Genomic DNA, 72,089 nt, shown 5'->3' on the forward strand with positions numbered 1-72,089 from the left:
GGGTGGACTATTTCCGTTTGTCAGTGATGTGTACGCTGAGGAACTTGAAGCTTTCCACCTTCTCCACTGCGGTCCCATCGATGTGGATTGGGGGGTGCTCCCTCTGCTGTTTCCTGAAGTCCACGATCAGCTCCTTTGTTTTGTTGCCGTTGGGTGAGGTTATTTTCCTGGCACCACACTCCCAGGGCCTTCACCTCCACCCTGTAGGCTGTCTCGTCATTGTTGGTAATCAGGCCTACTACTGTTGTGTCGTCTGCAAACTTGATGATTGAGTTGGAGGCGTGCGTGGCCCCGCAGTCATGGGTGATTAGGGAGTACAGGAGGGGGCTTAGCACGCATCATTGTGGGGCCCAAGTGTTGAGGATCAGCGAAGTGGAGGTGTTGTTTCCTACCTTCACCACCTGGGGGCGGCCCATCAGGAAGTCCAGGACTCAGTTGCACAGGGCGGGGTTCAGATCCAGGGTTCTCAACCTTAATGATGAGCACTATGGTGTTGAATGCTGAGTTATAGTCAATGAACAGCACTCTTACATAGGTATTCCTCTTGTCCAGATGGGATAAGGCAGTGTGACGGCATCATCTGTGGATCTATTGGGGTGGTAAGCAAATTGAAGTGGGTCTAGGGTGTCAGGTAAGGTAGAGGTGATATGATCCTTGACTAGTCTCTCAAAGCACTTCATGATGACAGACGTGAGTGCTATGGGCCGATAGTCATTTAGTTCAGTTACCTTTGCTTTCTTGAGTACAGGAACAATGGTGGACATCTTGAAACATGTGGGGACAACATACTGGGATAGGGAGAGATTGAATATGTATGTAAACACCAGCCAGTTGGTCTGCGCATGCTTTGAGGACGCGGCTAGAGATGCTGTCTGGGCCGGCAGCCTTGCGAGGGTTAACACGCTTAAACGTCTTACTCACATCAGCCAAGACTGTTTTGCTTATAATCTGCGCAATGATATGCCAAATCGTTTTATTGGGTCATTAGAATAAGCTGCCATATGTGGTAATATTTCTCTGGGAGCTGATCCGTGCAGTATTGTGAAATAATTAAATGGAGAAAGCAGTGCTGCCTTTTAAAGTGTTTATCCTATCAGTATCGAAACACGCTCCAATGACGCACAGCGACTGTTCTCTCTGGGTGGTGTTTTCTCTCTGCGTAGTGTTTTGGGAAACACATGATCCATCTTCGACTGTTGAAGAAAGATGCATCGTTAAAACACTCGTAAACCTAAATTCGGGAAACCGGGCCCAGGTTAGGTGTACGTGTGTCACCTTTTCAGTTCAAGAAACGGGTTTCTCTATTTGTCCCAATGTATGTATAGTTTTTCCTGGTGGGGTATCCGTAGTTGGTGATACGCATTGTGAAGAAGAATGTTGATGTTGTCAAAGTTGAAGAGGAAGACTCAGTGGTAAACAAACTCAAAATCGTGTAAATTGGTGAGTAACTGCCACATACAGACTCGATTGATAAAAATGTGGTATCATGATGTTATCATAATGTCACGTGTTGGCATTTCACACCCTAAGTATAGCCTAGCCCACGAAAGGTGTTGAACCAGCTAAAAATATTCCCTGCTGCGATCAAGGAGCAATTTAACTAGATATCTAGACTATAATCATTGCCAGGTTGCTTGGTCGTTCAAGTTAGTTTCTTCGTTATTTTGGAGCAGCAAATCCAATACCGACTTGTTGATTGTCAGAAGTGTCTAGACAGCTGGTGGGCCAAGCAGAGCGCTTCCATTTATGTAGCAGCTAACGTTACCTAGCTAAGTCAGCTGTACAGCTAGCTAGCTAGCTAGCTAAGTACAGTCAATATTCAGCTGTTACCATTATCACAAACTTTAGACATTGATTGTTCGCAGATTTGCTGGCTATTCTGTATAGCTAGCTAGCTAGCTAGCTAGTTATGCAAATAGCAGGGTAGCACAAATGAAAAGGCAAAACATTTTGTTTAAATGTCCAATGTAGCCTTTTTTATCTCGGTATCAAATAATTTTTGTGTAATAATTAAAGCTGTAAAATGTAACCGACCAAATTTACATAGAAAAGTGAGTTATAGATCTGTTATTCTCATTGATAGCAAGTCTAAGAAGTGGTTGATCAGTTCTATGTGTGCTATTTCTATCCTTCCCATTTTTAAATACATTTTTTGGGGTACTTTAATTTCAGTTTTCTACACCAGCTTCAAAAAGCTGAAAATACAATTTATTTTGGTAATTGAAAATATATTTCACAGCGGTTTAGATGGTACAAGGATTCTCTATCATTGTTGGTACAATGATATCATTGTACCTTCTAATCTGAAATTATGCGGACTATTAGCATTTTAGCAACCAGGAAATGGTGGAGTGATTTCTGCATATTGCACCTTTTTAAGTACTTATTTATAACAAGGGTTACATGGAGAAAATGTATGGCCCTCCTTTCAGCTAAATATATATTTACCTAAACCCTCTCTGAACGCTAAAAAAACAAACAAGTGACCCTCCCCTATACCCACAATAATAATTAAAACATAAAGTGGATAGCAGAGAACATGTCTACCGTTTACCCTCACTTCTTGGACAGACCAAAGCCTTAGATATGCAGTTTTACTGTTCTTCGTCCTGTAAGCATTACATGGCAAAGCAGGAATTTTAATAGCGCTGCGGGCCAGAAGGTTCTGGGTTCGAAGACCACCGTGGACAAGAGTAGGGGTGGAAAGATCTCCGTTATAGTAAAAGCATCGCATGAACATATCATGGTATTTTTTTCAAATTTAATACCACACAAATGACCGAAGTTACAGGATAAGAATGGACAGAGAGGTAAGCCTAAAGTATGTGTTCATCTTATCATATTTATCCAAGGACAAGTCAGTGCATCTTGTTTGGAACTAAACACTCCCTGTTTGCAAATAATTAAATCTGAAACTTAGTAGGAATCTGAGCATGATACTTTCAAATATAATTTTGCTCTATGCTTCTCCGGGCATGCACTTCGTAGCCTATAGGCTATGGATCATTTGATTGAGACCACGCTAAATAGCCTATAGGGGCACTTGATATTGGAAACGGCGAGTGGAGAATCACAGATGAAGGGCAGCATCAGGCAGGCATCGATATATAGCCTAATAAGCAACTCATTCTAAAACACTGAGAAATATTGACATTTCATCAATTACAAATGACATTTTCCTCCAGGTAACCATTCTGTATATTTCGATCTATCCCTTACTGGCGTTTTAAATGAAAATGAAAAAAATGAAATAAAATGCTTCTTAGCGAAGAGCTATTTCTCAAGCAACAATTTAGCATGAACTGTCTGGGAATGGTCTGAGTGGGGAGGGTAAAACTGAAAACTAGCTGTTATTGACAGAGAGGTTTGGAAGTGGAACTCTCTTTTTTTTTATTGGTCTGTTGACTAATTGACCACCTGGCGATGTCACCAGGCAGGCCAAATCTCCATCCCAACAAAACAGGGATGGAGTTTCAGGCTGTATTTTCAAACAGCTCTTACACTAAAATGGCATTATCATTTTCACAATTTCACAGTGTTATTCCAACCTCATAGTGTGGGAATATAAACTCAGCAAAAAAAGAAACGTCCTCTCACTGTCAACTGCGTTTATTTTCAGCAAACTTAACATGTGTAAATATTTGTATGAACATAAGATTCAACAACTTAGACATAAACTGAACAAGTTCCACAGACATGTGACTAACAGAAATGGAATAATGTGTCCCTGAACAAAGGGGGGGTCAAAATCAAAAGTAACAGTCAGTATCTGGTGTGGCCACCAGCTGCATTAAGTACTGCAGTGCATCTCCTCCTCATGGACTGCACCAGATTTGACAGTTCTTGCTGTGAGATGTTACCCCGCTCTTCCACCAAGGCACCTGCAAGTTCCCAGACATTTCTGGGGGGAATGGCCCTAGCCCTCACCCTCCGATCCAACAGGTCCCAGACGTGCTCAATGCGATTGAGATCCGGGCTCTTTTCTGGCCATGGCAGAACACTGACATTCCGGTCTTGCAGGAAATCACGCACAGAACGAGCAGTATGGCTGGTGGCATTGTCATGCTGGAGGGTCATGTCAGGATGAGCATGCAGGAAGGGTACCACATGAGGGAGAAGGATGTCTTCCCTGTAATGCACAGCATTGAGATTGCCTGCAATGACAACAAGCTCAGTCCGATGATGCTGTGACACACCGCCCCAGACCATGACGGACCCTCCACCTCCAAATCGATCCCGCTCCAGAGTACAGGCCTCGGTGTAACGCTCATTCCTTCGACGATAAACGCAAATCCGACCATCACCCCTGGTGAAACAAAACCGCAACTCGTCAGTGAAGAGCACTTTTTGCCAGTCATGTCTGGTCCAGCGATGGTGGGTTTGTGCCCGTTGTTGCCGGTGATGTTTGGTGAGGACCTGCCTTACTACAACAGGCCTACAAGCCCTCAGTCCAGCCTCTGTCCGTAATAGGCAGAGTCTGAGCACTGATGTAGCGATTGTGCATTCCTAATGTAACTCGGGCAGTTGTTGTTGCCATCCTGTACCTGTCCCGCAGGTGTGATGTTCGGATGTACCGATCCTGTGCAGGTGTTGTTACATGTCTGCCACTACGAGGACGATCAGCTATCCGTCCTGTCTCCCTGTAGTGCTGTCTTAGGCATCTCACAGTACGGACGTTGCTAGGCATCTCACAGTGCGGACGTTGCAATTTATTGCCCTTGGCATATCTGCAGTCCTCATGCCTCCTTGCAGCATGCCTAAGGCACGTTCACGCAGATGAGCAGGGACCCTGGGCATCTTTCTTTTGGTGTTTTCAGAGTCAGTAGAAAGGCCTCTTTAGTGTCCTAAGTTTTCATAACTGTGACCTGAATTGCCTACTAAGCTGTTAGTGTCTTAACGACCGTTTCAGAGGTGCATGTTTATTAATTGTTTATGGTTAATTGAACAAGCATGGGAAACAGTGTTTAAACCCTTTACAATGAAGATCTGTGAAGTTATTTAGATTTTTACGAATGATATCTGAATGACAGGGTGCTGAAAAAGGGACGTTTCTTTTTTTTGCTGAGTTTATATGAAGCACAGGAAAATCATGTTTTTGACTGCACTGGCCTTTTCAACATTCAGTCCCCTTCTTTGGTCTCTCAGCCTCTTCCACTTCAATTCAAGAGGTCTAAGCCTACATCAAGCATTCTATGTTTTCTTTTGTATTTCTGTTAACTTTTATTGTTGACCGTTATCTATTTTATTTAGCCTTTATTTAACTAGGCAAGTCAGTTAAGAAGAAATTCTTATTTACAATGACGGCCTACACCGGCCAAACCCGGACGGCGCCGCCCTCTGGGAGTCCCAATCACGGCCGGTTGTGAAACAGCCTGTTGTGACGTTTCTAGCGCTGAGATGCTGTGCCTTAGACCGCTGCGCCACTCAGGAGCCCTAACGGGTTGTTCCACCTCACAAAGTACAAGAAAGTGAATTTCGACACCCACCATCTCAAATTGTTATGAGAAATGTTTCAGTTGTAAGAAAAACAGATAAGATTAGCATTCCTGCAACATTATTTTGTTAATAATATAATTTGATCTCTGAGAAATTAAGCGAATTGATTGCACCCTAATTGGCCAATTTTTTTTGTTGTTCTCGGATTCATGTAACATTCAATAAACATTGGTCCAAATCAGATATTTGGTACTAACTTTTTTCTAACAGTGAGTTAGACATGAGGAATCCAAAGAAATGCTCAAAAGCCACACTTAGTATACAGTATCAGTTCTCTATGTCTGACAAGTAGTATGGAGCTGCGACTCAGAGTATTGTTTCTTTATCCTATATAATGTGCTCTCAGTAAATTTGGTGATGTTTTTTTTAACCTGTTCAGAGAAATTAGTCATTAGTTGTTGGGTTTATGTCCCATCCTACATCCTGATATTACCAGGTTCTGACCACTAGATGGAGATTTTCTTGCAGTTAGGTGATTACAAAATGACATATTGGTTTTCTTACCCTGTAAGCAGTCTACGGACCAGGTATGATAGCAACCCATGCTTTGGTTTTGTTTCTGGCCACTCTTTCAAATTCTAACCTTGTAACATTGTGTCACAAATCCAATGCAATTCCGTGGTACCTATATTAGCATTTTCACAGTTCATGTCCAAATCATCCTAAAGTATCTAAAAAATTGATTGTGGAACTCAATGATGTTACAAATAGATGATTTTGATATGAAGCATGAAAATGCTAATATAGGTACCATTGAGATGCATTGGATTTATTGCCACAAATGCTAAAAAGTTTGCATTTGAAAAGTTTGGTCCAAATCGGATGTTAGGTACTATAATTATTGAATATTATATGAATCCTATAAATGAAAATGGACAATTTGTGTGCAATCTTTTAGCTTAATTTCTCAGATCAAATTACATTTCAACAAAACAATGTTTCCGGAATGCTTATTTGATCTGTTTCTAACTACAGAAATAATTTCAGAACACTCTGCGATGGTGGGTGTCATGCCTTGCTGAAATGACCTGGAACGACCCTAATATGCAAGAAATGCTCAGAGGTTGGTTTGGGTGGCAAGCTACGTCTTGTTTAAAAGATGGTGGTGATGATTTTTCTATTTATTTCACCTTTATTTAACCAAGTAGGCAGTCAATAACACAATAGATACATCTGTATACAGTGTGTGCAAATGAAGTAAGGAGGTAAGGCAATAAATAGGCCATAGTGGTGAAGTAATTACAATTTAGCAATTAACACTGGAGTGATAGATGTGCAGATGAGGATGTGCGAGTAGAAATACTGGTGTGCAAAAGAGCAGAAAAACAAATATGGGGATGAGGTAGGTAGTTGGTTGGATGGGCTATTTACAGATGGGCTGTGTACAGCTGCAGCGATCGGTAAGCTGCTCAGATAGCTGATGCTTAAAGTTAGTGAGGGAGATATAAGTCTCCAACTTCAGTGATTTTTGCAATTCGTTCCAGTCATTGGCAGCAGAGAACTGGAAGGAAAGGCGGCCAAAGGAAGAATTGGCTTTGGGGATGACCAGTGAAATATACCTGCTGGAGCGCGTGCTACGGGTGATGATGACGGTGTGCGTTTTCTTTCAGCTTGTCCTGGCTGGAGACCTGAGTGAAGGATCATGGGTAACACAGGTGACCGGATGTCCGGTGATCGCCATGGCGCTAAGGCCCATCGATCGGACAGCAGAGGCAGCGACAAAGACCATGAGCCCAGCAAGATGGTGGACAGCACAGACGATCCTAACATCTTCAACACACACGGACTGGGGTCCTCCAAGGTACCTCAGCACTGCACTGGATCATAGGATTTATTTTATGGAGGGCTATGAAGACCCTCACAGTAGCCTCCAACCTTTACCCTAACCCATCAAAAAGTTGTAATGAAACCAGTTGGATGTAATCTGTTTTAGGAGTGTGGAAACAGATGTAGGTGGGGGGAAATGTCCAGCCCTTTTGAAGAAGATGACGCCTTAGCTCAGGTCCAGGTCCAGGCTGCACGTAAACGCCATGGACAAGAGCTAAGAACACCTAGACCCTGTCATTCCCACGTTGTGATTTCAGCTGATTCTCCCCTCAGGCCTCGGACAAGGAGGAGCCTGACCTGGATGACTTGGTGAAGACGGGGCCTCAGTCCAGACCTACAGTCATCCGCTGGGCCGGAGGAGGGAAGGAGGTCTACATCGCGGGCTCCTTCAACAACTGGGGCAACAAGATCCCCCTCAATAAGAGGTAGGAGAGGAGAGGCCCTGGCTTACCAAAAAGGTCTGCACATTGTATTTCTCATATACTACCTTTTATTAGTGACAACATTTTGACACATTTAATAGTACATTAACACAGATTTTTTCCCCCCAAAGCCACAATGACTTTGTAGCGATCCTGGACTTGCCAGAGGGAGAGCACCAGTACAAGTTCTTTGTGGATGGACAGTGGGTCCATGACCCCTCAGAGGTAAACCCGATATAGGGCTCTGGCCTAAAGTAGACTACTAGATTGATTGATTGATTGATTTTATTTTCCAGTAAAAAAAACCATATAAAGTACATTCGGGAAGTATTCAGACCCCTTGACATTTTCCACATTTTGTTACGTTACAGCCTAATTCTAAAATGGATTAAATTTAAAAAAAAATCATCATCAATCTACACACAATACCCCATAATGACAAAGCGAAAGCAGGTTTATTAAAAATAAAAAAACAGAAATACCTTATTTACTATGAGACTCGAAATTGAGCTCAGGTGCATCCTGTTTCCATTGATCATCCTTGAGATGTTTCTAGAACTTGATTGGAGTCCACCTGTGGTAACTTTAATTGATTGGACATGATTTGGAAAGGCACACACCTGTCTATATAAGGTCCCACAGTTGACTGTACATGTCAGAGCAAAAACCAAGCCATGGGGTAGAAGGAATTGTCCGTAGAGCACCGAGACAGGATTGTGTCGAGGCACAGATCTGGGGAAGGGTACCAAAACATTTCTGCAGCATTGAAGGTCCCCAAGAACACAGTGGCCTCCATCATTCTTAAATGGAAGAAGTTTGGAACCACCAAGACTCTTCCTAGAGCTGGGTGCCCGGCCAAACTGAGCAATCAAGGTAGAAGACCAAAGCAATCAAGGTAGAAGGGCCTTGGTCAGAGAGGTGACCAAGAACCTGATGGTCACTGACAGAGCTCCAGAGTTCCTCTGTGGAGATGGGAGAACCTTCCAGAAGGACAACCATCTCTGCAGCACTCCACCAATCAGGCCTTTATGGTAGAGTGGCCAGACGGAAGACACTCGTCAGTAAAAGGCACATGACAGCCCGATTGGAGTTTGCCAGAAGGCACCTAAAGGACTCTCAGACCATGAGAAACAAGATTCTCTGGTGTGATGAAACCAAGATTGAACTCTTTGGCCTGAATGCCAAGCCTCACGTCTGGAAGAAACCTGGCACCATCCCTATGGTGAAGCATGGTGGTGGCAGCATCATGCTGTGGGAATGTTTTTCAGCGGAAGGGACTGGGAGACTAGTCAGGATCGAGGGAAAGATGAATGGAGCAAAGTACAGAGAGATCCTTGATGAAAACCTGCTCCAGAGCGCTCAGGACCACAGACTGGGGCGAAGGTTATTCTTCCAACAGGACAACGACCCTAGGCACACAGCCAAGACTATGCAGGAGTGGCTTCAGGACAAGTCTCTGAATGTCCTTGAGTGACCCAGCCAGTGCCCAGACTTGAACCCGATCGAACATCTCTGGAGAGACCTGAAAATAGCTGTGCAGCGACGCTCCTGATCCAACCTGACAGAGCTTGAGAGGATCTGCAGAGAAGAATGGGAGAAACTGTGCCAAGCTTGTACCGTCATGCCCAAGAAGACTCAAGGCTGTAATCACTGCCAAAGTTGCTTCAACAAAGTACTGAGTAAAGGGTTTGAATACTTATGTAAATGTTCTATTTCAGTTTTTAAAAAAATTATGAATTTGCCAAAATTTCTAAAAACCTGTTTTTGGTTTGTCATTATGGGGTATTGTGTGTAGATCGATGAGGGAATGTTTTTATTTAAAAAAAATTAAATCCATTTTAGAATAAGTCTGTAACGTAAATTCAAGGGGTTGATTGATTGATTGAATTTATTTGACAATATTTGTAATCCATACATAAGGGTGCTCCAGCCGCTTACGCCTCCACATACAATTTAAGAAAACCGTCAAGGCTAACACAATAAAGCTTAACAGCTTATTTCCATTGTGGTCCTTTTGAAGGGGGAATGCAACAATGTTAGGCGGCAATTGTAATGGCAACAGACAATGACAGACTGTTTGTTTTATAACATGAGATAATTAGTACAATTCCCTTGCCTAATAAACAACTATGGACATACCCTTAATATATAAAACAAGGAAATTCCTAATATATACAAGACAATCACAATATGATAAGCAACAAGCACCAAAATACTATATGCAATCCCGGGCGTTTCCTTCTCAGCCACGTACTATAATCTTCCGACTCACTTTTGAGACATGCTACTATTTAGCCATTTTTTCAGTGAGAACCTGAAACTACCTATAGAGGTTCTACATTTCAAATTCTTCGGAAGACTATTCCAAAGAATGTCAGCTGAGCATAAAAAATGTTCTTTCCCCGTACCACTTTTAAATCTAGAAGGAACAACGTCAGTTTCACTCCTTCTGGTGGAATAGTTATGGTTATCCCGGACCAAGTTAAAGTAGTTACGTACAGTGGCTTGCGAAAGTATTCGCCTCCCTTGGCATTTTTCCTATTTTGTTGCCTTACAACCTGGAATTAAAATAGATTTTTTTTGGGGGGGGTTGTATCATTTGATTTACACAACATTCCTACCACTTTGAAGATGCAACATATTTTTTATTGTGAAACAAACGAGAAATAAGACAAAAGAACAGAACTTGAGCGTGCATAACTATTCATCCCCCCAAAGTCAATACTTTGTAGAGCCATCTTTTGCAGCAATTACAGCTGCAAGTCTCTTGGGGTATGTCTCTATAAGCTTGGCACATCTAGCCACTGGGATTTTTGCCCATTCTTCAAGGCAAAACTGCTCCAGCTCCTTCAAGTTGGATGGGTTCCACTGGTGTACAGCAATCTTTGAGTCATACCACAGATTCTCAAATGGATTGAGGTCTGGGCTTTGACTAGGCCATTCCTATACATTTAAATGTTTCCCTTTAAACCACTCGAGTGTTGCTTTAGCAGTATGCTTAGGGTCATTGTCCTGCTGGAAGGTGAACCTCCGTCCCAGTCTCAAATCTCTGGAAGACTGAAACAGGTTTCCCTCAAGAACTTTCCTGTATTTAGCGCCATCCATCATTCCTTCAATTCTGACCAGTTTCCCAGTCCCTGCCAATGAAAAACATACCCACAGCATGATGCCGCCACCACCATGCTTCACTGTGGGGATGGTGTTCTCGGGGTTGATGGGAGGTGTTGGGTTTGCTCCAGATAACGTTTTCCTTGATGGCCAAAAATATATTTTTTTGTCTCATCTGACCAGAGTACCTTCTTCCATATGTTTGGGGAGTCTCCCACATGCCTTTTGGCAAACACCAAACGTGTTTGCTTATTTTTTTCTTTAAGCAATGGCTTTTTTCCCGGCCACTCTTCCGTAAAGACCAGCTCTGTGGAGTGTACGACTTAAAGTGGTTCTATGGGCAGAAACTCCAATCTCCGCTGTGGAGCTTTGCAGCTCCTTCAGGGTTATCTTTGGTCTCTTTGTTGCCTCTGATTAATGCCCTCCTTGCCTGGTCCGTGAGTTTTTGGTGGGCGGCCCTTTCTTGGCAGGTTTGTTGTGGTGCCATATTCTTTCCATTTTTAATAATGGATTCAATGGTGCTCCGTGGGATGTTCAAAGTTTCTGATATTTTTCTATAACCCAACCCTGCTCTGTACTTCTCCACAACTTTGTCTCTGACGTGTTTGGAGAGCTCCTTGGTCTTCATGTTGCCACTTGCTTGGAGGTGCCCCTTGCTTAGTGGTGTTGCAGACTCTGGGGCCTTTCAGAACAGGTATGTGTATATATGCTGAGATCATGTGACAGATCATGTGACACTTGACACAGGTGAACTTTATTTAACTAATTATGTGACTTCTGAAGGTAATTGTTTGCACCAGATCTTATTTAGGGGCTTCATAGCAAAGGGGGTGAATACATATGCACGCACCACTTTTCAGTTTTTTAATGTTTTTTGTTAAAGTCATTTTTTTCTTTTCACTACACCAATTTGGACTATTTTGTGTATGTCCATTACGTGAAATCCAAATAAAAATCAATTTAAATTACAGGTTGTAATGCAACAAAATAGGAAAAATGCCAAGGGGGGTGAATACTTTTGCAAAGCACTGTAGGTACCTGGGGACCATACTGTGGTCAATCTTATGTACAAGACACAATTTAGTCTGAGAGGCTCCTCCACCTTGAGCCATCTAAGGCTTTCAAAGTGGGAACAGTCAAGATGCGTAAGTGCGGGAAGTTTAAGAATAATCCTGACTAATTTGTTCTGAAATGTCTGCAGTTGGTAGAGCATGGCGCTTGTAACGTCACGGTAGTGGGTTCGATTCCCGGGACCACCCATATGTAAAACGTATGCACACATCACTGTAAGTCGCAACTGAGTTACATATGCACACAGTACAAAAACGTGACAGGGATAGCAGAATAAAGTCAGTGACTTGACTTATTTCCATGTCATTTTTGAGACACATCCCAGGCCTATTCCCCCCCAAAAGAAAATGGCCATTTGCAGTCATGTGTTTTGGCGATCCAGCTGTACTATCTTTGTTATTAACTCTTTAAGCCCTGGTTAACCCTGCTATAACACTCCCTCCTGCAGCCAGTGGTGACCAGCCAGTTGGGCACCATCAACAACCTGATCGAGGTGAAGCAGTCGGACTTTGAGGTGTTCGATGCTCTGCAGGTGGACTCTCTGGAGTCCACTGACAGCTCAGGTCAGTAGGCTCTCTAATCCTCTGTTGTCCCTTTTGGGTTAAGCATAGCATTGTACTGACCAAGATGTGCCAAGGCTAACACAGTCACGTCAAACCGTGCAGCTAGAATAACAGCAAAGTAGTTGCGTTTCATTTCGTTTCACCTGTTTTTCTATTGACGTTTATTTTGTATATACCCATAAAAATTATGCTGATTCATGATTTCGACTGGCTGAGAAAATATGCCAGTCTTGTCCTGACACGTTAATTCTGAATCGGACAGTGGAGATTGAATTTTAAGATTGAAACTATGTTGCAAATGTCGAGAGACAGACAGAAACGTTTGTACACCCCCCCCCCCCCTCGTTGTTGCAAACCAAATGTTAGGCTAGAAGCAAGGGGCAATAATGTGTAGATGCCTTTCACATTGGAGATCAAATTAATAAATTGGCTGGCTGAAAACAAGATTCTAATTCTTGTGTCATAGGCTTACCCGTGATAAACAGGTTTTGTACTATGGCTTAGAACGCTTCTCAACCAATCACAATGCTTGTTTTGACCAACCCGCTGTAGAATTAATCATGAGCAGGTGTTTAGGATACGTTATGTAAGTTGGTGAAAACACAAGAAATCAGCGTCACTGTTTGAGAGTATATGAATGTCATGGTGTGTGTGTGTGTGTCCTTAGATCTGTCCAGCTCCCCTCCAGGACCCTATGGACAGGAGCAGTACATGTTTAGGCCTGAGGAACGCTTCAAAGCCCCGCCCATCCTCCCCCCACACCTCCTCCAAGTCATCCTCAACAAGGACACCAACATCTCTGTAAATGTCTTTCTTCCTCAGTCTCCCTCTCTTTCTATCTCTCTCCCGCTCTCTGTTCTCTTTCTCTCTCTCCCGTCGGCGTGTTGTAAATACAAATGTGGAAACTTGCTCCGTCTTTCCCTCTCCTACAGTGCGACCCAGCCTTGCTGCCTGAACCCAACCATGTGATGCTCAACCACCTTTATGCTCTCTCAATAAAGGTACTGTAGGAGAGCATCAACAGCCCCCATCCCACTTCTTACTGCAATACTTATAGATTTGAGTAACAGTCCCTTTCATAACATAGCATTAGTAATGTATTACTTTACATGATCGATCTGTCTGTCTCTCACACACTCACTCGCTTTCCCCTCCCTCAGGATGGAGTGATGGTGCTCAGTGCGACTCACAGGTATAAGAAGAAGTACGTCACATCTCTGCTCTACAAGCCCATCTAACCTGTCTGTGTAGGTGCAGAGTGGTATAGAGGGCGGCATGTTAAAACTGTACTGGGTTTAATCGTTGTGTAGCTGAGATTGCACTAAACTAACAGTTTACTGATGAGCTAGGGGGTCTGTGGCTGAGACTGGGGGCAAATCTCAAAGGACACCCTTTTCCTTGTACAGTGACCTACAGGGCTCCACAAAGGGCTCAAAGTAATGCACTCGATGGGGAATAGGGTTTAATGTGAGTGTCGGCGTGTGACCCTCACAAGGGAAAATACTATAAGAAAAGGGACTGAGAAGGAAACTGCTGTTTGTGTTTGTGTGGAGCACTTAGATTCTTTGCATGCGGGTGTGTAGAAAGAACATTTAGTTCCATTTAAAAACATGAAGGTTTGAAGAAAAGTCTTCTGGTGGAACTTGGAAATGCATATAATCAAGATGATGTTTTATTAAATGAGCTTTTAAAGGATATGAACACGGAAAGAGGGCCGTTGAATGTTGCTGGCTTGGATTATCGTACGCTCCCATTTTTTCTCTCCATATTATTACTGTAGTTGGACAATGACTGGAGTCATTGGAGGTTCATGCAGGGTCTTGTTTGGTCCCAATGGGTCGATGACCACTAATCGAATCATGATATGCAATTGGACAGGCTGTAAATTGAACTGAATTGTAATGAAGTCAAAGTATAACAAACGATGGGTATTATGTAGTATAGCCCGTTTAAGCCCATCCCACTGGGCACACACTGGCCAAATCAACTTTGTGTCCACGTCATTTCAATGTTAGTACGTCTGTGCTCATTGGGATACGATTCACACTTTTGAAAATGTGAAAATCCCTTTAAACTACTGTAGAGGCCTCCATATTAATTAGAATATATTAACTAGGGGTTCTCGTTGTGGAATGTTGGGCCGTGGCTGTAGACCTGTGCTTAGTGCTGCTATTGTCTTTATGACACGATGCTGCAAGCACTTTAGTTACCCACCCATGTGTCTCCAACAAATGCTTTGAGCAGGACTGTTGACATAAGCTTTTAACTATGCAGGTATACGGAAAAAATATTGTACAGTAGCTTTATATTGGACCTCGGTGTCCAAGCTGCATTTTATTGGCCTAGGTACAGAAATGGCTGTGCTACGTGGGTTTCTCTCTCTAGCCCATTTTCTGTTTGTCCAATAGGAATCTATTTGTCTGTGTGCCATATTTATAGCTTACACTCCCAAATACTGGTTTGTCTTGAATGTTGTGGAGGAATTGAATGTCTAGTACGAACAGTTTACTGTAGAATATGTGGTGGATTTCACAAGTGTGGTCTCATTATGAATTTCAATCAAGATTCAAAATGTCAGTCAGTAAAGTATAAAATGGCCCATATGGATTTCATAAGAATGTGAAAAAATGTACTTTCATCAAGATTGTTACATTACAAATGTTTGACCATACACCATTTCATATGTGTACCTTGTAAGAGTACTGTACCTGTGATACCAGTAATCAATGTGGGCCGATATGTAGGTAATATACTCCAAAGAGAATATATATATATATATATATATATGAGATTTTATTTGAAGAAACTGAGTAAAGAAACTATTACTGAAAGCCATATCTCACTCTGAGACTATACACTGGAACACCTTCCTAGTATTGAGTTCCACCTCGCTTTGCCCTCAGCCTCATTTCGTCAGGGCAGGGCCATGGACTCTACAAGGTGTTGAAAGCGTTCCACAGGGATGTTGGCCCATTTTGACTCCAATGCTTCCCACAGTTGTATCAAGTTGGCTGGATGTCCTTTGGGTGGTGGACCATCTTGATACACACAGGAAACCGCTGAGCGTGTAAAACCCAGCAGCGTTGCAGTTCTTGACACACTAAAACCGTTGTGCCTGGCACCTACTACCATACCCAGCTCAAAGCTACTTAAATATTTTGTCAGGCCCATTCACCCTCTGAATGGCCCACATACACAATGTCTCAAGGCTTAAAAATCCATCTTTAACCTGTCTCCTCCCCTTCACCTACACTGATTTGAAGTGGATTTAATAAGGGGTTATAGCTTTCACCTGGATTCACCTGGTCAGTCTGTCATGGAAAGAGCAGGTGTTCCTAATGTTTTGTACACTCAGCGAACGATATGTGATATTCTGGAACTTGATTAGGTAAAAACAAAACTTGAATTTTAAATCTGTTAGCTAACGTGGTTTTTTTTCTTCTTCAAAATGCTTTGCAGCATCGTTGTAAGCCAAGTACGGTAGAAGGTTGTTTCAGTTGTTTGCCAATAAAAAAGGAAGACGTGTCGACTCTAAAGTATCAGTCGTGCCTAAGTAGTGTCTCTGACGGATGTTTGATGTGACTGACTATGTTCTATCTGGCCCAGCTGTAGAAAAAGCATCAACATAATCAGTAAATGTGGAGATGTTTGTACATTCCCCTTGCTCTGTACAGACACCTATAATGTCAAAAGTTGTGACAAGTTCTTTTTTTTCTTCTTTTTATTATTTTTTGAACACAAAAAGTCCTCTGTGATAACACTGTGGCAATACACACACACAGTGACCATCTTCAGAGACAGAGCCCATAGTCAAGCTCTGTGTCGGCATCCTACTTAGCTTCATCACACACTTCACACACACACAACCTGGCAAACCAAGCTGCTCTTCGATTTCAATCACATAGCATTATTTACAATATATAAGTACTACTAGACACAGCTAAATACTGCTGTTTGATTCCTTTCTACACAACGCATTGTTCACGTGCTCTGGTAATGTACTGTTCAACTCTGATCCAATCGGACACAATCCTATACATCTATGGTTTGTGTTTCTGCTTTGGTATAAAATATTAATTTTCCTTCATTGTTCTCAATCTTCTCATCAAATCCTTATTTGTCAACTGAAACACACGGCATGGGGTTTTATCTTAGAATGTTTGGCAATTTACCTCTAGGGATTTCCAATTGAGTTGAGTGCAAACAAGACCTTGTTGGCAGATCTACTGTGATATATATCTAGGATAGACACCAAACGCTAGTCACTCCAAGTAAGTGTTAGGAGCACATTTTAAAGGCAAGCAAAGCAACATTATCTATCCAAAGCTTAATATTAGGTGGGCGTGTAAGTAATACCACTGTTTGGTTTCCGTCATATTCTAAGAAAAGGCATACATTTATGATTTCATAGCTGTGACTATTTTATTACAATCTGGCATAATCAAAATCTAATAAACCATACAAAGCAGAAGAGAAAACACTCAAGGAAGCATAACTATTCTTAATAAAATGACGGTTAACATCAAAATAAAGCAGATCGTGCGTAGCTATTGCACAGCTACCCAGATATTCAACGTTTGCGTGTAGAGCAAAAGTCCGACATGATTATCCACACACAAAAAGGTCAACAGAATACAGTGAAAAAAACAAGTCATTCACAGCGTGAAAATGGCTAAATGTACAGCGAGAACACTTAAAACAATCAAAAGCAGCATAGGAAGAAAAACCTTTGGGTGTGACAATCTTCACCGATTGTGAAATCTAGAACATTGGTCCCACCAGTAGCCTGCCAAAGTTTGGAACAGGTAGGAGAATAAGGAACATGTTGCCAATAACACCATGGGAATGCAATGACGGTCATAAACCAAGACAAATACCTCAAAGAAGTCCAATGGAAATTTAACAATCCAGAATGATATTCTCTGGTTTTGTGGTACATCTCTCACAGGAGCCCAATTTAGTTTTTTTGTAATTCACAAAGCAGTAGTAGCCTAGTGTGAAAGATTCTCTTTTTGAAAGGTTTGGTCCATTAATGACAAGATGTGCTCGTTTATAAAGCACATATCCAAATAAGGTGAACCAATCATCTGACGGTTACCGTCTCTGCTTCAAATGGCTCTCAAAGAGCAGCCAATCAAATTATATCTCCATCATAATGTCATAGATGGACTCATACTAGGCTGATGTCTTCCTATAGAGTCACGTCATGCTTTATAGTAGGCTATGTCATTCGCATAGGTAAGGCAAACAAGTATGCGAAGAGTTCAAAGTTCAAACTTTGGCAAGTAAATGGTGATCCTCTGTTCCACGAACAAAGGTTGAGACTGTTCCTTTTAAAACCTCTCGGATGCATCGACACTGCACAAAAACGACATTTCATTTCACTCAGTAGTATTCAGGATAGTAAGTAGTATAATATTGCACTGACGATCTTTTTCACCTTATCAAGAGTGGCTAAATGCTTAAGTTCCAGTGTCAGGCAAAAATAGCTGGCGTGCCATGATCATTTAAATAACAACATTCATTATTGCACATGCTCGTCTGAGGACTCCTAAAGAGGAGCTTGAATACGCGTGTTCGGCCTCGGCACTATTTCAGCCCCTAGCGCCTTCTTTAGCCCATACCCATTCAGTGTTAGATCATCGGAGGGCTAGGTGGAGCCATAACCATATTGCTTTCACCTATCTGGTCCATTCAGATCTGGGAACACCGATGGGGTAGGTGCTAGGGGAAGGGGTTAGTGATTGAAATGGAACGGGGCCTTTGTTCTGCTATCCAGAAGCCTTGGCTAATGGCAGACAGACCATTCAGAGGCATCATCCTCCACAGATAAATATAGCACACAATTACCTAGAAGTGCTACACCTATACATTCCTCCACTGTGATTCCAGCAGATTTACATATGCTAGATTGTGGATGTCATTGTATCTTTTGCATTGTATTTGCAAAGAAAGTCCTCATTGGTGAAATGCCACAAGAAGAAAGCTTGCATTTCAGTGGCAATCGAAGTTGAAGATTTGTTTGAAAAGAAATTGATTGATCATGTATGTATGTGTGTGTACGTTTGTATACATTTCCTTTCTCAAGCCTTGAGTTCACATGCGTTGACACTTATCCCGTCCAAAAGCTACCAGGCAGAGGAGCACACTATCTATGCTCTGGGTAGAAGCTTCCCTCAGCCACAGATCTAGGATCAGCTTACCCTCCCCATTACCTTAACCATTCGGGAAAAAGCTAATCTGACCTTAGATCAGTGTCTAGGGGCAGCTTAATCCTACTTCTTCTACAGCAGTCAAGGACACACATTACTGTTACCATCAGAGGCACATTTCAAACCACCTTCTTCTTCACACTCACAAGGCAAACATCAGACTGAACCAACAGTCTCTGGAGCTAAAAGACACCAACAGAAGAACAGGGGTGGGTGGAGGTGAGAGAAAAGAAAGGGATGAATGAAGAACAGTCAAACGAGGGTAGAGGAATGAACACTAAAGGAGGAAGAATTCAGGTAAGGCTCGAGGTGCAGGAGTCTTGGGCAAGAATTGCCGGCAGGAGAGAAATGGTGGAGAAAGAAAGAATGGATGGAGTGCTCTGAGGGTTGAAATTTGATGCTATAGACTAGGCTGAGATGTGGATGGGGTGATGGGTGAGGCAGAGGGGTTGTGGGGTCTTCTGGCGTTGAGGTCAGAGGTCGTGGTGTTGGGCTGGCTGGTTCTTTAACAGGTCAGCACCTGGAGCAGGCACTGGCTGCCACGCTTCCTGGTTCCCGGACGCTGATAGGACTTTGCCGGGGCGTCACTAGGCTTCAAGAAACTCCAATCAGTAGGCCGTTCATTGGCTTGACTTCGGTCTTCAGCTAAGAGGGAGAAGAGGGAAAAACAAGGAGAAAAGAAAGAAAAAATGTATTATTCACTGGTACACTCCAGTTACACACCCAGATGAGGACGCCACAGCCAAAAAGTTTATGAAAAATTGTTACAACTTCACACTGCAATGAAGAGTAGAGTGCGTAAAGGTTAGGTTATTCTGCAACGATTTTGAAGATTTGTTGCGGTTAAAGGTTAATGGAATACTTGAAATATGTTTTTGCTTCGTTAGCATGAAACCACAACAATAGCGTAAGTGCTTGCAGATGAAGAGAAGCTGAAAATGCCATTGAGTGAGTAATAGTTGCAGCATGTATATTGTTATCTAAAATCTGTTATCTAAAAACCTTCCCTCAGTAAGTAACCTGTATTAAGTGTAACTACCGGTAAAAGTATTGAAAAGATTCAGCCTGCCCTGGCTTTCAGCCAGTCACACCCCCTCCTGTCAAATGATTTCATTACTCTTTTGATGAAGGACAGCAATTAGTATTTTTAAAGGCTATCAGGCCTTTGTGTGTGTGTGTGTGTGTGTGTGTGTGTGTGTGTGTGTGTGTGTGTGTGTGTGTGTGTGTGTGTGTGTGTGTGTGTGTGTGTGTGTGTGTGTGTGTGTGTGTGTGTGTGTGTGTGTGTGTGTGTGTGTGTGTGTGTGTGTGTGTGTGTCTCTCTCTCTCCTTGGGAGAGAAATAGTTTCTAGTATTTTAATGATTGCCTTCAGAGAATGGAAACTATGCATATATTTAAAATCTGCAATGGTACAGAAAATCATCATTGTGGGTGGTCCCCATAGTGGATCACTTAGGCTGCGTTTACACAGGCAACCCAATTCTGATCTTTTTTTGCACTAATAGATTTTTTTTCACATCAGATCTTTTCACATCAGATCTTTTTTAGAGCGGATGTAATTGGTCAAAAGACAAAACACAGCCTTAGTACACTTAACAAAAATATAAATACAACATGTAAAGTGTTTGTCCCATGTTTCATGAGCTGAAATAAAATACCCCAGACATTTTTTATATGCACGAAAAGCTTATTTCCATCAAATTTTGTGAACAAATTTGTTTACATCCTTGTTAGTGAGCATTTCTCCTTTGCCAAGATAATTCATCCACCTGACATGTGTGGAATATCAAGAAGCTGATTAAACAGCATGATCATTACACAGATGCACCTTATGCTGGGGACAATAAAAGGCCACTCTAAAATGTGCAGTTTTGTCACAAAACACAATGCCACCGATGTCTCATGTTTTGAGGGAGCACGCAATTGGCAAGATGACTGCAGGAATGTCCACCAGAGCTTTTGCCAGAGAATGTAACGTCGTTTTAGAGAATTTGTCAGTATGTCCAACCGGCCTCACAACCGCAGACCACATGTAACCACGCAAACCCAGGACCTCCACATCCGGCTTCTTCACCTGCGGGATAGTCTGAGACCAACCACCCAGACAGCTGATGAAACTGGGTTTGCACAACCGAAGAATTTCTGCACAAACTGTCAGAAACCGTCTCAGGGAAGCTCATCAGGGTGTCTTATGGTGGCAGTGTGGTTATGGTATGGGCAGGCATAAGCTACGGACAACGAACACGATTGCATTTTATCAGGCCTCCCGAGTGGCGCATCGGTCTAAGGCACTACATCGCAGTGCTTGAGGCATCACTACAGCCCCGGGATGGGATTTTCTTGTCCCATCGCGCTCTACCGACTCCTTGTGGCTGGCCAGGCGCCTGCAAGCTGACTTTGGTCGCCAGTTGTACGGTGTTTCCCTCCGACACATTGGTGTGGCTGGCTTCTGGGTTAAGCGAGCAGTGTGTCAAGAAGCAGTGCGGCTTGGCAGGGTCCTGTTTCCTGATCTTCGCCTCTCTCGAGTCTGTACGGGAGTTGCAGCAATGGGACAAGACTGTAACTACCAATTAGATATCACGAAAAGTGGAGAGACAAAGGGGTAAAAAGTTTTAAAAACAAACTTTTTTTTCTCGCGCATTTTGTCGATGGCAAATTGAATGCACAGCACATGAGGTTGGTGGCACCTTAATTGGGGAGGATGGGCTCGTGGTAATGGCTGGAGCGGTTAATGGTATCAAATGGTTTCCATTTGTTTGATGCCATTCCATTTGCTCCGTTCCAGCCATTATTATGAGCCGTCCTCCCCGCAGCAGCCTCCACTGATGCACAGAGATACCTTTTACGAGATCCTGAGGTCCATTTTCGTGCCATTCATCCGCCGCCATCACCTAATGTTTTAGCATGATAATGCAGAGCCCCAATGTCGCAAGGATCTGTACACAATTCCTGGAAGTTGAAAATGTCCCAGTTCTTCCATGGCCTACACTCACCAGACATGTCACCCATTGAGCATGTTTGGGATGCTCTGGATCGAAATGTGTATGACAGCACGTTCCAGTTCCCGCCAATATCCAGCAACTTCGCACTGCCATTGAAGAGGAGTGGGACAACATTCCACAGGCCACAATCAACAGGCTGATCAACTCTGCATGAGGCAAATGGTGGTCACACCAGATACTGACCAGTTTTCTGATCCACGACCCTACCTTTTTTTTAAGGTATCTGTGACCAACAGATGCATATCGGTATTCCCAGTCATGTAAGTTAGCCCTTTCAAGCTTAACATCCTTATCATTTATCGCCCTCCAGGTTCCCTTGGAGAGTTCATCGATGAGCTTGACGCCCTGATAAGTTCCTTTCCTGAGGATGGCTCACCTCTCACAGTTCTGGGTGACTTTAACCTCCCCACGTCTACCTTTGACTCATTCCTCTCTGCCTCCTTCTTTCCACTCCTCTCCTCTTTTGACCTCACCCTCTCACCTTCCCCCCCTACTCACAAGGCAGGCAATACGCTTGACCTCATCTTTACTAGATGCTGTTCTTCCACTAATCTCACTGCAACTCCCCTCCAAGTCTCCGACCACTACCTTGTATCCTTTTCCCTCTCGCTCTCATCCAACACTTCCCACACTGCCCCTACTCGGATGGTATCGCGCCGTCCCAACCTTCGCTCTCTCTCCCCCGCTACTCTCTCCTCTTCCATCCTATCATCTCTTCCCTCTGCTCAAACCTTCTCCAACCTATCTCCTGATTCTGCCTCCTCAACCCTCCTCTCCTCCCTTTCTGCATCCTTTGACTCTCTATGTCCCCTATCCTCCAGGCCGGCTCGGTCCTCCCCTCCTGCTCCGTGGCTCGACGACTCACTGCGAGCTCACAGAACAGGGCTCCGGGCAGCCGAGCGGAAATGGAGGAAAACTCGCCTCCCTGCGGACCTGGCATCCTTTCACTCCCTCCTCTCTACATTCTCCTCTTCTGTCTCTGCTGCTAAAGCCACTTTCTACCACTCTAAATTCCAAGCATCTGCCTCTAACCCTAGGAAGCTCTTTGCCACCTTCTCCTCCCTCCTGAATCCTCCTCCCCCTCCTCCCCCCTCCTCCCTCTCTGCAGATGACTTCGTCAACCATTTTGAAAAGAAGGTCGACGACATCCGATCCTCGTTTGCTAAGTCAAACGACACCGCTGGTTCTGCTCACACTGCCCTACCCTGTGCTTTGACCTCTTTCTCCCCTCTCTCTCCAGATGAAATCTCGCGTCTTGTGACGGCCGGCCGCCCAACAACCTGCCCGCTTGACCCTATCCCCTCCTCTCTTCTCCAGACCATTTCCGGAGACCTTCTCCCTTACCTCACCTCGCTCATCAACTCATCCTTGACCGCTGGCTACGTCCCTTCCGTCTTCAAGAGAGCGAGAGTTGCACCCCTTCTGAAAAAACCTACACTCGATCCCTCCGATGTCAACAACTACAGATCAGTATCCCTTCTTTCTTTTCTCTCCAAAACTCTTGAACGTGCCGTCCTTGGCCAGCTCTCCTGCTATCTCTCTCAGAATGACCTTCTTGATCCAAATCAGTCAGGTTTCAAGACTAGTCATTCAACTGAGACTGCTCTTCTCTGTGTCACGGAGGCGCTCCACACTGCTAAAGCTAACTCTCTCTCCTCTGCTCTCATCCTTCTAGACCTATCGGCTGCCTTTGATACTGTGAACCATCAGATCCTCCTCTCCATCCTCTCCGAGCTGGGCATCTCCGGCGCGGCCCACGCTTGGATTGCGTCCTACCTGACAGGTCGCTCCTACCAGGTGGCGTGGCGAGAATCTGTCTCCGCACCACGTGCTCTCACCACTGGTGTCCCCCAGGGCTCTGTTCTAGGCCCTCTCCTATTCTCGCTATACACCAAGTCACTTGGCTCTGTCATATCCTCACATGGTCTCTCCTATCATTGCTATGCAGACGACACACAATTAATCTTCTCCTTTCCCCCCTCTGATAACCAGGTGGCGAATCGCATCTCTGCATGTCTGGCAGACATATCAGTGTGGATGACGGATCACCACCTCAAGCTGAACCTCGGCAAGACGGAGCTGCTCTTCCTCCCGGGGAAGGACTGCCCGTTCCATGATCTCGCCATCACGGTTGACAACTCCATTGTGTCCTCCTCCCAGAGTGCTAAGAACCTTGGCGTGATCCTGGACAACACCCTGTCGTTCTCAACTCACATCAAGGCGGTGACCCGTTCCTGTAGGTTCATGCTCTACAACATTCGCAGAGTACGACCCTGCCTCACACAGGAAGCGGCGCAGGTCCTAATCCAGGCACTTGTCATCTCCCGTCTGGATTACTGCAACTCGCTGTTGGCTGGGCTCCCTGCCTGTGCTATTAAACCCCTACAACTCATCCAGAACGCCGCAGCCCGTCTGGTGTTCAACCTTCCCAAGTTCTCTCACGTCACCCCGCTCCTCCGCTCTCTCCACTGGCTTCCAGTTGAAGCTCGCATCCGCTACAAGACCATGGTGCTTGCCTACGGAGCTGTGAGGGGAACGGCACCTCCGTACCTCCAGGCTCTGATCAGGCCCTACACCCAAACAAGGGCACTGCGTTCATCCACCTCTGGCCTGCTCGCCTCCCTACCTCTGAGGAAGTACAGTTCCCGCTCAGCCCAGTCAAAACTGTTCGCTGCTCTGGCACCCCAATGGTGGAACAAACTCCCTCACGACGCCAGGTCAGCGGAGTCAATCACCACCTTCCGGAGACACCTGAAACCCCACCTCTTTAAGGAATACCTAGGATAGGATAAAGTAATCCTTCTAACCCCCCCCTCCCCCTTAAAAGAGTTAGATGCACTATTGTAAAGTGGTTGTTCCACTGGATATCATAAGGTGAATGCACCAATTTGTAAGTCGCTCTGGATAAGAGCGTCTGCTAAATGACTTAAATGTAAATGTAAATGTAAAATCCATAGATTAGGGCCCGTAACTCAGTAAAATCTTTGAAATTGTTGCATTTATATTTTTTTTCAGTGTATAAACAGCATTTAAATATAATTATAGGAATGATTAAAAAAACATTGAGGTGTTGATTTAGGACAAGGCATTGGTTTCTACGACTTATATTCATCCATTTGTATGACTTATATGATAGTCCTTAAATATTATTATTCTGTTGTTTGATTGGATGGTAAAACTGTGATGTCACACAGCATGACAGGCACAACAGGCCAAGCCACAGTGTGCCAAACCATTTACCAGCATAAGGAGTGGAAGAGGGGGAGCTTAGAGAGGACATCCTCCGATCGTTCTTCTGGAGGTACTCAGGGGAAAGGGGGAGGAGGAGAGGAGGAGGAGGAAGGAGGGAAGAGACAAATACAGGATGAAGGAACAGGTGAAACAGACAGGGAGGATGCAAAACAGAGACAACACTAGAGATACAGTACTGACACTAGGACTGGGTAACCAGATACTGAACACAACACATTAACAACATTTTATGTGCTATACAAGATGTGAATACTTTGGTATACAACATAGAGTATGTATTGAGGACAATTACAATCTCTTACCTCCAAGTTAGTCCTTGCTTTTTTCAGCACATCGCGAGTCCTTGATACTGCAATGAAAAGGTGAAATGCACAATAAGAAGAAACATCTAACTAGGACCTTTTTCTGTAACACACACACACACACTGGGACACCAGAGCAAACACACACACACACTGGGACACCAGAGCAAACACACACACACACTGGGACACCAGACCAAACACACACACACACTGGGACACCAGACCAAACACACACACACACTGGGACACCAGACCAAACACACACACACACTGGGACACCAGACCAAACACACACACACACTGGGACACCAGACCAAACACACACACACACTGGGACACCAGACCAAACACACACACACACTGGGACACCAGACCAAACACACACACACACTGGGACACCAGACCAAACACACACACACACTGGGACACCAGACCAAACACACACACACACTGGGACACCAGACCAAACACACACACACTGGGACACCAGACCAAACACACACACTGGGACACGAGACCACACCCACGCACGCACGCACGCACACACCCACAAACACACACAGACACTCACGCTGGTTGACGATGAAGTGCTCCATGCTTTCCTTGGTGCGGCTGGTGCTCCTCAGTCTCTGGATGGTTCCCTGAAGCACCTCCCCCTGCTCCGAGATACGCCCCCTCAGAGACAGAATCTCCTCCTGCATACACTGCTCCTGCATGGGCCACAGCAATCAATCAATAAATAAATACAATGATCAATCAACTCAATATTTCAACAAACAATAAACGAAACAACAGTTCATATCTCTGCCTAGCAACCTGCATTACCAACATGGTTGACAAACCACCAATTACAACGAAATAATTCATAATATGCTGGTAGTAAATCATCATGTATAGTGCACCTTCTTAAGGTTATGGGTGGAACGGTCTGTGCTGGGCAGGGCAGCCCTCCAAAACATCTTCGTCAGGGACACAACCTCCTCTAGGATCTGTCTCAGGGTCTTGGTGTTCGACAGCAGACTCCTCACACTCCCATAGTCCAGGAGGACCTATACAGAGACACGGACACAGTTAGCTAGACACCTTCAATTTCCTGAAAGTAGCTGTAGTGACAGACTGTTTACATTGAGTAGGTGGCCAGCGAGCATGATTTGGTTCTGGGTTTCGAGATGAGGTCATCTCCAGTTCAGTTGTTGGCGCAAATAGTTCTACTTTCCCTTTGACCTCCTCTTACCTGGTCCTGGCTGCCCTCCAGCATTGATTGGCTGAGGAATGCCTGCAGGGCTGTTTCCATTCGCTGGACCAGACTCCTCCCCTCCAGGACCTGCTGCTGCAGAGCGCTGTAGTCGTCCACGTGCCCGATGGCATGGCGCCCGTTCCGGTTGGAGAACGAGCCGTCCGGGGCGTCACCCTCCAGCTCTGAGTGGGGGTCCAGATCTGTAGGAGGGGAGGAAGACGAAGAGACAAGGGCTTAGTGTCAGACTAATGGGTAAACGAGAGAATTTGAGATGATTATTTGTTTTTTTGAGGTAATGAGAGGGATTAACATCCGGAATAACATCCTTCCTGGACTATTTTAACCTTAGAACCAGACTTATGTAAAATCCTACAGATTTAAAAATCCGATATGTACAACTCTCATTTCCCCATTTGTCACAGCGCGATTAAACAGGATGCAGTAAGCGTTAGAGTCACACCATTGGCAGTGAGCGGGGTCTCCTCCAGGTCTGTGTAGAGAACGTGGTATGGAGATCCACAGTTAAACAGCCCAATGTCTCTGACCGGGGGAGACGGAGCTGGGTCTGCAGAACAACACACACACAGACAGACAGGGATGCTCGGCCACCACACACACAACCCTGAACATTCAACATTCACTAAATGATAATGCTTTCAATAAAGAAAAAATGTCTGTTGTTATTAGTTCATTAAACACAGCAATCAGTCAGTTCAATGGGATTTACATGAGACAAACCGGTTGATCCCATTGATAGTGTTGAAGAGTGGGCCAATGTTAGGCTTAGGCTGGTATTGAGTATTGGTGCCTTTCAAGCTGATATCAAAATGTATTTCCATACTGTAACCCCAAACCACACCACTACACCAGACAACATGCCCTTACCATGCAGTAGCTGCCGTCTGTAGAGGCTGTCCCTCTGGGGGCTGTCTGTAAGGGCACTGAGAGACGGGGTACGAGGGGGCTCCATCCCCCCAATGACCCCCACCCCTCCGTGGACCCCACCTCCCAGCTTCTGCTCCAGGTGTTTGTGGAGCTCCAGCTGTTTCAGGACACTGTTCTCCTGGACACTGGACTGGAGCTGGGCTCTGAGGCTCCTCACCTCCCCTAGCAGCTCCCCCAGCTCCACGGGCAGGGCAGGGACCCCACCGTACTGGCCCTCACACAGGTACCCTGAAAATCACAATAATAGTGTCAGTCAATATAACACTGAATGTCATAGGCCCACAGCAAGTATAAAGTCAAAACAGGAACTTCTGAGCGTAATTTGGAATTCTATGCAAGCAGTGTCTGATATATGCAAATGTCCCAGTTATGTGCACGTATCTCAAGTTAGGTTCATATTTTAACAAATGTTTCCATTGGTGAGCATTGATATAAAGGCAACCTCCTGAATTGCAGTGCTATATGAAACCACTAGCTTGTGGATAAAGTGAGTAAGCTGACCTTGGTTGCCCTTGGTGTTGGCACACACTCTGTCGTACACCTGCAGCTCACTCTGCAGAGAGTGGAGCAGCTCCCTGCTTTCACACAACTGCTGCTGCAGCAGGGACACCTCATGCTGGAGCCTGGAGACCAGAAAGAGATACAGGGTGAATACACACACACACACACACACACACACACACACACACACACACACACACACACACACACACACACACACACACACACACACACACACACACACACACACACACACACCTATTGTTCTTGTCATGGCTGTTCTGCCTCTCCTGTCTGAGTGTGTGTATCTGCTGTCCCTGCTCCTGTCTGAGTGTGTGTATCTGCTGTCCCTGCTCCTGGCTGCGTGTCTGCAGCCGCCGGAGCTCCTCCTTCCACTGCTCCGCCTCTAGCTCCGCCTGCTTCAGGCGGGCACGCCCCGTCACCACCACCTCACGCAGCTGCTCCGCCTCCTCACACGTATCTGAGGGGAACCACATATGATGGCGGGGCAAAGTTAGACACTACATCCGATCCTTTGGAACAAGATTAAATGATTCAGCCATATCGAAAAAATATGCAGAATGCGGTTCCATGTTGACCACAGCGTGGGTTGGTGAGATGCAGTACCTGAGCTGGCCTGCAGCCAGCAGGCCTGGAGAGCCAGGTTCTCCTCTTTCAGGACTCTGATCTCATTGGACAACTGGCTGACAGAGTCCAGCCCCTGGATGTAGATGTTAGTGGGGGCTCCTCCGTCGCGGCCGGTGGTGGCCAGGCGTTCCTCCAGCTGCTGTCTGAGCCTCTCGTTGGTCCTGATGGTCTCCTCCAGACGCTGACGCAGACACCGCACCTCTCTCAGGTGCTCTTCGATCAGGTCCACACCTGGGGAACACAGGACAGAGACGAGAGTTCAGATTCTTGTTTACATCCTCATCGTTGTGCACAGTGCATATTGTGCACGCCTTGGTCATAGATGAAACGAGATGCTGTAAAATAGTGTCTAGCCACTATGTGAAGTTCATCAAAAGTTGAAGTTCATGGATTAGCACACAAAGATAAGTTCAAAGAGAAATCATTCAAGTGCCCTATGAGTAAACATAACTTGTAATTTATATGGAAAATCATTTGATTTAATGGAAAGGGGTCTTCATACCAGTGAAGCTGTTTTTTGAATCGTTTCCTGGTGACCCAACCCTGGCTGGCTGAACCATGTTCTCCATATTCCACAATGCAGCATTCTCCACCAGGTCTGTGGTGGCCTTCAGGGCTTGGCCCGCGGTCCGGCTGCCTAGCTGGTGTGGGTAAAAGGCATGATGGGTAATCTGGCCGTAAGGGGAGTGGTCTGGCTGGTGGTGTGCGGCTGGTGCGAGGTTGGACAGAGCGTTGGCGTGCGGAACCACAAAGCCTGTAACCATGGATATGGGAGAGATGTCAGAAACACAGCCAGAGTCTGTATTTATGAGCCAAACTTAGGTGCGGTTAAAGGAGTAGTTCACTAAATTAAAACTTGATGTTAGATGGTTCCTCGCCCTGAAAGTAGTCTATGGGCCAAGATAAACTGTAATCCATGGTTCATTTTTCTTTAAACAGCCACTACAAACTTCAGCTAACCTTAGCCACCACACGCTAACAATCAATGATAGTGATTGGGGCATGTGGGCATGTTTTAAAAAATGATGTCCAATTCACCTGAAATCAATTCAAATCAACTCCATATTTGTTTTGATGTTACTTTAAGGTGATATGGCGCAAACCTGTGTTTGATGAGCGCCTGCTTCTGGTCCAGGTATGGTGTAATACCCTCTATAGAGAAAGCATTCTTGTTAGAGGGTATTACAGCATACCTGGACCAGAAGCAGGTGCTGTATCATCAAACACAAGTTGGAGAACACCATACTGAGTAATCTTCCTCGTTGGAGTCTCTAGTCTACGATCTCTCAACCCCAACATTGACACATCCACACCAAGTCTTTTACTCTATTCGCTGTCTCATCCTGATCCACTCTAGGCATGCTATGCTAGCCCTAACATCATCCAATCAATCACATGTATTTATAAAGCCACTACTCCAGCCAATGCTGTCCCTGTCAGTATCACACGAATACATGCTACAGATTCTACTCCATTCTGTTACTCCCACAATCCATAGCAACAAGCTGGTCCCTCAGTTAGTATATTCCAAAAACACATGCTAATGCTAACGCTAACTCTGCTCACTCTCATTCATAGTCATCTGTCTGGGCAGTGTAACCAGCTCCTGTTGCATCGCTTCCATAGACAAGGTCCTGGTCTGGGGGTTAAAGGCCATATGCTGACCCCAGGGGTCATGGTTAGGATACAGACCGGGGAGGGACTGGGAGGCGGGTAGGGAGCAGGACACAGGACCAGTCTGACTGGCCAACTCAGGGGTGGAGTACAGCATGTTAGGACAGCTGCTGGAGGACTTAAGACAGGGTGGAGGGAGGGAGTGGTGGAGGTCTGGAAAAAGAGTGGTGAAAGGGATGAGAGGAGGTTGGAAAGAGGATGGAGGGAGGTTTAGAGTATGTGTCTATGAATAGCACATGTTACCTAAGTTTAAGTGGCTACTATACCTGTGTTTCCTGGGCCATGTCTCGCCCCCTGTTCCTGCTCTTCCTGAGCGTATTCGCTGGCTTCGTCCACATCTGAGCATAGGTCCTCATTGGTCCGGCACTCGTCTGACACGAAGGAGGTCCTGTCTGATTGGTCAGTGGTCTCCGAGTGGGCATGGCTGCTGCAGGGGGTGTCGGAGCGCTGCTGTAGCTTGGTGTGGAGGGACTCGATGATCTTATCCTTCTGCTGTAGCTCTTTACTCAGCCTAGGGAGAGGGAGAGAGATTGATTATCTCATCCTATGCTACAGACCTTTACTCAGCTCCTACAAGACATACACTACCGTTCAAAAGTTTGGGGTCACTTAGAAATGACCTTGTTTTTGAAAGGAAAGCAAGTTTTTTGTCCATTAAGATAACACCAGTCTCAACGTCAGCAGTGAAGAGGTGACTCCGGGATGCTGGCCTTCTAGGCAGAGTTGCAAAGGAAAAGCCATATCTCAGACTGGCCAATAAAAAGAAAAGATTAAGAGTGAGGAAAAGAACACAGACACTGGACAGAGGAACTCTGCCTAGAAGGCCAGCATCCCGGAGTCGCCCCTTCACTGTTGAGGTTGAGACTGGTGTTTTGTGGGTACTATTTAATTAAGCTGCCAGTTGCGGACTTGTGAGGCATCTGTTTCTCAAACTAGACACTCTAATGTACTTGTCCTTTTGCTCAGTTGTGCACCGGGGCCTCCCACTCCTCTTTCTACTCTGGTTAGAGCCAGTTTGTGCTGTTCTATGAAGGGAGTAGTACACAGTGTTGACTGACGAGTTTCAGAAGAAAGTTCTTTGCTTCTGGCCATTTTGAGTCTGTAATCGAACCCACAAATGCTGATGCTCCAGATACTCAACTAGTCTGAAGAAGGCTAGAAGTTTTATTGCTTCTTTAATCAGAACCACAGTTGTCAGCTGTGCTAACATACGCATTTTCTAATGATCAATTAGCCTTTTAAAATGATAAACTTGGATTAGCTAACACACCATGCCATTGGAACACAGGAGTGATGGTTGCTGATAATGGGCCTCTGTACGCCTATGTAGATATTCGATTAAAAATCTGCCGTTTCCAGCTACAATAGTCATTTACAACATTAACAATGTCTACACTGTATTTCTGATCAATTTGATTATTTTAATGGCCAAAAAATGTGCTTTCCTTTCAAAAACAAGGACATTTCTAAGTGACCCCAAACCTTTGAACGGTAGTGTACACGTACAGACAGACATAACCACACACACAGACATAGGCCACCAGAAAACAGGCCACAAACCAGCAGCATATACCTGGAAAGATCCACCACAGAGCTCAAATACCGCAATCAAGTTCCAATACAAGTTGTATAACCATTTTGGAGACACATCATTAGGACATAAAAACCCACCGTAAAGCAAGCAGCTCATGGCCCATCTTATCATCATGGAGCTCAGCACGGTCGCCTGAGGAGAGAGATGGAGGGGTAGTGGAGAGGAAAGGGAGGACAGAAGATCAGGGAATGTGTGTGTGTGTCCGTGTGTGTGTGTGTGTGTGTGTGTGTGTGTGTGTGTGTGTGTGTGTGTGTGTGTGTGTGTGTGTGTGTGTGTGTGTGTGTGTGTGTGTGTGTGTGTGTGTGTGTGTGTGTGTGTGTGTGTGTGTGTGTGCCTGCATATGTTTGTGCGTGTGTGTTCTCCACACTCACGCCCACTGATCTTGGTGCCCACTTGTTGTGCCAGGGCAGTGCTCTGTGCCAACTGCTCTCTGAAGCTCTGCCCCATGTAGTAGTCGATGTCGTTGGCACGCAGCAGCTCCTCAAACGCCTGTCGAATCAACCACATTCAGTTAATAGTTAAATATATTTTTCATTTATTTCAATTACATTTATTTGATTCAATCACTGTCGACGTGGTACATAATGTCCGAATCTGTGGAGAGATCGTCAGAGTGTCATACCTTGGTGGTGTCTCCCAGGTGCTGTGTGAGGATGTGACACACTCCGCGGCCCTCCCTCATCTTCTGACGCAGGTGGGACAACTCCCTGGCCTGTGCCTGGATCAGAGTGTTGTACTTCCTGTGCAGAGAGGGAGGAAGAGGAGGGGTCAAGACATAAAAGACAGAGATCGTCATCATCACCATTATCATAGTTATCATCACCATTATCATTGTTATCATAGTCATCATCACCATTATCATTATACAGTTATCATTACCATTATCATTGTTATCATAGTCAATATCATCATTATTTCCTTCCTTCATTTCTTCTCTCTATTTCTCCACTCACCCGGGCCAGGTAGCACACTTCCCCTCCTCCACCACCCCTCCTTTCCCCTCCAGCCTGGAGCTCTTGAGTTGCGCCTCCAGTGAGGCCACTCGGGACATCAGCTCTCGCAGCTCCCGGCTGGGCTTGGGTTCCATGCGAGGCCCCAGGCTGTCGGACATCCAGCCCTCATCCTCCTCCACACCGCCGGGGGCCGGGGAGGCCTCGAATGCCCAGTTCACCTGATAGAGAGGAGAGAAAAGACCGAATAGTCACAGAAAATGTCATATCAGCCCATAAAGCAAGAAGCGAACAAGACACTGAAGCAATCAATCAACTGATCAATCAATCAATCAGGTCTTGTATGTATATGATGTACCTTGCGCGGGGGGCGTTCCAGACTGGATGCGTAGTCGCTGGTGGTGGATAGTGAACGCACACGTAGCTGCAACCCACGAATCACCTTGTGACAGCGGGCCAGCTTAGAACGCAGGTCCTGGACCAATTGCTGTAGAGAGCCTGTCACTGACTCCTCCCCCTCGTCATAAGCCCCGCCCACCCCCCCATCACCATGGAACCAAACGCCGGCACGCTCATAGTCCTGCTGGTGGCTCAGTGGGGTACACATCTCCAGATCATCAAACTCTGAGGGAGGAGCGATACAGAAAGAGACTAACAAGTTGTACAGATCATCACACCCAGACACAGGTAAGGTAGTGACAGGTGAGGTGTGTGTGAAAAGTCAAGTAGGTCCTGTATGGTGAGGTTGAGATGTCTCGAGTGACAAAGTGAGATAAAAGCAGTGAGAGGTGACGTTGTAAGTGAGGTGACAGGTGAGAGAGGCGTAAGACAAGACAGGAGCGAGAGAAAAGACAGGTGAGACTGGAGAGACAAATAAAGGAGAGACACAGCTCAGTTACCCGGGCTGCTGGCGTCCTCTCTCTCTGCCTCGTTCTCACTACGGCCACACGTCTCATAGCCCAGGTCCTGTAGGTCCACCTGGACCTGCTTATTGTCCTGCTCAACTGATGTCTCCGCTGTGAGAGTGTGCGTGACAACCATTACTCATTGAGTAAACTACATCGAGTGATTCAATGAAGTGAATCAGCTACACTGTATTTAATTGTGTACTTTCCAGCCATTATTATGAGCAATCCTCTCCGTAGCAGCACCCTGTGGTATGCATGTATGTTTTCGGCGTAGGTGTATGATGACTCACTCAGTAGTTCCCTGTAGTCCTTGAGTTGTTCAGCCTGTGCGTGGACCGTGGCCTCAGACACCATGAGTCTCTCCTGCAGCTCTCTGCTCTCCTGTCTGCTCAGCGCCAAATCAGAACGCAGACGAACCACATGCTCACGGAGACCCGTCTCCACATGCTGCCAGAACCCGCCCGCATCACCAGTGACATCATCAGACCCCGCCTCCTATAGGAATCAAGACAAGGCAAAATCCACTTGAATGCCCCTCCAACTAGTGGGAAACTCGTCTATAACCCTTGAGTTCCGACTTCTCCCACACGCTGGCCTCTGACGTCACCTACTAAAGAAATACCTTGATAACAGGCAGTAACAACGAAACATTATTTATAAAAAGCAATATATTAATATGATTTTTGAACATTTAATTACAAACATGATCGCTGTACTTTTAGTTTATAACTGACGCAGCTTGTTGGCCATTAGCCAATTAGCATTTTCTAAACGAGTTCAAAGCATTTGAACGCATCCAACTGGTAATTTACACCTTCCCACTTGGTTATGAATGCAGCATGAGTTACAAAAAAAGAAGAAAAATGCCTGCTGATTCCCTTTTACATGAGTAACCTAACAAGCTTAAACCATAACGGTTGAGCTTAAACCATAATGGTTGACCTTAAACCATAATGGTTGAGCTTAAACCATAATGGTTGACCTTAAACCATAATGGTTGAAATGTTGTTATATCTATAGCTAAAATAAATATAATGGTAGCAGAAAAAAGACGTCAGAAACATTTGTATTCATTATGGAAACAAAGCATTCACATGTATAGCAGATTGAAAAATCCTTAATACAGTTGAAGTCGGAAGTTTACATACACTTAGGCTGGAGTCATTAAAACTTTCAACCACTCCACACATTTCTTGTTAACAAACTATAGTTTTGGCAAGTCGGTTAGGACATCTACTTTGTGCATGACACAAGTAATTTTTCCAACAATTGTTTACAGACAGATTATTTCACTTATAATTCACTGTATCACAATTCCAGTGGGTCAGAAGTTTACATACACTAAGTTGACTGTGCCTTTAAACAGCTTGGAAAATTCCAGAAAATTATGTCATGGCTTTAGAAGCCTCTGATAGGCTAATTGACATAATTTGAGTCAATTGGAGGTGTACCTGTGGATGTATTTCAAGGCCTACCTTCAAACTCAGTGCCTCTCTGCTTGACATCATGGGAAAAACAAAAGAAATCAGCCAAGACCTCAGAAAACAAATTGTAGACCTCCACAAGTCTGGTTCATCTTTGGGAGCAATTCCAAACGCCTGAAGGTACCACGTTCATCTGTACAAACAATAGTATGCAAGTATAAACACCATGGGACCACGTAGCCGTCATACCGCTCAGGAAGGAGACGCGTTCTGTCTCCTAGAGATGAACGTACTTTGGTGAGAAAAGTGCAAATCAATCCCAGAACAACAGCAAAGGACCTTGTGAAGATGCGGGAGGAAACGGGTACCAAAGTATCTATTTCCACAGTAAAACGAGTCCTATATCGACACAACGTGAAAGGCCGCTCAGCAAGGAAGAAGCCACTGCTCAAAAAACGCCATAATAAAAGCCAGACTACGGTTTGCAACTGCACATGGGGAATAAGATTGTACTTTTTGGAGAAATGTCCTCTGGTCTGATGAAACAAAAAAATAACTGTTTGGCCATAATGACCATAATGTTTGGAGGAAACAGGGAGACGCTTGCAAGCCGAAGAACACCATCCCAACCGTGAAGAACGGGGTTGGCAGCATCATGTTGTGGGGGTGATTTTCTGCAGGAGGGACTGATGCACTTCACAAAATAGATGGCATCATGAGGAGGTAAAATTATGTGGATATATTGAAGCAACATCTCAAGACATCAGTCAGAAAGTTAAAGCTTGGTTGCAAATGGGTCTTCCAAATGGACAATGACCCCAAGCATACTTCCAAAGTTTTGGCAAAATGGCTTAAGGACAACAAAGTCAAGGTATTGGAGTTGCCATCACAAAGCCCTGACCTCAATCCTGTAGAAAATTTGTGGGCAGAACTGAAAAAGTGTGTGCGAGCAAGGAGGCCTACAAACCTGACTCAGTTACACCTGCTCTGTCAGGAGCAATGGGCCAAAATTCACCCAACTTATTGTGGGAAGCTTGTGGAAGGCTACCCAAAACGTTTGACCCAAGTTAAACAATTTAAAGGCAATGCTGCCAAATACTGCCAAATACTAATTGAGTGTATGTAAACTTCTGACCCACTGGGAATGTGATGAAAGAAATAAAAGCTGAAATAAATCATTCTCTCTACTATTATTCTGACATTTCACATTCTTAAAATAAAGTGGTGATCCTAACTGACCTAAGACATGGAATTCTTACTCAGATTAAATGTCAGGAATTGTGAAAAACTGAGTTGAAATGTATTTGCCTAAGGTGTATGTAAACGTCCGACTTCGACTGTATGTCCTGTGTCCTATTTCATAAAGTGCATACAGAAACACAGAACACTCCTTTCCTCTCGCCTGAAAAAAAGGAGCAGCAGTTGCCTGCCCAGAGCAAGTGCTGCTTATATAAACTATCCCCAGGCTAAGAAAACAGCCCTACATAGACTGCTATAGCTACACCAACACAGAGATATGAGGAGAGGGGGAAGGAAGTAGACACAGAGAGAGAGAGAGAGAATGAGATAGACAGAGAGAGATGAACATTTTGAATTATACAGAGCGTGAGGTGTTAACACTATTCCGGCAAGCACTGGTTTTGGGTAGAGGATTGTACCTTTACCTTCTCTGTGTGGTCTGGCTGACGGTGGGACAGGAGAGTTCCCAGGTCTAAGGAGTGAGGTCTGGTACACTGTCTCTTCCCCATTCCCTCTCTCATCCTTACTGCTGGGGGCCCACGCTTGCTCTGGGTGGGTCCCACTGCTGGTAGTACCTCTTCCTCCTCCTCCATCTCCTCCTCCTCTCTCTGTTCCCATCCTTGGCACGCGTCTGTTGGATCTTCCAGCTCTCCTAGACCTTCTACCCCCCCTTGGTTCTCTTTTAGGGCCTCGTTCTCTTGCTGCAGCCTCAGCAGTGTACTCCTGCAAGAGACGGAAAGTAAACCATGGGATTCAGTATGAATAACAACAACTACACTGCTTAAGGGTTACTGTAATTGCTTGGATAACCTTATCCACTATTATGTATTGATATTGGTCATTCTTTATATGCGGTGAGCACTGCACAGAGCACCGGACGAATTATCACTGTGAATCATTGCAATGTTGTATCATGTAATGTTTGTTTATGTGTCAATTAATCCCGTAAGGGATGGGCCGTCAAAAATACATGTAATTCATTAATTAATTCACGACAACAACTAACGCAATGACAATCAGACTGTGAGCCTTTGACAGTGCTTGTAGTAGGTAGATGTTGGACATGATCTGGGCTAGGGCTACAGTATAGACCAGTGGTACTGATTGTGCGGCCCGCATGCCTTTAATTTGCGGCTCGCGGTGATGTTCCTATTTCCCATTCATAATACATAACAATGATACAATTTCAATTCAATGTGTTTAATGCAGGCCTGAACACCTCATTGAATCTATATATTGTTCCCTTGACAACAAATAGGTGGCATTATAGCGCAGCTGTTGAACAGAAAGGCCAAAATAGAACGTTTGCCGAAATAGAACGCAACTGCTCAGCTACAGCGACCGGCACATCAGTTTTCTACTAGCTAATTTTGCAGTTTGGTCGACATGGATCGCATTATTGTAAAAAAGAAACATAAATCTATTGACAATGAAAATGAGGGGGGAGAGCTGGAGAGCAACGTGACAGCTATGAACAAACAACCACCGGAAAATCAGGAAGATGGCGGCGGTGAAATGCGGCTAGCTAATGTTGCTAACGTGGCTCCGGTGGCTAAGAGACGGATACGGTCGATTCAAGAAGAACACAGAAAGTCCCAAGAGAAATGGACAAACAAGTATTTTTTTTGTACTGCATAATGGGACTTTGTCCTATTTTGTCCCACTTTGTCCTATTTGCCAGAAGGCAGTCAATTGTTTTAAACAAGCAAATGTAGAGAGATATTTCCAGTCACACCATGCCCACTTTGACCAAAAATATCCGCCACAAAGCAACCTCAGAAACAACAAAATAGCGTAACTCAAAGGACAGCTAAATGATGACAACAAAAATGATTGACAGATCTAGCACTGTTGCAGAGAAAACGACAGAGGCAACATATGAGATTGACTGGATACTCGCGAGAAACAAGGCCCTCACAGACGCGGAGATTGTCAAATAATGGTTTTTTTGGCCTCCGCAGAAATATATGCTGATTTCACAAACAAGAAAGCTATTTTAAAGCACATTAAGGGACTGCAACTCTCAGACTCGACCATAACAAGACACATAGAAGACATCGGCGAGGACATCGGTAAGCACCTGAGTACTTTGTTTGGGTTCGCTTCCCTCAAAACGAGTCGTTCAGAGAGGAACTTTTAAATTTACTGCCCCTTCAGGAACAAACAGGAAGAGAGGATATTCTGAAAGCCCTTGTTACATTTTTTGCTGAAAACATTATTGACTGGTCAAACCTGGCATCTGTGTGCACTGACGGTGCCCAAAACATGGGAGGGAAGGAGAAGGGACTCAACAATGAACATTGTGAAACAAAAACAGAGAAGCAGACTGACCAATGCACACCTGGATTGCCTCACAAGGATAGCAACAACAGACTATGCAGTTGAAGTCGGAAGTTTACATTCACTTAGGTTGGAGTCATTAAAACTTGTTTTTCAACCACTCCACAAATTTCTTATTAACAAACTATAGTTTTGGCAAGTCGGTTAGGACATCTACATTGTGCATGACACAAGTCATTTTTCTAACAATTGTTTACAGACAGATTATTTCACTTATAATTCACTGTATCACAATTCCAGTGGGTCAGAAGTTTACATACACTAAGTTGACTGTGCCTTTAAACAGCTTGGAAAATTCCAGAAAATGATGTCATGGCTATAGCAGATTCTGGTAGGCTAATTGACATCATTTGAGTCAATTGGAGGTGTACCTGTGGATGTATTTCAAGGCCTACCTTCAAACTCAGTGCCTCTTTGCTTGACATCATGGGAAAATCAACAGAAATCAGCCAAGACCTCAGAAAAACAGACTGGTTCATCCTTGGGAGCAATTTCCAAACGCCTGAAAGTACCACGTTCATCTGTACAAACAATAGTACGCAAGTATAAACACCATGGGACCACGCAGCCGTCATACCGCTCAGGAAGGAGATGCGTTCTGTCTCCTAGAGATGAACGTACTTTGGTGCGAAAAGTGCAAATCAATCCCAGAACAACAGCAAAGGACCCTGTGAAGATGCTGGAGGAAACAGGTACAAAAGTATCTATATCCACAGTAAAACGAGTCCTATATCGACATAACCTGAAAGGCCGCTCAGCAAGGAAGAAGCCACTGCTCCAAAACCACCATAAAAAAGCCAGACTACGGTTTGCAACTGCACATGAGGACAAAGATCGTACTTTTTGGAGAAATGTCCTCTGGTCTGATCAAACAAAAATAGAACTGTTTGGCCATAATGACCATCTTTATGTTTGGAGGAAAAAGGGGGAGGCTTGCAGGCCGAAGAACACCATCCCAACCGTGAAGCACGGGAGTGGCAGCATCATGTTGTGGGGGGTGCTTTGCTGCAGGAGGGCCTGGTGCATTTCACAAAATAGATGGCATCACGAGGAAGTAAAATTATGTGGATTTATTGAAGAAACATCTCAGACATCAGTCAGGAAGTTAAAGCTTGGTCACAAATGGGTCTTCCAAATGGACAATGACCCCAAGCATACTTCCAAAGTTGTGGAAAATGACTTAAGGACAACAAAGTCAAGGTATTGGATTGGCCATCACAAAGCCCTGACCTCAATCCTATAGAAAATTTGTGGGCAGAACTGAAAAAGCGTGTGCGAGCAAGGAGTCCTTCAAACCTGACTCAGTTACACCTGCTCTGTCAGGAGGAATGGGCCAAAATTCATCCAACTTATTGTGGGAAGCTTGTGGAAGGCTACCCGAAACGTTTGACCCAAGTTAAACAATTTAAAGGCAATGCTGCCAAATACTAATTGAGTGTATGTAAACTTCTGACGCACTGGGAATGTGATGAAAGAAATAAAAGCAGAAATAAATAATTCTCTCTACTATTATTCTGACATTTCACATTCTTAACATAAAGTGGTGATCCTAACTGACCTAAGACAGGGAACTTTTACTCGGATGTAATGTCAAAAACGGAGTTTAAATGTATTTGGCTAAGGTGTATGTAAACGTCCGACTTCAACTGTACATTTAGAATGAATTCAGTCAAGGAGCAGAAGAGACATTTTCGCTCATCCAACTACTGAGGTAACCCTTAATATGGGTCGTATACATGTGATGTAGCCTATTTGATGTGTGTATGTATATTTGTGATGTGCTGTACATCAAATCAATTGTGTGTGCTCTATTGCTCTGAATTTGCTCTCAATTGATAATATTGGAAGAAAAAGTAGAATAAATTAAAGATCTGTGCGGCTCTCTGAATGATTGTCTCAACCCAAAGTGGCCCCCTTGCAAAAAAATAGTGGGTAACACTGGCATAGACCATTTAATGTGTTCTAATAGTAGGTGAGTGGGTACTGTGTATGTACATACCTCATCTGGGCTAGGGAGGAGTAGCCGGTGGTCTCCAGCTGTGTTCTCATCTCTTCCAGTTCTTCTTCTATTGCCCTCTTCTGTTCAGCCAGCTGCTTCACCTGCCCCATGGCCCCCTGGGACAGTGCTCCACTCACCGGTCCTCCAGACAGCACCCCCTGCCCACAGACCATTCCAGAGTTCTGGTCAAGAAAGAGAGGAAAAGAGAGTTAGAGAGAGGGAAAGAGAGGGGTAACAGAATTACAGTTTCATAACATGAAAAAGGACTTGTTTGTCTGGGTACTGGTCTGCGTCTGCTTAAGCTAATCGCTTTGTTATTGTCTTATTTGGCAAGGGAACAATGCAGCGTTGTTGAATACAGAAACAGTCTGGCAACCAGGCTGGAAGATTGTCAACATTAAGCTCTAAAGTACAAGGGGATGAGATAAATGTTGGAAATCCCATACCTAAGGCAACAACATTGGAACATTGATACTGGAACATTGGTGCATTGTGAGAGGCAACCAGTCTGTCTAGAGAGACTACGATGAGAGGCAACCAGTCTGTCTGAGAGACTACGATGAGAGGCAACCAGTCTGTCTGAGAGACTACGATGAGAGGCACAAGGGTAGTGTACAATTTAAGATTTAAAAGTAAAAAGTCACATGTACCTTAGTGGAGGCCAGGCTTTTGGCAGTCAGTTTATCCTCATCGTCTTCGATACTGTCTGAGAACTCATCAGTGCTGCCCTGTTCATCATCTCCCTCCTCCTCTTCCTCCGTGCTGAGCTCTGAAAACACAACAGCCAACCGATCAGATCAGACACTTCCTCGTCCTTCTTTTCTCTCTCCGCCTCCCTTTGTCTCTCAACCTCTCCCCTACCAAGTTTGTCTATATCACACTCTACCACTCTCCCTCTAACTATCTTTCTTCCTCCCTCTTTCTCTCCCTCTCTCTCTCCCCCTCTCTCTTTCCCTGGTCAGAATCAAATGTTATGTCAGGAGTAGACAGCCAAATATACACATTGAGCCATGCCCAGCCATGGATAGGACAGCCCCTCTGTCTTCTGCCCAACCCTGTAGTGTGTGTGTGTGTGTGTGTGTGTTCACTCTGTGCTGGGGACATGGACACACACACACACACACACACACACACACTCTCCCTCTCTGTGGCGCTATGAGGCACGAAGTAATAACAACCACAAAGATCTATTTTTAGCATTCTGTCATAGAGTGCATGTCCATGCTTTTACACTATGATTTGACAATTAGATGTTCAATGGTTATTTTATGTTGTTGTAGTTTCACCATATTAAAATGACAATTCAATGACTTAAAGTGAGGGACAGACATAAATGAATCACTAATCACAGGGAATAAATAATAATCTCCCAGAAATGACTTTGTCAAAGCAAAAAAAGAACCAGGGGGTTGACAATGATGGTGAAACATGGAGACATTTGGGGGTTAAGTGGGTTAAAATCTTCCTAGAGGTGACAGGGTTGACGGAGGAACATGGAGACATGTGGGGGTTAAGTGGGTTAAAATCTTCCTAGAGGTGACAGGGTTGACGGAGGAACATGGAGACATTTGTGGGTTAAAATCTTCCTAGAGGTGACAGGGTTGACGGAGGAACATGGAGACATTTGGGGGTTAAGTGGGTTAAAATCTTCCTAGAGGTGACAGGGTTGACGGAGGAACATGGAGACATTTGGGGGTTAAGTGGGTTAAAATCTTCCTAGAGGTGACAGGGTTGACGGAGGAACATGGAGACATTTGGGGGTTAAGTGGGTTAAAATCTTCCTAGAGGTGACAGGGTTGACGGAGGAACATGGAGACATTTGGGGGTTAAGTGGGTTAAAATCTTCCTAGAGGGGACAGGGTTGACGGAGGAACATGGAGACATTTGGGGGTTAAGTGGGTTAAACTCTTCCTAGAGGGGACAGGGTTGACGGAGGAACATGGAGACATTTGGGGGTTAAGTGGGTTAAAATCTTCCTAGAGGGGACAGGGTTGACGGAGGAACATGGAGACATTTGGGGGTTAAGTGGGTTAAATCTTCCTAGAGGTGACAGGGTTGACGGAGGAACATGGAGACATTTGTGGGTTAAAATCTTCCTAGAGGTGACAGTGTTGACGGAGGAACATGGAGACATTTGGGGGTTAAGTGGGTTAAAATCTTCCTAGAGGTGACAGGGTTGACGGAGGAACATGGAGACATTTGGGGGTTAAGTGGGTTAAATCTTCCTGGAGGTGACAGGGTTGACGGAGGAACATGGAGACATTTGGGGGTTAAGTGGGTTAAATCTTCCTAGAGGTGACAGTGTTGACGGAGGAACATGGAGACATTTGGGGGTTAAGAGGGGTAAATCTTCCTAGAGGTGACAGGGTTGACGGAGGAACATGGAGACATTTGGGGGTTAAGTGGGTTAAATCTTCCTAGAGGGGACAGGGTTGACGGAGGAACATGGAGACATTTGGGGGTTAAGTGGGTTAAATCTTCCTAGAGGTGACAGGGTTGACGGAGGAACATGGAGACATTTGGGGGTTAAGTGGGTTAAAATCTTCCTAGAGGTGACAGGGTTGACGGAGGAACATGGAGACATTTGGGGGTTAAGAGGGTTAAGAGGGTTAAAATCTTCCTAGAGGTGACAGGGTTGACGGAGGAACATGGAGACATTTGGGGGTTAAGAGGGGTAAATCTTCCTAGAGGTGACAGGGTTGACGGAGGAACATGGAGACATGTGGGGGTTAAGTGGGTTAAATCTTCCTAGAGGTGACAGTGTTGACGGAGGAACATGGAGACATTTGGGGGTTAAGTGGGTTAAAATCTTCCTAGAGGTGACAGGGTTGACGGAGGAACATGTCAAAATGCTGAATTTTGGCACTTAAGCAAGTCTTTGTTTAAATAAAAAATCAGATTTATTTAATTCTCCATTTGGTCTCTATTTAATATTAAACGGCTTTCAAATTTTCAATATTGGTGCACAATTCCTACTTAAAATATCAAAGGGACGCAAAATGCACCCATTTTGTGGATTGACCCTACTGTGTGCATTCTTCGCATAACGACGCACCTCGGCCTCCGTTTAGACCGAAGATAATGAAATCTTCTATGGAAGAGTCTTATGGGAGAGATTATTCTTGGTGAACTGCCTATAACTCACTTATAACACTTGGCATTGTGTATTATTCAGCCTACAGAACAGTAGCACATTTTAGACAGCTGGTGTGTCCGACACTATGACAGAGCTATTTGTCTGAAGGAGTTCATACACGTAACTGCCAAAATAAAGGAAACGCCAACATAAAGTGTCTTAGTAGGGCGTTGGGCCACCAGGAGCCACCAGAACCGCTTCAATGCGCCTTGGCATAGATTCTACAAGTGTCTGGAACTCTATTGGAGTGATGCGACACCATTCTTCCACAAGAAATTCTGTCATTTGGTGGTTTGTTGATGCTGGTGGTGAACGCGGTCTTAGGTGCCGCGCCAGAATCTCCCGTAAGTGTTTAATTGGGCTGAGATCTGGTGACTGAGACAGACACACACCTACACCCTTTAAACACCCTATGTTCCTTTGAGACCCCTCTTTCAATGTCACTGAGATCTCTTCTTCTAGCCATGGTAGCAAAATAAAGGGCAACTGGGCATTTTTATAAATGACCCTAAGCATGATGGGAAGTTCATTGCCTAATTAACTCAGGAACCACACCTGTGTGGAAGCACCTGCTTTCAAAATACTTTGCATCCCTCATTTACTTGTGTTTGATTTATTTTGGCGGTTACCTGTATGTACAATAGAAGCATCTCTCTGAACGCGTTATGAAATGGTATATTCATGTAATTATAGTTGAATGCTATATAATTACATGATATTACAGTTAAATCATGACATATAAACCATATGAACTAATCATTTTCACATCGCCGTGTCCAGTCCTTACCAGAGCCTCTGGTGGTGACAGTGAGACACATATGAAACACACAGATCCAGACTGTTCACAGGAGGCTGCTAAGGGGAAAATGGCTCATAATAATGGCCAGAACAGAGCTAATGGAATGGCATCAAATACCTGGAAACCATGTTTGATGTATTTGACACCGTCCACTAATTCCGCTCCAGCCATTACCAGGAGCCCGTCCTCCCCAATTAAGGTGCCACCAACCTCCAGTGCTATCTGTATATACCTTATATAATCTATCCTGTTAGATATAATGATTGGAAATCATTACTAGTGTGAGGCAGAAGGACTGTTTCACATAATATACTATACTGATTATGTTTTCTCATACCTAATAGTGACTTACCTGTGTCAACGTTGTCAATCCACATCACAGTAAACTAGCCATGCAAACAACATGCTGGGATTGCCATGCACGTGGCAGAGAAGTCATGGGTTAACGACAGAGATGGTAGTGTAACTCCCTAAAAACATGAGAGATCTCTTTCTTCTGTGAAAGAAAACGTGTTTTATAAGGATTTTCTTAGAATATGTGTGAGCGTGTGAGTGCATGCGTGTGTTTGTGTGTATGCAAGTGTTTGTGGGCGGTAATGTTTAAGAGTGTGTTTTAAGCACAGAGACTATGGAGACAGAATGTAGAGACAGAGGCGACTCTTCAGACAGGGATGAGAAAAGCACATGATCACCCCATTCTTTCACCTCAGGGATAGACAGAACACCCGTTATCTGTTCTCTACTAGTTGGGGGTGAAGGGAGGGTTTGTTGTATTGGATAAGGGGGCAAAAAGGGAGAGGGAATCCAGTCCCCAATTCAAAGAAAAAAATCCTTTCAACAAAAAAAAAAACAGGAAATATTTTATTTACTTTCCATTTCAAAGTACAAAAAAATGTACCCCAAATCTTAATTGAAAATTCCTTCACTAATCCCAAAATCCTTAAAACCTAATCAATCTGGACCAATCGAATCTCGAATGATTCTAGGTATAATCTTATTATCATGTCTTTATCACATCGTGATTGGTACAAAGTCTATCAATATAAATGCAAGAAATAGACCTGCTATCTAAGATACTTGGGTTGTGGGGTATCGAAGAGGGATAACAAGGTTAACAAATAACTAAGATAAGGATTCTTCCTTTGTTGAGAAAACACTATTGACTACTCACCTAGTGGTCCATGCATCGTCTTCGAGACTAAGAATAACTATGAGCAAATTACAGAATCTTTAAAACCTGTGGAATGGAGATCTGCGGAGGAATACTAACTACTTGGCCATCCTTTTGATTTCAGCTAAAATATCTTGGGCCTGCATATGGTATGTACACAAAGATGTTATTAAATAATAAGATGGATGACTTGAAGACATTTACTGTAACGCATGAGCTGGACTGTCTACACAACACATCACATTACCGTAAGGCTGGACACATTGACACCGAGAGACACAGTACAAATACAAAAATAGCATTACAGAACAGCCGCACTGCAAAGCAATACGCAGGCAGTTTGTAAAAACAATACAAACACAACAATTCAAAACACACTCACAGAATATATGAATAATAATAAATAATAAAACATCTGACTTGCACGTTGCCACTTCATACAGTAATTAAAACCACCCCAAAAACGTGTTGTTGGTTAGAACAGGCATCGGTTATTGTGTGGTGTCTGTGTCATCCAAAGAGGAACAAAGTTGCCCATAGTCACTGACCTTAGGTCAGTATTGAGTGTTTGGATGACTAATGGTTAAGGTTAGGATTTAGGTGAATTTAAACCGATCCTAGATCTGCACCTAAGGGCAACTTCTACCTGCAGTGCATTTGTCTGACTCGTTGGTGCAGTGGCTAGACAGAATATCCTACAGAATTAGTAACAGTGCCCCCGGTAGCCCTGGAGGCCGGTCCCTGCCCGTCCCCACCTCCAAAGTCAGACTGCCTCTTAGCTGCCCTCTCCAGTGCCAGGGCGGTCTTCCGGGTCCTGGCTAGGACCTCCTCCAGCTGCCCTCGGAGTGCCTGAACAGAGTCCAGTTCGGTGTGAAGGGCCCGGGTCTTCTCTGAGCTGCTGAGAGAGGGGCAATGACACCACACACAAACATCCTCAAACACTGATTGTGGTTTTAACAGTTGTTACTAGCCTACTACTGCATGCAGCAATGTGTACTGACACTGGCTTACACTGTCCACAAATGTGTGTATTTGTAGGCACCCAGGTGTGTGTATTTGTAGATGTGTTTATTCTTGGCCTCAGTGAAGGCCTCTGTGGCCATCTCCTACCTGTTTCCTCTGTCCTGGATGTGGCTCAGACTCTGGTATAGCCTCTTCTCTGCCCTCAGAGCATCGTTCAGCCTGTGGTACTCACTGACCAACTGCTCCAGTACACTCTGACAGAGAGGTTGGGAAAAGGAAAGGGGGAGGAAGAGACAGAGAGTGAGAGAAACATTATAAACACACACTCCACTCAGTAGGCACCAGACCTTAATTAACAAGGGCAATGTTGTAGACAAAAAAATAATTTCAGAGGAGAGGGATACCTGGTGGTCAGTGTTGGAGGGCTCCCTGGCTACTACTCCTGGGGCCAGGATCTTAAATCTATCCCCCTGCTTCTGGGCCTGCTCCTGGGCCTGAGCTAGAGCTGAACGCAGGGCTGAAATCTCCAGCTGAGCCTCCTTCTCCTTCTTCCTGACCAGCTGCAGCTCCTCCCGAATGGCCTGTACCTCTTCTGCCCCCTCTGGTGTGGAGAGCTCCATGCTCTCCTCCTGGCTCTGCATCAGACTCTGGGTGGGGAGGAGTAGGAGAGTTAGTGTGTGTGTGTGTGTGTGTGTGTGTGTGTGTGTGTGTGTGTGTGTGTGTGTGTGTGTGTGTGTGTGTGTGTGTGTGTGTGTGTGTGTGTGTGTGTGTGGGTGTGTGTGTGTGTGTGTGTTGTCATCCAGTGTCCCAGAATTCACCTGGATAAAAGCCTCTTTCTCCTTCAGCAGGTTCTGCAATCGCTCTGCCTCTCCCATTCTCTCCTTCTCGCTCTCCTTCCGAAGCTCACTCATCTCCCGTTCCTGTGACGACAGCTGCCTGCGAAGCTCCTGAAGCTGGCCCGTCCGCTCGCCAATCACTTGAGAGAGCCTATCAGAGCAGTCCTGAGAGAGGAGGTCGGAGGGAGAAAATAGAGATTCTGAAATCGACTGTCACTTTATATGTTACGTCCATTCTATCATAAATGTTTCCATTTCTATAATAGACTATTGGATTTTTCTTAGTGATGTTGGGCTGAGTACACTGTACAGCTGACATAAGCTCATCATTCATATTCTCAGAGACAGGTCCTAGATCAAGGGTGTGTGTGTGTGGTACCTGTATGTACTGGTCCTTAGTGCTGATGGTGCTGAGCAGATCCTGGACCTGTGCTTGGTGTTCGTGGCTCTGGCGGCTGCGGTCTGACAGCAGTTCCTGAAACAGTTTCTCCTTCAGCGCGAGGCGAGCCTTCAGCTCCTCCACCACCCCACTGGGGCCTGCCTGGACCTTAGCCAGGAGGGCTGCCGTGAGGTCCTACACACACATAGGAGAAAACAAAACAAACACACACACACACACGTCAGTATATCTGTCGTTTTTGGAGGGGTCAGAAATAAGAGCAGGTTTTTCCTCATTGGACTAGTTTGAGGTTGTTAAAGCACTGCAAGTCATTAATATCAGCCAACAATGAAAAACGTCAACAATGGAGAGAAACTAGTGGAGAAACGTGTGTCCTTTGGTTACAAGAACAAACCGAATGCAAACTGGTGGTACAGCCAGTCCTTACTAGTGTGACCTATCTGAGCTGTTGATCTAGTTTAGCGCACGCATGTCTTTGCGTATGTGTTTGTATTTGTGCGTGTGCGTGTCTTTGTGTGTTTACCTGTGTCTCCTGGCTGCGTGTCTGCAGGGCAGTCTGTAGCTGGCTGATGAGCGTGTCTCTCTCTCTCAGAGTGCACTTCTCTCTCTCCTCACTCCGCTGCTGGAGCCACTGCAGGTTCCTGTGAGCTTCGGCTGCCTGCTCCACATCCAGCTCCTTACCCCGCACCAACGCATCCAGACTCTATCACAAAGCAAACAGTAAAAACATGTCAATGTATATAGATGTGCCGTGTGTGAGAGTGGGTGTATCCTCATGGTTGCTCGAGGTTATCGTCCTTTATAGTGTGTGCGTTTGTACCGTGATGGTCTCCTCGTTGTTGGACAGTATACAGCGCAGTCTCTCCAGGTCTCGCTCCTTCTCTCTAAGGGCCAGCTGTAGTCTCCTCACCTGCTCCTCCCTCTCCTCCAGACCACTGAACTTCTCATCTATCGACCGCTGGACAGAGAAAGAGAACATCAATCATTATTATTAGTGTCTATCCATCCATCCATCCATCCATCCAGTAAGAGTAAGTGTCCTTACCTCCAATGCTCTGTCCCTGTCCCTGATGCGTTCTCTCAGTTTGTCCAGCAGAGCATCTCTGGGTTTGGAGCTGTCTGCTGATTCCGGGAGTTCAGAGTACTCCTACAAAGGGTGAGGGAGATAGGGTCAGTGTGTATGTGTGTGTGTGTGTGTGTTCATGTGTGTGTGTGTGTGTGTGGGTTTATGTCTCTCACCTGTAGCTGCCTCTCCTTGTCCTGAAGGGAGTGTTTGAGCTGGGTGATGTTCTTGTCTCTCTCCTGAACTTCTGTGCGTCTCTCCGCCTTACTCTCCTCCAGCTGAGCCTCTTTAGCCCGCAGCTCAAAGCCAGACTGAGCCAGGGCACTGCGCAAGTCCTACAGTGGGACAGAGGACAGGTTACATACACCACCTACATCATTGCTACAGGGGTCCAGATTGTACACACACACACACACACCAACACATCCACACACAGAGCACACACACACACACCTGGTTGTGTTTGTCGGTGACCTCCCTGTGCTGCAGTGCCTCCTTTAGGTCAGAGTGGAGTCTGTCTTTAGCTCTGCTCAGGTCCTCAGCCTGTCTCTGGCTCTGTCTCTGGGCTCTCTGACTGGCCTCCAGCTCCAGGCCCAGGGTGAACAGAGAGCTCTGTAACCCCACCAACTCACCCTGAAGCTGGGCTAAACTCGCACCCTCACTGCCCCCCTCTGGATCCTGGGAGAGAGGACCAAACAATCAAAAACCACTGGGGTTAGACTGGTCATGAAGAAAGGGCGTCTCCATCCATCCACCCACCCATCCATCCACCCATCCATCCATCAACAGTTGGGTTATTATGGCCCTTTATTAACTGGTATGCTGCTGAGTGCTTGTCTGGACCTGTCTGGGGTGTGTGAGGTCTCACCTCAGTGTGTGTGATCTGGTTGCGGTGGGCCATCTCTCTCAGCTTACACAGTGTGGCGTTCTGCCCCTCAATTAGCTGGTACAGCTCCTCGGCCTGAAGAGGACATAGCGAATATTCTGCAAATCACTACTGAGTGTGTACTCAAATGTAGTCCCCTGGCTGAGTCTCAGAACGGTTCTGGGGCAGCAATGTAACCTCAGTGTAGACCACACATACCTCATTATCCTTGGTACTGACAGAATCGGTCAGGCATTGGATGGTGCGCTCTTGGAAATTAGCTCCCTGGCGTATGGAACGCAGTTCACACTCCATCTCAATGAGCTTCTCCTGCAACTTCTGGAGAGGGAGGGAGGAAGGAAACAGAGAGAGAGAAAGAGCGAGAGAGGATGAGTAAGTAGAGAGAGAGAGACAAAGGGGACAAGAAAGTGTCTGTGTGTGTGTTTGTGTGTAATGGTATGCGTTTGATGTATAGATGGGTAATGTCTCTCTGTAGCCGTACTGCGTTGTTGGCTTCGCTCTCCTGGCTCTTGGCCTGCAGGGACTGGACCTGCAGCTGGGCCTTCTGCAGCTCACTGACACACTGACCTGCTGCACACTCATACTGGTTCAACTGGCTCTGCTGCTCCTCGATCAGAGTCTGGAACACACACACACACACACACACACACACACACACACACACACACACACACACACACACATTACAGTCCACGTTTACCGAATCTCGCTTCGCTCACAAATTAATACTATTAATACTACTGTTTGGCACAGTATTGCTATCCAACCGCTCTAGCCAGACCTGAGAGACACATCTGTATCAGGAAAAGGAACAATGCACTGAGCTGGGCTGTTGGTGACTGTACTTTCCAAACCAAATGTTCTGTTCGCCCATCTTTGTATGCTGTTAAAAGCAGATCCATCCTGCGGATATTCTCTCGAGAGCTCCCTGTGTTTTCGTGTGTGTGTTAAGTGCTCTGCGGTGCCCCTAACGTGACTTACGTAACCAGCGTGTCACCATCTCCCTTACAGCACTCACATCCTATATTTATAGGTTTACACTACGGGAGGAAATCCCACAACACACACACATGTAAGTAATATAAATACGTTAAATCCCTGTTAGAATGGGAACATAGGCTGATATTATGAGCTGGTAAAATCTTCTTATACTGTAATACATACAGTAGAGGTCCAAAGAGCTACAGTTGACTATAGATACTTAAAGGTCCAAGCCAAAAACATACTACATAGCCATAGTCCAGGCCATTTGAGTAGCACGGAGAGATACCGCACCTGCCATAGAAATAGAATTACTTTGAATTAGAATGTCCATTCTAGTAATTATATGCCTGTGGTACATGCTATAATATAATGACATCCACTAGCCTGGTCTGACATTGCGTGGTAGTATCAGGGTTTGCTGCCTCCGAGGCTTATTGCTGCTGTGAAAATAGGCCAATAGTGGTGCCACTCCACTCCACGTCCCCCCATGCGCTAACCTAGTTTAGTGAACAGGGCTGGGGCTGGCTGAAGTCACATTCACATTAAGGAATGCTCCTAAATCAGACACAGACACTGCCTGAATCTCTGCCACAGACTATTATCTACTGAGGCTCACAGAGGAGCTAGAGTCAAGATGATTGTAATTGAGCGTGCATAGAGCTACTGTACCAAAGCACCCAATGAACCGTCATTTTATTCCAAAAGGATGCTTACATATCTTCTGTATACCGTGTTTGCTCTTCATTTCATGGGCCTTGGTTAGACTGCAAGGCAACATGACACGAGACAGCCTACTCTTTGTTCTGCAGTAATACACTGAGCTTTAAGTACAGAGATCCAGCTTTAAGAGTCCGGGATGCAACTTGATTATGGAAAGAGAACCTGGATTTGTCAACGCAGTTCTCACCACTCATCAGATGTCTGTAGCAGCCCCAAGGCAAATACCTGCTATTTGCAAGGAATTATTTGGAGGATATACACTGAGTATAGAAAACAGTACGACATCCAGGTGAAAGCTATGATCCCTTATTGATGTCACTTGTTAAAGCCACTTCAAATCAGTGTAGATGTAGGGGAGGAGACAGGTTCAAGAAGGATTTTTAAGCCTTGAGACAATTGAGACATGGATTGTGTACGTGTGCCATTCAGAGGGTGAATGGGCAAGACAAAAAATGTGTCTTTGAACGGGGTAGGGTACAAAACACAGTTTTGTGTCAAGAGGGAGGGGGGGGGGGGGCAACTCAATATTAGGAAGGCGTTCCTAATGTTTGGTTTACTGTAGGTAGATCATACACAGTACCTCAGGTTCTACAGATGTAGAATCTTAATTTGATCACACTGTTGTGACAAATTCAAAACATGTATTGTATTCAAGGTTTATAAAGGCTTCTGAAGTTAGTCATTTCCAGTTTGGAAAATTTCAGACTTGATTTTCCTTTTCGAAAAATGTATTAACCTCTACAAACGTTTCCATAAATTATAATAATTCATATTTCCTGTTGCTGCAGGATTCTTTTCCTGCTGTAGCAAACTGGCTCAAATCAAGTACCTCTGTACTGTGAAGATGACAATATCATTCTAGGTTTGTTAATGTGCCTCTGTGGTTGGCCAACCATGACAGCCCCACTCTCTGACCGCACACACACTCATTAGTATGGCTGACTGGCCCGAGGGCTCTACATGAGAATCCCTCACTGCTTTTAACACACAGACACACAAACAAAACACACATCTGAAGGATTGTATGATGTGCATTTTAGGCATGTAGACACCTGAGTCACACAATGATCTCACAGACACAGATGCATCCGCACATATACACACATTGATTCAAGTGCTACGGAGCGCACATCCTCTGTGCATCCTCTCTGGAGAGGGAGAGGGGGGGGGAAGGAGAGGTTAACGTGATGTAGATGGACAGCTGGATTATCCAGCTAATTAGCCCGGAGTGTGGTGAGATCACGGAATGTTCTCACGGTTGGGAGCACTGCACTGTGCTGAATTCACAGATAACTAACTAACCTTCTGGAATAGTCTCCATATTCTGAGATTTGTATATCTGTAGATGATTAAAATATGCCACAAAAAGGTTTGTAGTAAAATAAGGTATCCTATTGAAATAAATTAAAAACTCCTTTTGATTTCAGCTAACTACAGACCAGTGGTGAACCAATGGCCAGAGCTGACTGGAGAGCTGCAGTGTTATACCTGGTGGGGGCGTGGGGGAGGACACTCATGATACAGATCCTCCCACAGCTCCTCCATCTCAGCAAGGTCCAGACCCCCATCTAGCCCTCCATCCAGCCTGATCAGAGGGGCCTCCAGGTCAGGCACATGGACATGAATCTCCCCCTCTCCATTCAGACCTCCATACAGCAACCCCAAGGCTGGCTTATGGAAGCTCAGTCTGGAGCCTCCGCTGCTGGGGCTCTGTCTGTTGAGTACAGGCAGTCTGCTTCCCTTGGGGCTCTTGACTGGCCGGTACACACAGTTCTGGACCAGGCAGAGGGCCAGTGAGAGGCGGGTGGCTGACCTCAGTGGAGTCACCAGGTGGTGCTCCTCGGAGAGGGAGTCGGAGAACCGATCATCCAGGGGGTCCTGGGGATACTCTAGCCCCTCGTCCCCATCTTGGATTGCAGACAGCTGGGTAGATTCTCCGGTTATGTCCAGGGAGTCTATAGAGGGGCTGGAGCTGGCTCGGCCCACCAGGGTACGGTCGCTGTCCGAAGCCCGGGGCGTAGGCTTGGACCCAGGGATCAGCGTGAGCGAGGAGGGGGTCCCCTCTGGATCTTTCTCCCCTCCTCTTCCTCCTCCACTTGCACGTCCTCCTCCAATCACGCTGACCGAATACCTCGTCAATGGGTCACAGGAAATACTCCGTGCCAACTTCCTGGGTACTTTACACACAGCCTCGTAGTCTGAGTCCGCCACTCGCCACACCGTGCACCCTCGGCACTTCCTGGGTGAACGCGTGACAGTCCCACAGCGCTGTGACCCCACAGCCGTCACCTCTGACGCAGGCCCTGCGCACTGTGGGGGATGCCCATGATGATGATGGTGACCCCCGAACTCTAACCCCTCCTCAGCCCAGGACTCATACAGAGAGTACACCAAGTCCTCCTGGAGCAGGGCACAGTACTTAGCATGGGTCAGACCGGACATGTCCACCATACCATCCCCCTGTACCCTTCCTCCCCCTCCTCCCGCATCCCCAGGCCCAGTAACGGCCCCTCCACCACCGCCTCCATCCTCCCTGTTGGTCTTCCGGTAGAGGCCACCGATGAGGCCCCGTAGCCGGTGTTTCTCCTGGAGCAGCCTCTGCAGCCGTTCAATGGACAGAGCCTCCACCCGGGCAATCACCGTGTCAAACCTATACATGCGGTCCAGTATGAAGGCACACTTAGAGCAGGCGAACTCGCCGCGGCCGTCGCGGATCAGCTCTCGCCCCAGGGCGTGGGACAGGAGCACCTGCAGGTTGAGTTTGGAGGCGGGGTGGAAGATCCATCGCCGTTGGTTACCGCAGAGCTCCCTCGCGCAGATACGACACGCCTCCTTCATTCTGATGTCCAGCATTCCACACACGCACAGTCAAGACGGAGGTCATTCACCTGAGCTTGGTGAATGCTTAGTCTAATGCCCGAAAACACCTTCATTTTGTACGATAAACAAGGAGCTTTGTATTAAACTTCCATTTGCCTGAAGAATGAATGGCGTTCCCATTTCCCCAGAGTTCTTCCACTGACGTCACCTCTGATGCTCCTTGGTGTGGGGTTGAGGTCCCGGGTTGCCGTTAAGTGTTGTATAAATAATTAATAACATTTGATTGATGGAGGTGAATGAGATGATGCGATGCTGTTATTTAGCTCCAGTATGACTGCTCCTCCATCCACATCTGTGTATTATATCATTTATTAAGATGTGAATATAGGCATATTGCATGGAACAGTCCTCTTATCTGTTTCTCTCTCTTCAGAAGAGATGCAAAACAAACAGCAGCCATGTGGTTTCAGACAAATAAATACCACTAAAATTCAATATAAACAACAGATAGAGAGTCATTGGAGAAACTAAAATATTGTTACTGGTAGCCTGCAATGGAAAAGCAGACAGCAGCTCACAAAATCCAACCCTCTAGATATAATGCCTTTTTTCCCTCTTCATATTCTGCCAGAGTTGCTGTTTCCATAGGAGTGTAAAGCCGTTGGATGGATTCTAATAGCATATTGCTTGTTTGAGCAGCAGATGGCAGCCAGCAAGTCGTCCAGTATCCTTGGTCACCAATTCTGTTGCATTCCGTAATGGAAATTCTGATGCAATGACTTAAATCCGAAAGGGAAATATAAAGTCATTCTGGTGTTATAATCCCTAAATACACATGAGCCTTTCCTCCTTTCGCTTCCGGTTGTTTCATTTCGCGTTTCCCAACACAAGAAAAACACGCGTACGTTCCGCTGCATCACTTGGTTTGGCTGTCATGGGAGCCTCCCGCTTGATCAGGTTGATCATCACCGGTAGGCTACCGCCGTATCCCTTTAACCAAACACCGTCACTGCAGAGAATTGACACACCAAAACAATTACTTCGGTAGCGGCATATCAATTCATGATTTATTATATCAACGGTGAAGATGGCGCGCTTCAGCCCAGCGGTATAGTAGATCCTTTTGGTAGATAATGATGTGGCAACGTTGTAGCACTGGCAAGAACGGCTGCAGCGGCGGAGCGCACCATTTCACGCGCTAGGGGTGCTAAAATATCTAATCGTCTATATCAAGATATTAAAAAGTAGTCCTATATGACATGATAATACCGGTTTTACTGTGATATAATAAGAAGTTCATTTAAAGCTAAAATTCGATCAATTTTGTCAATGTTGTAATAAAATATTTTGATAATCTACAAAATGTCACCCGGGGTGCCATTAGTTATTTTGGTCCAGTCTACACTAAACTTTGTATTCGCTTCACTGAGCAGGTGAAATGCCTACTAGCATTTAGTAGCATATAGTGACATTAGTGTTTGCATAAACTCTTACACGATGTAAAGCAGTAGATATATTTTAAATAATATTTAAAAAAAATAATAACATTATTTTCTCTAAATTTTGTCATAATAACCACCAGATTAGGGCTCCCCGAGTGGCGCAGTGGTCTAAGGCACTGCATCTCAGTGTAAAAGGTGTCACTACAGTCCCTGGTTTGAATCCAGGCTGAATCACATCTGGCTGTGATTGGGTGTCCCATAGGGCGGCGCACAATTGGCCCATTATCGCCGGGGTAGGCCATCATTGTAAATAGGAATTGGTTATTAACTGACTTGCCTAGTTAAAAAATGTATATATAATTGAGCTTTTAAGGGGGCAATATCAATTTCTTATTAAAAAAAATAGTATTTAATTTTTAGCCCCTTTTCTCCCAATTTCGTGATTACGATCTTGTCTCATCGCTGCAACTCCTCAACGGGCTCGGGAGCTGAAGTTCAAGTCATGCGTCCTCCAAATCGCGCTTTTTAACACCCGCTCGCTTAACCCAGAAACCAGCAGCACCAATGTGCACCAATGAGCCCAGTAAAGCACCCCCAGCCAAACCCTCCCCTAACCCGGACGACGCTGGGCCAATTATGCGCCGTCCTATGGGACTCCCGGTCACAGCCGCTATTGGGCTCAAACCCCAGGCTGTAGCGACGTCACAACACTGCAATGAAAAGCCTTAAACCGCTCGGAGCGCAGTTTGGCGGGTCATGTTTCGGAGGATGCATGACTCGACCTTCGCCTCTTCCGAGCCCATCGGGGAGTTGCAGCGATGAGACAAGATTGAAATTGGGGGAAAAGGGGTAAAATACACACAGAAAAAAAAGATAATGGCACACACAGTCAGCCAGCCAGAGAGTTGACTTGGACTACAGTGTAATTTTCAGTGAATGGGTAGACTAGGCTCCATAACCTTTCCATCCTTGTGTTTCTAGCCTCTTCTATATGCAAATAAGATCTCCTAAATAGACTTACAAGTAAAGGCCTTTAATGCATTTCAAAGCAGAGGGGATACATCTGGACCCTAGATTTAGCTTTTGTCAAAACATATCAGGAAAATACTTCCATAATAGTGAAGGTGGTCACTCTAGCTCGATCATTAATCAAAAATGGGAATAAAACAATAAAGCTCCCCATTTATATAGTCCAGATCTGCCATGTATGACATAATTGTACGAGTGGGAAATAACCGTAGTGGGTGGAAACAGTGTTAGTTACACAACTGAGCAGATCTGAACAGATGGTCTGGCCACGGCTCTCATAGCTCCAGATGCTGCTAAGTGCTGCGATAATATGTTTCTATTCTACTCAGTCTTCCTGACTGACCACATACCCTGACCAGGGACAAATCTGGACCCTAGATATAGCACATGGCCATCAAGTCACGTGGTCAAGAAAAATGATTGGATATTGTATTGTATTATATTCTAGAACTGTATATCACAGGAGGACCAGGCTCCAATGCCTTCAACCAGGCATCTGTCTGCAATATATAGATGACTACATAAAGCTATCCATCACAACTAGCCATAAGGCAGAGAGGAACCATGCTGTAAAGCAGAGAGGGAAATACCATGACACAGTAGGACAAGGGGGCCATGAAACTGGTTACTACGACTACAAATGCTACAAGGAGAGAACAAAGAGAGAGGCATTTGTGGTGCAGTGTGCACAAGCACTGGTGGACGGGTGACCGCTATTGTAGCGGGTGCTGTGAATGAAGGGATGTTGAAATGAAGGTAAACCGGTTTTGATGTTTTGATTGAAATGAATGATTGCATTTTCGGCAACATGAGGGATGCTGCCGCATATCAATCATATAAACTCACTTAGTGACAAGGGCAAACCAGTGACATCAAAACATCACATTGGCTACACCGTGAGTACACAACATTTCAAATATGGTTTGGCTGTGCTTTAAGCTCAGTGGAATCTGCAGTGACCGTGTATCCCTGATAGTGTACAGACAGACAGTCATGCACTCACACTGTGATTTCACTTATCAGCTTTGGTCCTCAAAATAACATGTTGCCTCAAAACAGAATTTTACATGGCTAGAGATGACTACTAGGCCCAGGTCTCCCTTGGAAAATGAATTTTGTTATCCCCAAAGGGACAACTGTGTTATATAAAGCCAAGAGTAAGATATGAATCACAACAACAACCTGTGATTGTGCTCATACTTAACTATGCTTCATTTTCAAACCCACGTAGGCTTCATTGCCTTACTATATGATAGTGTATGAAGAGGCAGCCATTTTCCCTAAGGGCAGAGCTGACCTTATGTCCTAGCTCAGCTCCTCACTAGTGCCTGATTATGAGTGGCTTTAAATGATAGTTTGAGAGTGGTTGGGGGTCTTTGATTAAGCTTGTTGAGGATTTGGGATTTAAAATGAGGACTGCTTAAGTACGAAAAATCTTCTTCGGGTAGAGTCCACCGCTACATCAGAGTTGCTTCAAACTCCTCTTTAAGCATAGCAAGCAAGAGAGAGAGCTGGAAACAACAAATCACACAAAAAAGTACTTTTCTCTCCTCTTCTTGAGAACAACATCAAATTAGATCATTTATTTGATTTTGTGTCCTAGCATAAATAGCATCAGCTGCCACTGTCCTTTCCCTACAGCCCATCACAGTACATTTATTTCACCACATTTCTCTCTCCTGGACGGCCTGACATTTTGATTGATCTCATTAGCCGTGGTGTCTGGGGAACCAATTAGAAGCTAGGTGTTAGTGTCTGTCTTAGACAACACAACTTGATATCTGTGTGTGTGTGTGTCATTGTTAGCACCAGAAGGTCAGCATGACCTATTGACAACCTCGCTGGAACACGAGCCACTTAAATGCACACCAACACACATGCTTGCACGCACACTCACTCAAAGTACATGGATTTTTACAACGGTGGAGGAGTGCCAAGATGGAGGTTCTGTGGCTTCAAAACAGCACCCCCCAGTCAGTCATCTAGTGTATATATAAATGATTGATTCAGACGCTTACAAGTGCACACGCGGCAAGCAACCTTTCTGTCTTGTATACAGTTGTGTGCACACGATTGAGTTCATATATAGAACACGTTGACAGACAGGTAAAAAACAAATTCTACCTCACTATAAGGCGGAACTACAGGCCAGAATATAATGATGTTTAGGTCATTTGCTGTCATTAATGTGGCAAATAAATACAAAGTTCAATGTATGCCATTGCCTATGCCTGTTCCTCTCATTCATTCGTTTTCCACTTGCAAAGACCCCTCCTCCCGATATCGATTGGCCCTTTAAATGCAACAATGATCCATTCAGCCTAAGTGACAGCCAGCTAGCGGTGGTGGCCCTGGGCAGTAGGACAGCGTCACTGTGTGAAATCTGAGCTGATATCGGTCCTGGCAGGCACATTTGCATCCCAGAGCCAAGCTGATTTACAAGGTAAAATGCCTTTAGAGGCACACTGGGGCTTTGACTGCTTCTATTGAGAAACTCCCACTACAACAAATATGTGTAGGATTCAAAGCTGTTGCCAGATGAATAGAGCCAAGAGCCTTGGGAGTCAACATGAGAGAAATACACGTGATCATATCATACTAACGAATTGTAATGACGAGCAATAGATAATGACTAATAAGTGATAATGGCTCAGAAGAGTTAACTGTTGATTAGCAAAACTAACAAGTGACAACGATCAACCAAACAATCTTGCTCAAACTGACAGGTGTACAGTGTGGATACACTACACTGTACTGCAGCCGTACTTCAGTTGTAGGCCTGTGAGGTGTTGTGACACTTTTTTTACACTTGAAATAGCGTCGGATTTCTTTTCACTTGACACACAGTACCACACAACACCTATTTCCTTTCTGTGACCTAGCTCCACTCCAGTCGACACACACCCGTAAGCCTGTTATGCTACTGTCTGTGTAACCTGAGAACCCCTCCTCTCAGAATATGACTGATGAGAATGGAAAATGTGTGTGGTCTGTTCATAAATACATCTTCACATCATTTGTTTACCACAGACTAAAATAACCCAGGTCACCCTCCCTTCAGGCCGACTGCTCCCAACACAATACATAGGGATTAACAGCCATAGAGACATCAACGCAGACTGATCTAGGAACGCTTTATTACTCAGGTCTAGCAGCTGCTCTTTACTGAGAACTTATGCGGTTGTCATCTAACAATGGCTACTTTTCTTTCAATGAATTCAATCAACTGCAAAGAAACAAAATACTTTAGTGGGTTATTTGATTTTCATGTACTTTTCTTTCGATGGTGACTACATATTCTGTAGTGAATGTTACCTTACTTGGTGTGCCTGTCTGTCTGCTATGCATTTGTTATCCAGTAGAGGGCCTGCTCTCACCAACAGAGTGGGACCTGGTGCAGGCCTACCACCTCAGAGTGCACACTTTTTATTTATCTTAATAAAGAACTCAAAGCTGCGATGTTAAGTGTGTTTCTGTGCTCACTTCAGGATTCACTCACCTGCATCTCCTGCTCAATGCGCAGTCTCTCCCTGCCCAGCTCCTCCTGGTAGAACTGTAGGAGAAACAGCTGGGTTAGAAAAGTAGGCTTGTGTGTGCGTTGTGTTTGAGTGATGGTGATATCTGTGCGACAGAGGGTAATATCTCATTCTCACCAAAGAAGTACAACAGCTGTAGTGGTGATCAGATCATTCAGAGAGTAGCAACAGCACATGCAACACTACCCCTCCCTGCCTGCTACCACAACAACACAACTTAACACATCACACAACACAACAGACAGATTGAGCAGAACCATCTGCATGGGTTACAATAGATATAAATGAAATTCATTGATTCTGAACCAAATTAAAGCATTACGTTTTACTTCTCCGTCTTATGACAACTCCATTGACAATGAAAAATGGATGTCCCGACTCCTAAATCAAGACAATGTTCGATTTTGACCACTGAAAGGATTTAGAAAAATAAGTCATATTTTTATTGGGTAAATACCTTTAGTGACCTTTAGTGGACTGAAGTAGGCTTGAACACAAATAGGCAGGTCGCTATGTGCTTTTTGACCGTGGTGTTTATGTGTGTGTTGCGCTGTGTTAGCTATAGGTGTTTTTCCACATAATAGACAGATGTGTTCGCGTGCGTGGGGACAGGGGAGATATGACGAAGAGGAGGAGAGGTATGGGTGATTATTTGTATTATTATTCATATTTTTTTGGTACTTTTATTTATTCAGGGGCGCCCAACTGAGAACAGGGTCTCATTCACAATGGTGCCTTGAGTACAAACATTTTCAGAATCAAGAAAAAGCAACATTCCAAATAAACCAAGATGACCAACAAAAGGTACAATTACAATAATACAATTTCAACAAATAAACCATTACAATCATTCAAAACAACTGCAATCCTCAATGAATTCATGTAACACCAGAGCTGTAAACAGGCCTAGTAGCACCAGGGAATCAAAATGAAAGGTTATTCCATAAATTGGGGGCACTAAAACTAAAGGAGGTGTCACGTTCGTGATGAGAGACGGACCAAGGCGCAGCGTGATTAAAGTTCCACATCTTTTAACTTCTTTGGGGTAGGGGGCAGTATTTTCACGTCCGGATGAAAAGCGTGCCCAGAGTAAACTGCCTGCTACTCAGGCCCAGATCCTAGGATGTGCAGATTATTAGTATATTTGGATAGAAAACACTCTGAAGTTCCTAAAACTGTTTGAATGATGTCTGTGAGTATAACAGAACTCATATGGCAGGCAGAAACCTGAGAAAAAATCCAACCAGGAAGTGGGAAATGTGAGGTTTGTAGGTTTTCAACTCTTTGCTTATTCAAGATACAGTGGAAATGGGGTTATGTTGCACTTCCTAAGGCTTCCACTAGATGTCAACAGTCTATAGAACCTTGTTTGATGCTTCTACTGTGAAGTGGGGGCGAATGAGAGGAGATTGAGTAAGGTCTCTCCCAGAGTGCCACGAGCTGACCATGCGCTGACCATGAGCGTTCATGTGAGAGTTAGCTGCGTTCCATCACATTTCTGAAGACAAAGGAATTCTCCGGGTTGGAACATTATTGAAGATTTATGTTAAAAACATCCTAAAGATTGATTCTATACATTGTTTGACATGTTTCTACAGACTGTAACGGAACTTTTTGGACTTTTCGTCCGTACTTTCCGCTGGACTTGCACGCGCGTCGTGAGTTTAGATTGTGTACTGAACGCGCGAACAACAAGGAGGAATTTGGACATAAATGATGGACATTATCGAACAAAACAAACATTTATTGTGGAACTGGGATTCCTGGGAGTGCATTCTGATGAAGATCATCAAAGGTAAGTGAATATTTATAATGCTATTTCTGACTTGTTGACTCCAACATGGCGGATATCTCTTTGGGTTGATTTGTCGTCTTAGCGCCGTACTCAGATTATTGCATGGTTTGCTTTTTCCGTAAAGTTTTATTGAAATCTGACACAGCGGTTGCATTAAGGAGAAGTGGATCTAAAATTCAATGTGTAACACTTGTATTTTCATCAACATTTATGATTACTATTTCTGTAATTTGATGTGGCTCTCTGCAAAATCACTGGATGTTTTGGAACTACTGAACATAACGCGCCAATGTAAACTGAGATTTTTGGATATAAATATGAACTTTACCGAACAAAACATACATGTAATGTGTAACATGAAGTCCTATGAGTGTCATCTGATGAAGATCATCAAAGGTTAGTGATTCATTTTATCTATATTTCTGCTTTTTGTGACTCCTCTCTTTGGCTGGAAAAATGGCTGTGTTTTTCTGTGAATAGGCACTCACCTAACATAATTGTTTGGTGTGCTTTCGTCGTCAAGCCTATTTGAAATCGGACACTGTGGCTGGATTTACAACAAGTGTATCTTTAAAATGGTGTAAAATACATGTATGATTGAGGAATTTTAATCATGGGATTTCTGTTGTTTTGAATTTGGCGCCCTGCAGTTTCACTGGCTGTTGACGAGGTGAGATGCTACCGTCCCACAAACCCTAGAGAGGTTAATAAAGCGAAACTTCCAAACAAATCAATAAACAAACAACGAAACGTGACATCAGTGGTGCTACATGCACATACACAAAACAATATCCCACAAAGCAGGTGGAAGAAAGGGCTTCCTAAATATAATCCCCAATTAGAGACAACGATTACCAGCTGCATCTAATTGGGAACCACACAAACCAGCAACATAGAAAATAAATGACTAGAACCCCTCCTAGTCACACTCTGACCTAAACACCATGGAGAACCGACTGCTCTCTATGGTCAGGGCGTGACTGGAGGTCAGTGTCAACCCGTCATTCTGCCCCACCTGTTTTGAGCCCCACCGGTTTAGCTAAAAAAAATGAATAAAATAATAATAATAATAATATAACAATCAACAACAAAAAAGGAAAAGCTCCGCTGTCGGGATAGCGTTATGTAGGCCCTAACAGTTTGTGGGCAACGTTTGTCACCAGTATAGTGCAATTCATGTATTGCTTAGTGTTTTGTAGTGGCTTTGCTGGAATGCATATAAAAAAATTGGTTGATTTTCCCCCACCAAGATTAACATGCTAAAAATCATCACTGGGTGAGGTATCCCAGAAACCCTGTGAATTCAGCCTATGCACCTGTTATTATAGGTCTGTACACACTACAGGAACTCAATCAGTCAAATACATACCATACATAAAATAACCCAATCAATCATTGAACCATTGACCCCAATGCAGCCCCGACGCAGGCAATTTTCACATAATAGGGATCCTACGTACCTCCGCATCGCTCTCTTTCTGCAGCAGGGAGGAGGAGAGGTCCTCTACCTCTCCCTCCAGCTCTCCCACCCTCAGTGTCAGAACACTCTTCTGTCCACTCAGCTCAGTGATCATAGCCTCCTTACAGCGCAGAGCACTGGTCAGCTCCTCGATCACCCTACAGGAGGGGAAGGACAGAGGCCATAGACACGGTGGGCAAAGTTTGACTTCCTCAATTAGTGTGAAGGTGTGGATTGCAACTTTTAGGCCACTGGTTCAAATCTGTCTCGAATGACCATGTATGTGTGTTTACCTGTCTCTGTAGGTGTGTGATGCGGGGTGGTGAGACTGGGTCTGGAGATTCTCCTCCTCTTGGCTGTCCTCCATATCCTCCAAGAGGGGCTGGGAGCTCGACCCAGTCAGGGAGGCCATCCTCTCAGCCTCACCTCGCGCTAGCTGGGCCTCCTGGAGGAAACACATGAAAAGGTCTGGGTGTCCGTCTGTGTACTTGAAAGCTGATCTAATAACCGAACAACTAATTTCATCTCAACAAATAACGCAACCATTGTTCGAACAGTTTAATTATGTGCGTGTGTGAGTACCTCCTGCAGGAGTTGTATCTTGGTCTCCAGCAACTCCCGCATATGGTCGATCTCCTGCTGTCTCTCCTCACTTCGTCTCTGCAGCTCTGCCTCATTGTGACTGGACAGGCTCTCTGCTGTCGTCCTTTTAGAAGAGAAGAGAGGAAAAAATTAGGGGGCATTGTGATTGGTCAGGGTGTCTTCTGTTGTCCTATCACAGAAATGAAACGAGAGGCAACATCTATCAATAACTACCAACAGTCATCCACTGTGCACGTGCATACACACTGGTGTTGCTTGCTATTGTGCCATCGGTGCTGGGAAGACCAGTGGCGTCAGACCTGGGGCAATTTAGGTTTGTAGTGGTCAGGTCAGGACTAAGACAGGATATGAAGTCATATGAATTCTCCCTGCTATAGCTCATGTGATGCCCTACACCTCGGAGCTACGCATGGAGACCAGTCACACACCCGGGGTGTAACATTTTATTCAGTTAACTTCTAGTTCTGTGAGAGCGCAACAAAAACATCACGCAGACCAAGGCTGGAATTCGGTCGAACTTGACGCAGCTATCATTATCAACTAGCTCTCGCGGTCTCGCGTCAGAATTAGATGTTCATCCATGTTTCTCAAACATCAAATGTCAAAGTTCTTCCAAACGTTACATTTCAAAGTGTTTACAGGCTAAGTTTAGACATAAACTCGGAATTTTTAAGGTTAGCGTTAAGTTTAGGCATTAACTCTGAAATCTTAAGATTTCTTTGAACATGCAACCTTTAGCACCAGAGGCAGTTGCCTACACCAATCTGCAATGTCCTAGCAAAACCCAAACCTACTTGAAGGTAACAGTGCTCACTGTTGCCCCTAGTGGCCAGTTTCCATCTCATCTCCCGACGTCCTCAGACATGGATGGATGTCGAATACTGACTTGTATCACGGGTGACCTGACTGATCATTATGCAGAGTCTTTGTTTACACATTACTGCCCCCACACACACACACACACACATTTGGGCCATACTTGCGAACATAAGCAACCGTTTAGTTAAATGGGTTCTTCCAGCTCAAAATGCGTATCAGACAATTCAAATTGTTGATTTACTTGCATGTGACAGAACGCTAAATTGTAGCTTGGCCCATCAGAGAACATGGCACACTTTAGCCTTATGCTAACTTCAACAGGTGGCACTGATTATATCCTGGCACAAGTGCATCAGCCAATTAAAATGTTGAAGTAGTTGGACATGTTCCAACACTTGTTCATGGACATACTGTATCTAAGTCCAACGGCACATTCTTTGACTGACTGATCAAACTGCTCTCTGTATAAAGTGCCTAGTCCTAATTGTCGCAGATTGTAACAAGGGTTTGAATCTCACATGAGATTCCCCCTAATTGAAATGTTGATTTACATGCATTGTGTAATAGAGTGTTGAAAATGGATGCTAACAGCTTGAAAACAAAGATTATTAATGGATTTAACGAGCTACCTCTTTCTTCAGCCTTGCACACAAACACTGCTATTGCCTAATACTCATATTGCATAGGCTATATTACATGGACGTCACCAGCTACAATTTAGCGTTCTGTCACATGCAAGTAAATCATTGCTTTTCATTGGCTGATATGCATTCTGAGCTGGAGAACCTATTTAACTTTAAATGTGTGTGTGCATGTGCATGTGTGTGTGTGTGTGCATGTCTTTAAGTATCTGTTTCACTGAGTCACTCAACGACGCCATCCCAGAATTCCTGCTGTGGATCCCAAAATGGCACACACCATCCCGTCTGCTCTGTACGTATATTCTACTCCGCCTGTCCTCTCGTCCTCTGCACTCCTCTGTTTTTAACTCGGACCATCTGACTATAGCAGACGGCAGCTCAGATAACTAGGATTATTTTGAACCAGACTGTAATGCTACTGTCTGTCTGCATCGAGTGGCTGTTACTGCTGGGCAGTCTAACTGGTGGCAACTAGGAGAAGATTAGTCCTTTAACTAAACTAGATATTTAAATTATGACTGAACTAAACACACACTCCCCCACACGCATGAATATATTCACAGCACACACACACACAAACATAAGCGCTTTTACATTGCCAAAAGGCCCTTGCACAAAGGCCCTTGCATACACTACGCTTGACATACAGTCCAGACCGTCACTGGATTACCCAGACTGAAACTGAACTCAAAAACAACAAACTCAGAACAAGTGTTCTGTCCAGCTCTTGATGACTCCATGTGGGGTAATAATGACTCAGCTATTCTGATCTCCACATTAATACAGTAATATAATGATGCCACGTGAGCAGAAAGACAGGGGGAACACAATGTACCCATCACACCAGCTGTGGAGCTGGCAGTGATTAGGAGCTAGTATGCTAAAGGGTCCCCTCCGTCAGCAACATATTTAATGCTGAGACCCCCCCCCCCCCCCCCCCCCCATCTCCAACACATGCCCCCTCTGATCTCAGGCTATGGACTCTAGGCTGGAGGCACGAGCCAGCAAAGTGGACCTTTAATCTCATAGCAATCTGATGAATACACAGAATATGTCCATCAAATGAATTCCGCTCCAGGGGGGGATATTAAATTCAAAGCCTAGCGCCTACAGCAGGGGGGAGAGGGGTTAGGGTTGACGTGCCAGGTATTGCCTTTCATATCCCGTCTGCACGCCAAGATATCAGCATTGCCCTTTTGGAGCTGGCGAGTGTGCGATCCCATTGGGTCGGATACCAGGAGTGCATGTGTGTGCGGGAGTGTGTGTACAGTATGTGTAATGTGCGTATGAACATGTGTGTGTGTGTGTACGCTCCTGTGTGTGTATGTCCTGTCCTCTCTCACCCCACCAGCTGTGGAAACATGATCTGTGGTGTTATCTCTAAAAGATTGTACCCTGTGAGGACTCCCTACTGATCACTGGTCTATGCCTATGCCTGGGCTTGTTAGCCAGCTATAACACCATCTTAGTGAGAAACAGCCTTGTTAAGGCCCATCAAACAAAGACAAACACTCACCAGGGTGTTTAACCCTTCCATAATCCCTTGGGCAAATTGTCGGTCTTTGGAAAACATTAAGATAATTGCATTTGATTGGTTTTGTACTATGTTAGGGAGGCTGGTCTCGAAGGGCATTTCAGGAAGGATAAAAGGACAGTATTATCTGGGTGGATACAGTATGTAGCATTGGTGATGTCGTTGTTAGGCCATTAAGGCCATTCACAGTGCATGGTTACAATCTGTTGGTTGTGTCACGTTCCTGACCTGTTTTCTCTTGTTTTTGTATGTGTTTAGTTGGTCAGGGCGTGAGTTGGGGTGGGCATTCTATGTTATGTGTTTCTATGTTTAGGTTCATTGTCATTTAGCCTGATATGGTTCTCAATCAGGGACAGGTGTTTTACGTTTCCTCTGATTGAGAACCATATTAAGGTAGGTTGTTCACACTGTTTGTTTGTGGGTGGTTGTCTTCCGTGTCTGTGTCTGTGCACCACACGGGACTGTTTCGTTTGTTCGTTCGTTTGTGTAGTCTGTACCTGTTCATGCGTTCTTCGTGTATATGTAAGTTCGTTTGTTCAGGTCTGTTGACTTCGTTTATTATTTTGTAAATTCTCAAGTGTGTTTAGTTTTCGTCTTGTTTAATAAATATCATGTCGTATAACAACGCTGCGCTTTGGTCCAATCCCTACTCCTCCTCTTCGGACGAAGAGGAGGAGGACAACCGTTACAGAACCACCCACCTAACAAGGATCAAGCAGCGTGAGAGGAACCAGCAACAGCGGCCAAAAAAACAGGACTCGTGGACTTGGGAGGAAATATTGGCTCTACACATCTGGCCACTAGTGCGTCTCCTCGGGCCGGCTTACATGGCACCAGCCTTACGCATGGTGTCCCCGGTTCGCCTACATAGCCCGGTGCGGGTTATAACACCTCCCCGCACTGGTCGGGCGACGGGGAGCATACAACCAGGTAAGGTTGGGCAGGCTCAGTGCTCAAGGGAGCCAGTACGCCTGCACAGTCCGGTATTTCCGGCGCCACCTCCCAGCCCAGTACCACCAGTGCCTACACCACGCACCAGGCTTCCAGTGCGTCTCCAGAGCCCTGTTCCTCCTCCACGCACTCTCCCTGTGGTGCGTGTCTCCAGCCCAGTGCCTCCAGTTCCGGCACCACGCATCAAGCCTCCTGTGCGTCTCCAGAGCCCTGTACGCACTGTTCCTTCTCCCCGTACTCGCCCTGATGTGCGTGCCCTCAGCCCGGTACCACCAGTGCCGGTACCACGCACCAGGCCTATAGTACGCCTTGAGAGTCCAGTGTGCCCTGTTGTTGCTCCCCGCACTAGCCTGAAGGTGCGTGTCTTTAGCCCGGTACCTCCAGTTCCGGCACCACGCACCAGGCCTACAGTGCGTCTCAGCCGGCCAGAGTCTGCCGTCTGCCCAGCGGCGCCTGAACTGCCCGTCTGCCCAGCGGCGCCTGAACTGCCAGTCTGCCCAACGGCGCCTGAAATGCCCGTCTGCCCAACGGCGCCTGAACTGCCCGTCTGCCCAACGCCGTCTGAACTGTCCGTCTGCCAAGCGCCGCATGAACTGCCCGTCTGTACTGAGCCTTCAAAGCCGCCCGTCTGTACTGAGCCTGCAAAGCCGCCCGTCTGCCATGAGCCTTCAGAGCCGTCCGCCAGACAGGAGCCGCTAGAGCCGTCCGCCAGACAGGAGCCGCTAGAGCCTTCCGCCAGACAGGAGCCGCTAGAGCCTTCCGCCAGACAGGAGCCGCTAGAGCCTTCCGCCAGACAGGAGCAGCCAGAGCCTTCCGCCAGACAGGAGCAGCCAGAGCCTTCCGCCAGACAGGATCAGCCAGAGCCTTCCGCCAGACAGGATCAGCCAGAGCCGTCCGTCAGCCAGGATCAGCCAGAGCCGTCCGCCAGCCAGGATCAGCCAGAGCCGTCCGCCAGACAGGATCAGCCAGAGCCGTCCGCCAGACAGGATCAGCCAGAGCCGTCCGCCAGACAGGATCAGCCAGAACCGTCCGCCAGACAGGATCAGCCAGAGCCGTCCGTCAGCCAGGATCAGCCAGAGCCGTCCGTCAGCCAGGACCAGCCAGAGCCGTCAGCCAGCCAGGACCAGCCAGAGCCGTCAGCCAGCCATGACCAGCCAGAGCCGTCAGCCAGCCATGACCAGCCAGAGCCGTCAGCCAGCCATGACCAGCCAGAGCCGTCAGCCAGCCATGACCAGCCAGAGCCGTCAGCCAGCCATGACCAGCCAGAGCCGTCAGCCAGTCCGGAGCTGCCCCTCAGTCCGGAGCTGCCCTTCACTTCGGAGTTGCCCCTCAATCCGGTGTTGCCCCTCAATCCGGTGTTGCCCCTCATTCCGGTGTTGCCCCTCATTCCGGTATTGCCCCTTAGTCCGGTGCTGCCCCTTAATCCAGTGGGGTTAATTTGGAGGGTGGTCATTGGGAGGAGGCTAAAAAAGCGGGGATTGATTATGGTGGGATGGGGACCACGCCCAGAGCCTGAGCCGCCACCGTGGACAGATGCCCACCCAGACCCTCCCCTAGACTTTTGGTGGTGCGTCCGGAGTTCGCACCTTGAGGGGGGGGTTATGTCACGTTCCTGACCTGTTTTCTCTTGTTTTTGTATGTGTTTAGTTGGTCAGGGCGTGAGTTGGGGTGGGCATTCTATGTTATGTGTTTCTATGTTTAGGTTCATTGTCATTTAGCCTGATATGGTTCTCAATCAGGGACAGGTGTTTTACGTTTCCTCTGATTGAGAACCATATTAAGGTAGGTTGTTCACACTGTTTGTTTGTGGGTGGTTGTCTTCCGTGTCTGTGTCTGTGCACCACACAGGACTGTTTCGTTTGTTCGTTCGTTTGTGTAGTCTGTACCTGTTCATGCGTTCTTCGTGTATATGTAAGTTCGTTTGTTCAGGTCTGTTGACTTCATTTATTATTTTGTAAATTCTCAAGTGTGTTTAGTTTTCGTCTTGTTTAATAAATATCATGTCGTATAACAACGCTGCGCTTTGGTCCAATCCCAAAGGACAACCGTTACAGGTTGGCTGTCAGTCTACCGCACATTTGAATTTGAAGCCAGTGTAAGAAGTATCAGATATTCAGATGAGATGACGACAGTCTGTCAATACATTCATTCAACAGTCAGTTCGGATGTGTCGTGCTGTACTTACAGAGCCTTGTCAAGAAGGTCTTGTTTCTCCTGTAACTCCTGCTTCAAGCTCTCCACTTCTACCTTCAACTCGATGTTCTGAAATAGAGGTGGGATGGAACATGGAATGATTACTTATTGTACAAAAGATTGGAATGATGTATGATAGCACACATGACGTTGTATTATCCTCCTCCTAACCCACATCAAAACGATTCATCTCAAAAGACGAGGAATATCAAAGAGACATTTTTAAACAAGTCAATGAAGTCTTAGGAACTCAAAGAAGTTCAGACACCACTAGTACTGTAAAACACAAGAGGAGCATTGCAGTCTCAAACCTGCTATACATGGTGACTGATACAAAACCATAATCACAATATAGTGGCTATATCCAGGAAAGCCAAAGTTCCAAAAGCTGGGCCTAAAATAGTGAATAAGAGATCATACCATTTTTTTTTTGCTATGACTCTTATGTGGATGATGCTAAAAATATTTGTTGGTCTGATGTGATTAATAAGGAGCATCCAGACGCTGCATTTGATGAATTTATGAAATTGCTTTTTCCAATTATTGATAAACATGCATGTGATAAGAAACTGACTGGAATTTAAAAACTGTATGGTTGAAAGAGATGGGGCAAAAAGAGTGGCTAATAAGTCTGGCTGTACATCTGACTGGCTTACTTACTGCAAATTGAGAAATTATGTGACTAACCTCAACAAAAAGAAGAAGAAACTGTGTTATGAAGCCCAGATCAATGATATAAAGAATGATGGAAAACAACTTTGGAGTACTTTAAATGAAATTATGGGCAGAAAGACAAATTCATCTGGACTGCTCCATCAGATGACCTGACCTCCACAATCCCCCGACCTCAACCAAATTGAGATGGTTTGGGATGAGTCGGACCGCAGAGTGAAGGAAAAACAGTCAACAAGTGCTCAGCATATGTGGGAACTCCTTCAAGACTGTTGGAAAAGCCTTCCAGTTGACTACCTCATGAAGCTGGTTGAGAGAATGCCAAGAGTGTGCAACGCTGTCATCAAGGCAAAGGGTTGCTATTTGAAGAATCTCAAATGTAAATATATTTTGATTTGTTTAACACTTTTTTGGTTATTGCATGATTCCATATGTGTTATTTCATAGTTTTGATGTCTTAACTATTATTCTACAATGTAGAAAATAGTAAAAATAAAGAAAAACCCTTGAATGAGTAGGTGTTCTAAAACTTTTGACAGGTAGTGTATGTGGCTTTTCAACATTTGCCATATCGTGGATACAGAACTACAGTATCTATCTAATAGAACTCAGAGGCTTTTCTTTAATAGAAGCTTCTCTAATGTCAAACATGTAAAGTTTGGTGTACCGCAGGGCAGCTCTCTAGGCCCTCTACTCTTTTCTATTTTTACCAATGACCTGCCACTGGCATTAAACAAAGCATGTGTATCCATGTATGCTGATGAGTCAACCATATACAGTGGGGCAAAAAATATTTAGTCACCCACCAATTGTGCAAGTTCTCCCACTTAAAAAGAAGAGAGAGGCCTGTAATTTTCATCATAGGTACACTTCAACTATGACAGACAAAATGAGAAAAAAAATTCCAGAAAATCCCATTGTA

At 45.2% G+C, this 72,089-nt stretch overlaps 2 protein-coding genes across 2 annotated transcripts; one reads left to right on the plus strand and one right to left on the minus strand.

The window, feature by feature from the left end:
* Positions 1 to 1,170: 1,170 nt before the first annotated feature.
* LOC120020132 (5'-AMP-activated protein kinase subunit beta-2-like) lies at positions 1,171 to 15,510 on the plus strand. Its single transcript, XM_038963599.1, has 8 exons — positions 1,171 to 1,440; positions 7,107 to 7,297; positions 7,597 to 7,748; positions 7,877 to 7,970; positions 12,373 to 12,487; positions 13,155 to 13,288; positions 13,420 to 13,488; positions 13,648 to 15,510. Exons 2-8 carry the CDS (start codon positions 7,139 to 7,141, stop codon positions 13,723 to 13,725), a joined length of 801 nt encoding a protein of 266 aa, XP_038819527.1. The 5' UTR covers positions 1,171 to 1,440; positions 7,107 to 7,138; the 3' UTR covers positions 13,726 to 15,510.
* A 10,633-nt stretch (positions 15,511 to 26,143) lies between these two features.
* wu:fj49a02 (myomegalin) lies at positions 26,144 to 27,463 on the minus strand. The gene is made up of 4 exons (XM_038964247.1): positions 27,379 to 27,463; positions 26,954 to 27,058; positions 26,491 to 26,693; positions 26,144 to 26,305 (listed from the first exon to the last, which is right to left on the minus strand). The coding sequence occupies exons 1-4, from the start codon at positions 27,461 to 27,463 to the stop codon at positions 26,144 to 26,146; spliced, it is 555 nt and encodes a 184-aa protein (XP_038820175.1).
* Positions 27,464 to 72,089: the final 44,626 nt, after the last annotated feature.

This window comes from Salvelinus namaycush, chromosome 25 (genome assembly GCF_016432855.1).
Source record: "Salvelinus namaycush isolate Seneca chromosome 25, SaNama_1.0, whole genome shotgun sequence".
NCBI classification, from domain to species: Eukaryota; Metazoa; Chordata; class Actinopteri; order Salmoniformes; family Salmonidae; genus Salvelinus; species Salvelinus namaycush.

What these genes read in the sequence shown, in the direction of transcription:
- LOC120020132 (XM_038963599.1), top strand. Translation starts at nt 7,139, where the DNA reads ATGGGTAACACAGGTGACCGGATGTCCGGTGATCGCCATGGCGCTAAG. An exon ending in GGGTCCATGACCCCTCAGAG is followed by an intron (nt 7,971 to 12,372) that starts GTAAACCCGATA and finishes TCCCTCCTGCAG; the next exon opens with CCAGTGGTGACCAGCCAGTT. An exon ending in ACAAGGACACCAACATCTCT is followed by an intron (nt 13,289 to 13,419) that starts GTAAATGTCTTT and finishes CCTCTCCTACAG; the next exon opens with TGCGACCCAGCCTTGCTGCC.
- wu:fj49a02 (XM_038964247.1), bottom strand. Translation starts at nt 27,463, where the DNA reads ATGGAGCCCCCTCGTACCCCGTCTCTCAGTGCCCTTACAGACAGCCCC. An exon ending in CAGACGGCAGCTACTGCATG is followed by an intron (nt 27,059 to 27,378) that starts GTAAGGGCATGT and finishes GTTGTTCTGCAG; the next exon opens with ACCCAGCTCCGTCTCCCCCG. An exon ending in GACCCCGCTCACTGCCAATG is followed by an intron (nt 26,694 to 26,953) that starts GTGTGACTCTAA and finishes CCCCTCCTACAG; the next exon opens with ATCTGGACCCCCACTCAGAG.